Genomic DNA, 72089 nt, shown 5'->3' on the forward strand with positions numbered 1-72089 from the left:
TTATTTTGATATTTTCTAGGATGGATAGGGCATATTAAATAGTGTTGTAAAATATCTATTTTTTTCTAATTGCATACTGTGATTTAGAGTACTAAATATTGAAACCACATTATTGGTAATGAATTCTTGAAAACACAAATTATGTTATTTGGGGCAAGGTTAATTTAAAGAATTTCTAATTATTTGAAATATATTGTAGATATCAACAGAGTTCTGGAATTCCACAGATGGTGTTTAAAGAAAAAGTAGGTTCTTTTATACACTGACCTATTTATATGTAAGAGGTACTTATTTTACTTTATAATTATAAAACATTAACATTTAAAATGGATTTAATTTAAAAATCAGTGACTGTCTTTTAAAACAAAGGAACTCATTAATAATTATAAAAAAGGTTATGAACAAGTTATTAATTTGCTTCAATATTTAGGAATTGTAATTCACGTAGTACAGTATTTTAGATATTTAAACACATTAATTTTTTTATCTGAATCACTTAATATAAATAGTATCATAAAATTTTCATTGTATTTTTAAAATAAAATACATTGTTTTCATGTTTGACTTTAAATATTATAGTGTGAGAAATGTACAATTTATGAAAAGCTAATTTTGTCTCCAAAATCCATGTAGTGTCCTGTATAATTCTCAAAGTGTTTTAACTTCAGAAATCCAAATAAAGAGGAATCACCCCAGGTATAGTGGTGCACATCTGTAATCCCAGTGATTTGGAAGGATGCTGTAGGAGGACCCCAAGTTTAAAACCTGCCTAGAAAACGTAGACCCGTCTCAAAATAAAATAAAAAATGATGTGGGGATGTAGCTCAGAGGCAGAATACTCCTGGTTTTAATCCCCAGTACCCAAAAGAAAAAAGAAATAAAATAATAATAAAAGAGGAATCGCCAACATAGTAGGAGTCAGAGACTCTTGTGCAAAATTCTTAAATCTTCAGACAGGACAAATGATGATAATAATAATAATAATAATAATAATAATAATAATAATAATAATTGCAAAGCATAATATCTATTATAATTTTAGAGATAAAAAGTATTTTTTTCCTAATTTCCTATCATTTGTCTCTTTTCTGTCTGTTGATAATGGAGACCACTTTGTTTCTGAAAACTTTTGTACCCTCTTGGCTTCCTGATTTTCTTCTATCTCTGTTACTCTTGATTTTTAGCCTCCTTTTCTGTGTTCGCAGACTCCATCTATACAATGTTTGCTTAAATTCTTTTTTTTCTTTTGCTTTCTTCAATTGACTGCAGACTCCCTGTGTACTCATTCCTGAAAAATAGTGATCACTCCAAGTTTGATTTAAGCTCAAGTCATATGTACACAGTCAAATATTAAAATCTACACATGAATTGATAGCAAGTACCTGAAAAACAATAAGATTTATTTTCTTAAAAATTTATCCTCATTTATTTCCCATCTTTGCTTATTTATTTAGAATCTTCCATAACTTTCTGTTGAAATATAATTAAGTGCTGTGATTTTAAATTTTAAAATTTTTATATTCATCTCCTTCTATTTCTGCTTATACATTATACCAAGCCTCACATTTTTTGCAAGATATTGTTAAATTTCTGAATTAAAATGACTATTTTGCACTAGTTGGCTAGCTTTGTGTTCTTAAGTTACAACATTTTTTTCTGTAAATAATCATGGAATATTATGCTTTTCTTTAATACTTACATCATATCTTTATAATTAATATGAAATTAATATTGTAAGTAGTAGTAAATACAATTAAAATAATATCATGTTTTATAAAATATAGTTATTTAATACATGTCATTTTTCAGTTATTTCATAATAAATTGTCTTTTAATTTAAGATATTACAAAAAAAATCTTCAAAATTCAGAAATGATAGCATCTATGTTATTGCTGTAACTTTGCCACAGTTTAATTATGAAACTGTATGAAAGTAAGTTAATAAACTTTAGTGATCTCATTTGAAAAATGAACAAGCATCCTGGATGACTTCACATATTCCTTCCAGCTCCAAAGTTCTGTAATTCTGTTTGTGAGGAGATTGAAGTCCAGTCATGTGCATTAGAAAAGAAAGAAAAATCTATCAAATATTCTAGGTATCCAGTAATAGTCATGCTTAAATTCAGTAATCAAATTGTATTCACTGAAGTGTTCAAATATCTTTGGTTAATTTAGTGAGGACATAGACTGAAAAAGAGATTTCACCTATTTCTTTGCTCATTATTGAACCACTGTAGCTTTCTTCAGGTACTACTTGGGTAAATGAATCTCATCTTTTCTCACATCTATCCAGAGCACTGTGTCTCAGTACTAGCAAACTAGATTAATTCAGTACTTTTACTATTTTTACTACCTAATATTTTATATTCAGCATGTCTCCAATGAAGTAAAACTAGATCACATATAAAACCAATCCTATCTGAGCAATTTTACACTGTCATGCTTGAGAATGCAAGAAATAACCGGAAAATGAATGTTATAATTCACTTTTCCCCTTGAAGAAAATTTTTAACACAATCACTTATGAATATCATTTTAAAACTTTCAGTTAATCCTCAAGTAAGTTTCTGAGGGCTGTTTTCCGCTTTCTATATGTATATGCAAAGCGCAGTGCCACAATCGCTGTAATTGATTATTTGCAAATTCATATACCAGGGAACCACAAATTCTACCAGAGCTAGAATGCAGTTATTGCAAGATCTACTATCATTTTGAAGCTAAATGTAGGAGAAAAGAAAATGGATAGATTTTTAAAATGGAAAACAACAAAATATAAATGAATAAAGAGGGAGAGACATTAATGAGAATAGGAAAAAAAGCAAAAGCCCACTGAAAAAATATAAGAGATATGAAAGTCCACTTGTGTTATGGATATCTGGGAGAATAAGTAAATTACCTATAATAAGAAAACAGAAAGGCATTTATTGGTAAAAGGACTCCTACTATCAAGGTTCAGTGAATCAGAATAACTATAGATGAGAATGATAACCTGCAGTACCAAAAAGAAAAGAAAAACAGTGTAAGTCCAGCAAAAAATTAATTGGAAGCATCTCGGAATTAGGAAACACTAGTGGCTGCATGAAGTGAGTTACCTCAGGTAAGTATTTCTAGTCTATTTGATAAGTGATCATGCTTCATTCCATGGTCCTGGCATATTTAACTAGTGCATTTGTGGCTAAGAAAACATTTGTGATTTAGTCTATTATACATATGTTAGAGATTACCTAATCAATTAATTCATACACTAAACTAGTTTTAGATGGTTTAGGAATTGTCTCAGTTTAAACATTATAGTTTGTTTTCTTAAATGGAGTTATCATGTATGGCCATATATTTAAAAATTTGCAATCAATTTTTATTTTCAATTTCTGTCCATGTTAATTTACCCTTATAGTCAAGGAGTTTAATAAACAATGGTCGATGAGGTAATGAACTAGACTGATATTAAGTAAGAAAAATATTCCTAATGATACTGATTTCTAGAGAAAAATTAAAATTAAAAAAATGAGTAACAAAGAATTGCTCTCCAGTTTATTTGAAATTTCATACTCAAAGTAGTCTCATTCAATATTTCATTCCACTGGGTTTTATTGAACTTTTCCAAAATGTGAACTTTCTATCATTTGTTGTTAAATTAAAAACAGGAAGTGATATATGATTTTTATACTAAGACATAGTTGAAATCTATTACATTTTTTAAATTCTTCCAATTATAAAGGGATTTTTCAAACATATTTTATTAAAAATATAATGCTTAGAGACATTCAAAATGTCCATGAATGAAAGAATGAATGGATAAACTAATTGTAAAACATCTATATAAAAATATTACTCAGTAATAAATATATGTATAGTGATTATTACATGGATGTTGGAGGTATATAATTTCTAGTGTCAACTTTTGTCCAAAAGTGGATCATTGCATGAAGAAAATGTTAGAAACCTGTTCATTTCTTCTGATTTTTTTGTCAGTTAAACTTTAATATGTTTTGGCAACAATAGGTTTACACCTTGACAGTAGATCATGATGGCTTTAAATCAATAAAGATTCTTATGTTCTTTCTCTTTTTATTCCTTGCTACTAAAACTAAGCATGAAATCTGGTTCTAACTAATAACATGTAAAGGGAAGCCTTATAATGATGGGGTTTGGAATAACTTTTGCCTTCTTGGTAAAAGAAAGAGAGATGCTGACACAACTTTCTCTGAACACATTTTATTCTTGACTAATACCTGGTTTGTAATATTTGAATTTGATCTTTTATCATGCAAACACAAGTTGCAAACACAAGTTGCAAAAATATTGTTGAGTTGCAGAAACACTATTACTTGCTATCTATAGACAGATTTTTTTAAAAAAAATATTATTCTTTAATTAAACCACTATCAATTTTGGATTTGGGGATTTTTTCCACAGTCCAAAGAATTTTGTTCCTAATTTAATCACTGAAGTTTGGCAGAGTGTTAATATTACAACACTGGCATTCAAATTCTCCTGTATATTTAAATATGTTTACTAAATATGTGGCTCCTAATTGTGATTTAGCTTTGATGAATCTCTTGAGGAATCCAGGCTTTTCTCACATTATTCTCATGTGACCAATACATTTATGAGCATCTTAACTCCTAATTTTAAATAGACTTCCTGTGGTTATTGATATACAACTGAGTTTAAAGTGTTTTTTTATTGTTTTGAAATGTGTTTTCTGTTGTAAGATTTTTTTCTATCTATGTTTAAATAATGTATGAATGAAGAGGGATGACAAATGAATTGATAAACTAGAATTATTCACTTATTATTATCCCAAGCCTCCCCTTTACCATTGTTCGTTTATGTAGTTTGAAAAAAAAAAAGTGGTTGAAGTTAACAATGGAATTATCAATGAACCAAATTCAACAAGCCACCTTGCTTTATGTAAGAAAACAGAAAGTTTTCAGTTTAAAATAAAAGACTAGCACATGAAACTTCTACTTGAAGCATTGAACAATTTTTTAAGCAAGTCCTAACTCACAACAACTTAGACAATGTACATCAGTGTTAATAGTTCATATCAAATATAAGATAGTTGTAGTTTTGTGGATTGGTTACTGTGTCTTCTATTCTGTACCATTGGTCCACTCGCCTGTTTTGGTACCAGTACCATGCTGTTTTTGTTACTATTGCTCTGTAGTATAGTTTGAAGTCTGGTATCGCTATACCGCCTAATTCACACTTCCTGCTTAGCATTGTTTTTGCTATTCTGGGTCTTTTATTATTCCATATGAATTTCATGATTGTTTTATCTATTTCTACAAGAAATGCTGTTGGGATTTTGATTGGCATTGCATTGAACTTATAGAGAACTTTTGGTAATATCGCCATTTTGATGATGTTAGTTCTGCCTATCCATGAACAGGGTATATTTTTCCATCTTATGAGGTCTTCTTCTATATCTCTCTTTAGGGTTCTGTAGTTTTCATTGTATAAGTCTTTCACCTCTTTTGTTAGGTTGATTCCCAAGTATTTTATTTTTTGGGGGGATATTGTGAATGGAGTAGTTGTCCTCATTTCTGTTTCAGAGGATTTGTCTCTGACATACAGGAATGCATTTGATTTATGCGTGTTGATTTTATATCCTGCCACTTTGCTGAATTCATTTATTAGCTCTAATAGTTTCTTTGTAGACCCTTTTGGGTCTGCTAGGTATAGAATCATGTCATCTGCAAATAGTGATAATTTAAGTTCTTCTTTTCCTATTTTTATGCCTTTAATTTCTTTCGTCTGTCTAATTGCTCTGGCCAGTGTTTCGAGGACTATGTTGAACAGAAGTGCTGAGAGAGGGCATCCCTGTCTTGTACCAGATCTTAGAGGGAATGCCTTCAGTTTTTCTCCATTCAGAATGATGCTGGCCTGTGGCTTATCATAGATTGCTTTTACAATGTTGAGGTATGATCCTGTTATCCCTAATTTTTCTAGAGTTTTGAACATAAAGGGATGCTGTACTTTGTCGAATGCTTTTTCTGCATCTATCAAGATGATCATATGGTTCTTATTTTTAAGTCTATTGATGTGGTGAATAACATTTATTGATTTCCGTATATTGAACCAGCCTTGCATCCCAGGGATGAATCCTACTTGATCATGGTGTATAATTTTTTTGATATGTTTTTGAATCCGAATCGCCAGAATTTTATTGAGGATTTTTGCATCTAGGTTCATTAGAGATATTGGTCTGTAGTTTTCTTTCTTTGAAGTGTCTCTGTCAGGTTTAGGCATCAGGGTGATGCTGGCCTCGTAGAATGTATTTGGAAGTTCTCCCTCTTTTTCTATTTCCTGAAATAGCTTGAAAAGTATTGGTGTTAGTTCCTCTTTAAAGGTTTTGTAAAACTCTGCTGTATACCCATCCGGTCCTGGGCTTTTCTTAGTTGGTAGTCTTTTGATGGTTTCTTCTATTTCCTCTATTGTTATTGGTCTGTTTAGGTTGTCTATATCCTCCTGACTCAATCTGGGCAGATCATATGACTTAAGAAATTTATCTATGCCTTCACTATATTCTATTTTATTGGAGTATAAGGATTCAAAATAATTTCTGATTATCTTCTGTATTTCTGAAGTGTCTGTTGTGATATTGCCTTTTTCATCCCGTATGCTGGTAATTTGGGTTCTCTCTCTTCTTCTCTTCGTTAGCATGGCTAAGGGTTTGTCGATTTTATTTATTTTTTCAAAGAACCAACTTTTAGTTTTGTCAATTTTTTCAATTGTTTCTTTTGTTTCGATTTCATTAATTTCAGCTCTGGTTTTAATTATTTCTTGCCTTCTACTTCTTTTGCTGTTGTTTTGCTCTTCTTTTTCTAGGATTTTGAGATGAAGTATGAGATCATTTATTTGTTGTTTTTTTCTTTTTTTAAGGAATGAACTCCAAGCAATGAATTTTCCTCTTAGAACTGCTTTCAATGTGTCCCATAGATTCCGATATGTTGTGTCTGTGTTTTCATTTAACTCTAAGAAGTTTTTAATTTCCTCCTTGATGTCTTCTAAAACCCATTGATCATTCAGTAACCTATTGTTCATTCTCCAAGTGATGCACAATTTTTCCTTCCTTCTTTTATCGTTGATTTTCAGTTTCATTCCATTATGATCAGACAAGATGCATGGTATTATCTCTACTCCTTTATATTGTCTAAGAGTTGCCCTGTGACATAATATATGATCTATTTTTGAGAAGGATCCATGTGCTGCTGAGAAAAAAGTTTAACTGCTTGATGTTGGGTGGTATATTCTATATATGTCAATTAAGTCTAGGTTGTTAATTGTGTTATTGAGTTCTATAGTTTCCTTATTCAACTTTTGTTTGGCAGATCTGTCCAGTGGTGAGAGAGTTGTGTTGAAGTCTCCCATAATTATTGTATGGTGGTCTATTAGACTCTTGAACTTGAGAAGAGTTTGCTTGATGAACATAGCTGCACCATTGTTTGGGGCATATATATTTATGATTGTTATGTCTTGTTGGTGTATGGTCCCCTTGAGCAGTATGTAGTGTCCCTCTTTATCCCTTTTGATTAACTTTGGCTTGAAATCTATTTTATTTGATATGAGTATGGACACTCCTGCTTGTTTCCGCAGTCCATATGAGTGGTATGATTTTTCCCAACCTTTCACCTTCAGTCTATGTATATCTTTTCCTACCAAATGCATCTCCTGTAGGCAGCATATTGTTGGGTCTTGTTTTGTGATCCATTCAACTAGCCTGTGTCTCTTAATTGGTGAGTTTAAGCCATTAACATTTAGGGTTATTATTGAGATATGGTTTCTTCTTCCAGCCATATTTGTTTATTAATGTTACTAAACCTGATTTGTTTTCCTCTTTGATTACTTTCCCCCCTTTACTGTCCTACCTCCCACTGTTGGTTTTCAATGTTATTTTCCATTTCCTCTTCCTGTAATGTTTTGCCAAGGATTTTTTGAAGAGATGGTTTTCTAGCTGCGAATTCTTTTAACTTTTGTTTATCGTGGAAGGTTTTAATTTCATCTTCCATCCTGAAGCTTAATTTAGCCCGATACACAATTCTTGGTTGGAACCCATTTTCTTTCAGTGTTTGAAATATGTTATTCCAGGATCTTCTAGCTTTCAGAGTCTGTGTTGAGAGATCAGCTGTTATCCTGATTGGTTTACCCCTAAATGTAATCTGCTTCCTTTCTCTTGTAGCTTTTAAAATTCTCTCCTTATTCTGTATGTTGGACATCTTCATTATAATGTGTCTAGGTGTGGATCTCTTATGATTTTGCACATTCGGCGTCCTGTAGGCTTCTAGGATTTGGGATTCTGTTTCATTCTTCAAGTCTGGGAAGTTTTCTCATATTATTTCATTGAATAGATTGTTTATTCCTTTGGTTTGGAGCTCTGTGCCTTCCTGTATCCCAATGACTCTTAAGTTTGGTCTTTTAATGTTATTCCATAATTGTTTTATGTTCTGCTCATGGTTTCTTAGCAGACTTGCTGAGCTGTCTATGTTGTTTTCAAGTTGAAATACTTTGTCTCATTGTCTGATGTTCTATCTTCTAAGTGATCTACTCTGCTGGTAGTATTCTCAATTGAGTTTTTAAGTTGGTTTATTGCTTCCTGCATTTCTAGGATTTCTATTTGTTTGTTTTTTATTACCTCTATCTCCCTGTGAAATTGATCTTTTACTTCCTGGATTTGTTTATGTAGTTCCTTGTCAAAGTGATCTTTCATTGTCTGATTTTGCTGTCTCATGTCTTCCTTGAGACTCCAGATCATCTGAAGCATGTATATCCTGAACTCTTTTTCTGACATTCCATCTGTTGCAGCTATTACCTCTTCTAAAGTTGAGTTGACCTGCATTGCTTGTGGTCCTTTCTTTCCTTGTCTTTTCATAGTGCTCGCGTTTCTTTCTGCTTGGTGAAACTGTTGTGTTTTTGAAATTTTCCCCCTATTTATTTATATTGCTCTTGTATAGTTGGGAAATCTCCCTTGCAGGGCGGGTAGTGGCTGTGCTCCTCCTCTAATTAGGGTGATCTGTCTACCACGCTGTTCGGTAGCAGGTCTGCCCACCCTGCAAGCGCGGGTGGCGGCTCTGCTCTGCCCCCACTCCAATTGTGGTGACGTAACTACCATGCCCTCGGGTCATTGGTCCTGATCCGGATGTGGGCGGCGGCTCTGCTCGGCCCCTACTCCAATTGGTGTGACGTGTCTACCACGCTGGCAGGCCTCTAGGCCTGTTCCGCCAGTGGGTCGCAGGTCTGTCTACCTTGCGGGCTCGGGCGGCAGTTCTGCTCAGCCCCCACTCCCAGTGGGGGTACCTGACTGCCTCTCCAACGGGTCACTGGGCCTTTTCCGGACACGGGCGGCGGCTCTGCTCCACCCCCACTCCAACCAGTGTGACGTAACTGCCTCGGTGCTACTTGTCCACCACGCTGGCAGGCTACCGGGCCTGTCCTGCCAGTGGGTCGCAGGTCTGCCTACCTTGCAGGCTCAGACGGCGGCTCTTCACAGCCCCTTCTCCAAATGGGGTGACTTGGCTACCGTGACGTCGGGTTGCTGGTCCTGTTCTAGGCGTGGGCGGCTACTCTCTTCGGCCCCAGCTGCAGTTGGGGTGACGTGATACCATGCCGGCGGGTCACTTGGCCTGCTCTGGGCGCAGGCGGCAGCTCCAGTCTGGCCCCCTGGCCCCCACAGCACCCAGCAGGACCCGGACCGAGAAGCAGTCACCGCAGGTTCCCCAGCCCTGGGCCAAAGCAGCTTCATGAGCCAGAACCTGGCCTCTCCGATCCTGGCCATGCTCCTCTAGGAGGAGGCTCCAAGGAGTGACCCCCGCGGGTTCCCCAGCCCCAGGCCAAAGCAGCCCTGGGAGCCAGAGCCCGGCCGTGGCTGCTCCAAGCTCTCCGAGCTCGGTGCACGCCCCGCTGGGAGCAGGCTCAAAGACGCTGTCCCCGCGGGCTCCCCAGCCCCAGGCCAAAACTGTTCCGGGAGTCAGAGCCCAGCCGCCCCGAGCTCAGCGCACGCTCCACTTGGAGCTGGTCTCAACACGCAGTCTCCGCAGGTTCCCCAGCCCTGGGCCAAAGCAGCCGGGGGAACCAGAATCCGGCCGCTCAGAGCTGGGTGCACGCCTTGCCAGGAGTGAGCCCCAAGGAGTATTCTTCACAGGTTCTCCAGCCCCGAGCCTGAGCAATCTGTCTGCGAGACGCAGGCAAATACCAGCCTGAAATCATCTGTTCCGTAGCTGAATGAGCTGAGATCAGTAGAAAACAGGGATGATTACATCAGCTCTCCAAGATGGAGGCTGCTGTCCTCCTCCGTGTTCTGACCAGTGTCGAGAATCGAACTAGACTGCTTCTCTCCTCTGTCTCAAAGCCGGAACTCAGCACTAAGCACAGCCATTGCACCACTGGCAGGAGCCCCCAGAATCCGCATCGCTGCACTCCCGCTCCGGCACCTTGCTGCTTCCCAGCGCAGTCCGCAGATTAGTCAATGCGACCCTCCGTGCGGAGAAATCGCCCGAGACCGAGCCCCCGCAGCCGAACCTCGCGTGATGGAAATCCATCCACTAGATTCTGGAGCATCTCAATTTCACTGGAAATTCCCAACAAGATAGCCTTCAGCTGTTTTACCTCGTCTTTCTCCCGCACAGTGACGCGGCGCACTGGGGTGATGCACTCCCTTCGCCGCCATCTTCCCCTCTGTCATTAGATTTAAATTTTGAAAATATAATTTTGGCAATTTTTCTTACATAAATAAAGGCTTGGAATGAAGAGAACAATATAGCTAAACTTTTTCAAATTTTATCAATGATATCATTAATACTGTGACATATTTACTCAATAAACTTATTTCTCAAAAGAAATGGAAAGAACATTTACATATATTAAATAAACCTTGATTTTTCATGTGCATAATAATGAAAATAATAAGTTTTGGAAAATCTTTTGTCAAAGTTCTTTGTCAAGATTATAATGACTCCTGTTTGCTGCACTAATCATTAAAGTAATTATAAAAGGATAAACCTTTATTGGTAATCTATATCTGTCAAGGAACCTTGTTGATTTAACTGAACAACAATGACAAAAAGATATTCATTTTGCTGAACTAAACATTTGTAGTTAAATCACATTATTGAAAAAAGATTAAACATTAATTAGGTGTAAATTATGGATTATAGAGTCTTCATTTTATTGAGTTAACATCAAATCTTAACAGTCATTCAGGTAGAATGCTCATTTGTTAATGAGGTTTATTAATTGGTGATTCTATTCAGTGCATGCTCTTCACTTGTTCTTCTAACAAAATGATATGTCAGAAAAATTTATATTCTCATCATTATTAAAATATAGATCTAAAATTCTTCTCAAAGACCATTCTACGGAGGACTTCCCCTGCTGACTTTCCATATGAAAATATTTTCCTGAAATTTAAGATCCTATGATGTATTTTCCAAGAGAAAAATTGTAATGTTGCATCATTAAGTCCTCTCATTAACATGAAATAGATTAGTCAACTGTATTTCCTAAACATGGAACATACCTTTGGCACACTTTGAGTTTTGCTCAAGGTGAGAGAGAGCAGTTAAATTTAATTTTATTACATTGGATTTCCAGTTTTCCCAGAACCATTTGTTGAAGAGACATTCTTTCTTCCCATGTATGTTTTTGGCACCTTTGTCTAGTATGAGGTTAATTGTATTGATACGAGTTTGCCTCTGTGTCTTCTGTTTTGTTCCATTGGTCTTCATGTCTGTTTGGTGCCAATATCATGCTGTCTTACCTTAGCTCTGTAGACTAATTTAAGGTGTAGTTTTGAAATACCTTCTGCTTTGCTTTTCTCACTAAGGTTTGCTTTGGCTATTTTGGACCTATTATTTTTCCAAATGAATTTCATGACTACTTTTTCTATTTCTATGGATAACATCATTTTAGATACCTTGTTTATCTTTTTTATAGCATCCCATTCTATCACTGCATTAATCAAACTCTTGTGCTTATCAGTTCGCTTGTATTTATTTTTGGAATTGTGAAAATCACCTTTTATTTTTGTATACCCATCAACTTGAAGAACTATATTAATACATCATAAGTATTCAACATATTTTTTGTAATAAAATATTGATACAGAAAAATTCATTGAGTTATGCCAAAACTAAATACCCAATGTTATTATATGCTTGCCTTTCGTGTAATTTTTAGTCACACCTATTTATCATATTTACACAAGGCAAATAGTTTCAGGTATACTAATATAAATAACAATAAGATTATAGTGACAACAATAGCTCATATATATTAAAGTAAATCTACTGGGGTATTGTGCTAAACACATATATTCATGGATTCTCCAGAAGGTTTGAATTTATGATTCCTTGATTAGTTAAATTAGTTTTCCCTTTCACTCTTGAAGAGTATCTGTAGAATAAATATTATGTTTATTCTATTAATGACCTGATATTTTTACTCAGGGCAATTTAAACTTATTATGCAGTATGTCTGACTTTTATATCATTCACTTCAGGATCCTAATGTTTTCTGCTGGTTAATTTGGCTCATCTTCAAGTACTTTTGAAAAATGACTGTACTTTACTTTTTCTTTTTCATTTTTGACCTAACTAAAGATAACCAGCTCTCTTCAACCCCACAGACTTCAATATTTTAAGCATCTACAAATAACAGCATCATTTTTTACCTTGGGAACCTATTTGAAAAGAATCTTTAGCATATCCAAAATTAGTGAAATTAATGTATTTAAATATTGAATACTTTTCACTCATTCAAATCACATTCATTCAAATAATTTGACACTTACAACATCTTAGGTACGCTCTAGCTGCTGCTGAAGCTATAGCAGTGAAAATATGGGTGAAGAGAAGACTCACATATTTATCCTCCTGTATGTTTATATTCATTTGAGATAAATAAAAAAAATTTTAACATACATCAATTATTTGATCATTGTAAGTGACATAAAGAAAAAAAATTGAAATAATAAAATAATGAAAAATGTGAAACATTCATTTTAGTTGTGGACACCTCCAAAAAATGTTGAAATGAACTTTCAATAAAAAGAAAGAAAGAAATAAAAAACTTTTATGTGAAAATAAGCAAAAAAGAGGATTGCAATCCAGAACAAATTTGCACAGGTTTGAATGAACTCTGTTTTGTCCAAGGAAAAAAGGAAAGTTTGAAGTTTTATTTGGAAAAAAGAAAAGGTATATAAGGTGCTATAAAAGAAAGTTAATTGTCACCTATTACACTACATGAGAGCAAATGGGTGTAATTAGTAAGTAAAACTATTCTTTTATATTGATTTATTATAATAATTATACATAATTGTGGGATTCCTTGTTACATATTTGTTCATGCACATAACTTAATATGGTTCATTTTATTTCCCACTACCTCCCCTTCTCTTTTATTGGGTTGGCTTTCAAGATAATGTTGGGCTGTTCTTGTGCTGCAAGCTGTCCATAAACTGTACTTTGGAAAATAAATTCTTATGATAGTTTCTGTTATCAGAGCCAGGCTTTCAGATCCTTTCCAACTTTTTTTTTTTTTTTTTGGCCAGAATTTGACATAGCGGCTCTCCAGTTTGACTCTGATGATTTCATCTAGGACAAGCACATCTGAAAAGAAAAAATTTAGGAGAGACCTACAGCAGGAGAGGAAAAGAGCTCTGCAGATATCTGAGAAACACTGTGTCTATCAGAAGAAAGAGCAAGCAGAAAGCTCTAAGTAGGAGTACTTGTTACCTAGGAAAAGGTTGCCCTATAGAGTCTCTAAACAGACTGTTTCTTATGTTCTTTTTGATTAAGGCAAAATTGACTCCTGGGCTGACTTTGTGTTTTTTATCTTGAAGATCTGTTATATTTCTTTATTTTTAATTTACATCATATTGTCATAATTTGTTTTCTAATAATGATATAACTACTATTATAATATAATGAACATTAAGTAAAATTATAGCAGTTATGTATCTTCAACAGTGACAGCATGTTTCCAGAAAAAAGATGTGGTTTACTGTTTATAAAAAGTTTAATTTCTACAAATGCAATCCCCTTAATTACATTGTGGAGGAAAATACTGTTAGCATCACATTTTGTGTAAAGAAAAGGCTCAAAAAGCTGATAAATTTTCTGAATTTTTAAAATTATACATTGAGGGAGTTGACACAGCATGTATTTGAAACTATACTACAAATGACAGATTAGAAGTTAAGTGAGGCTTTTGACTTCATGATCCATCAAGGCAGATTCAGAAAGAGATAAAATATGGTACATTATATGGACAGAGTGCACAATTTGAGAACAAAAGTGAAACAACAGTATAGTAAAAAAGCACTTGATGTTTCTCATGAAGTTCATCTGTATGTGAATGAGACACAGGAGTGGATCCAGATCAGAGATGGATAGAGACAAACAATGACCAGAATATGCAGAAAGGGGCCACAGACTTTGGTTTATATAGGAATTGAAGACTTTCAGAGAAATTTGCCTGAGCTAATTAATTCAGTTTGCCACCACTCAAGAGCAGGGACTTACAGTGATGAGGAATCCAAAATTTTGAGCAGGTAGGTGATATTCTTTGTTTTATGAAGAGCATTTTGTCTCTGCAGGGAATAAATTGCAAAAACAATAAACTGATCTAAGGATAATTATTTGTAGTATTTTTTCAGTCGTGCAGGAGAGAGATCATAGGAAAGCACTCTTCTCATGTTTGAACATTTTATATGCATTGTTTTTTCCTTTGCTTTTATTTTAACCAATAAGAGAACATGTTCTATTTTTTTCAAACTAAAATAACGTAAAATATCTGTGTGTTAGTTTATGAATGAATTTTAGTTTTCTACTAGGCATTGATTATAGAAATAAAAACATGATGTTAAAAGTACATTTCATGTATTAGACTTTTTAACAACATTGAGAAACGTATTTTGGGGTGGCTTTTTCCCTTTAATTTGCTAATTACTGACAAATAGATTTAACGCACAAAATATTACTCTATGATTATGTTAAATTTACAAATATAACTATATGGTTAGGATTAATTATTTTAATTATAATCAACTAGCTTAATACATTTTACTATCAAAGATACAACCTCTTTTTATAATATGTTAAAAATGGAGAAACATATACCCAAATAATCATTATGTTAAAAATATTCATTGAACATTCATTATGTGTTGTGTTACAAACTAGGTATTAGAAATACAATAGTGAGAAAAGCCAATTCTCTGCCTTCAATAAGTTTACAGTAAGAGGCATAAAATAAGAAAGTATTTCCATACAGGTAAAGTTTTTTAAGATTAAATGTGAGATGGGCTGGGGATGTGGCTCAAGCGGTAGCGCGCTCGTCTGGCATGCGTGCGGCCCGGGTTCGATCCCCAGCACCACATACCAACAAAGATGTTGTGTCCGCCGAGAACTAAAAAATAAATATTAAAAATTCTCTCTCTCTCTCTCTCTCTCTCTCTCTCTAAAAAAAAAAAAAAAAAAAAAAAAAGATTAAATGTGAGAACAGTACTCACAATGATTAATGAAAGATTTTAAAATTACATTTGCTTGAGAGCAATACATCAAAATGTGGTCTACGTTTTGTAAATATCAGATCACTTAATGTTTGAATACCAACCATGATATAAAATTTACTTTCACAAGAAATAATAGTAGCGAATGTTTTTTAAGTACAAACATTTGTTAACATCTAACTTTTTTTTTCATTTATTTCTGTCAGTATCCTAATGAGGTAAGATCTATTATTATTTCTGCTCTGCAGGGAAGGAAACTGAAGCCCAGAGATATTAGACAACATCCTCCAAATACAGAAACTGGTGGAACTAGTTATACTTTTGTCAATTTGAGTCAAGATAAAAATGCTCCATTTCACTTCTCTGCAGAAGGCAATGGATGTGTTATACTGGTTTATTGAACATTTTGGTTAAAAATACATCAAAGATATTATTTAATGAAGTCAACTTTTTGACATCTACAATTCCATTTGATTAATCTATTCTAAAATAAAACAAATGGCAGTTTTGAGGCAGATTCTCCAATAGCTTGACCAAAATTTAAACAGACATTCTCAAGTTTCATGATATTTTTATTTTTTATATTTTTTAGTTAGAACTTTTTTTTTTACTTTTAACATTTTACAAAATAAAAAGAATAAATTTTAAAAGCCCCCTGAATCTTCTCTTTATGTGTAATATTTTCATGATATATTCAATTCAATTCAACACCTATTGGTAATTTGTACATTGGGAAAATGAGTAGAAAGTGTTTGGGTATTTTCCCAAACCCTATGGAACTGACAATCAAAAAGCATAACTTTCCTCAGAAAGGTGTGAAAGAAAAGGCTCCAGGGAAATTTGCCTGAGCTAATTAATTCAGTTTGCCACAATAATGTTGCAACACTCACATTATAAGCCTTCTTTTTGAAAATTAGATGTTAGTTTTGAAGTGTTAATGTATTAAAATGAATGCAAATTATCCCAAATAGTCACTAACTAGTATGGATTTTCATTTAGTTACAACAGTTACCGATTTTAGAGAATCAAATATGCAAAAGTTGAGTGATCTAAGGAAAAAATTGTTAGACATGATAAACTGTCAAGTTATTTTATCTGAACATATCTAGATGAAACAAGCTTCATTGAGATGATTTGTGCTAATTTAAATTGATAAGATGCAGCAGAGTGTGGTGATGCAGGCTTGTAATCGCAGTGATTTTGGAGTCTGAGGCAGGATGATCACAAGTTCAAGGCCCTTCTCAACAACTTAGATAGCGTCTCAAAATAAAAATTGAAAAATTGAAAAGGCCTGGGGACGTAGTTCAGTGGTAAAGCACAAGGATATAACTGAAAATTAAACTGTGCTAAAGCACAGCAAAGTTTTTTAGTGAGATTAAAATGTGTTTGGTTTTGATTTTGTTTTTAGTTACTCAGGCAAAAAATAATAATAATAATCACTTCAAAAGTATGCTACCAGTTCAAGAACTGAGGATATCATAAGATGATTTCTCATAGCATTCTGTTAAATTTATGTGAAACAGTTAATCTAAATATCATTAATTTTAACAATAAAAATAGTAAAAATTTTTAATATATCATTACTTATTATTTGGTGGGGATCAGACATGTAATTGAAGTTCTTGTTTTAGGGATAGAAAAAATTGACTTTGCTTAGTTTTATATATTTAAGGTGTACGGCATGATGTATTGGAATATTTTTATATAGTGAAATCACATTTGCAATAAATAAAATAAACTTATCTCTTTACATAGTTACTTTTTGTTGTTGTAAGAGTGCCTGAAATCTGCAGCCTTAGAAAATTTCTATTTTGTAATATATTATTATTAACTGTAGTCATCACACTGTATATTCTGTCTCTGGAATTTTACAGTACACATGACTGCAAATTTGTACTCCTTGATTTACGTCTCTTCTTTCCTACCTCTAGTCCCAAAACTTCCACTACTTGTTCCTGGTAATAACCATTCAATTCTTGATGCCCATGTATTTCAACTTTTTTAGATTGTATAAATAAACGAGATCATTCAGTATTTTCTGTGTTTCTTATTTTACTTGACACAATGTTTTCCAGGTTTATATAAGTTGTCAAAAACAGTCAGATCTTATTTTTCAAGTCTAAAAATGTTCATTTATCTGTGTGTGTGTATGTAAGTATGCACATATTTTTATGCATTTATATGCACTCATATATGTACACACACATATATGAGTTCTATGCTTTCAGGTGTCATGTTTAGATAATTAATCTATTTTGAGTTGATTTATTTTTATGGTGCAAAGTAAGGATTCAATTTCACTCTTTTACATGTTCAGATTTCTCAATAAACATCAAATAAATGTTATCCCATCATGTGATCTTTGTGCCCTTGTCAAAGTAGTTGACTGTATATATGCTAGGGTTTATTTCTGTCCTCTAATACATTTCATTCGTCTATGTTTGTTATACTTATTTCTAGCTTACATATTTTAATTTGTACATTAAAAACTCAACAGTTGTATGTATTAATTGGGTACATGCACAGCTTCAATACATGCATATAATTATGTTAAATTACATTAGGTTATACATGTAAATCTCATGCAAATCTGATCATCTTTTAATGATGAAAACAATCAAATCCTTTCTTCTAGCCAGTACCATATTCTTCAGTACTATATCTTTGTACTATCATTTTAAATAAGGAAATGTGCAGCTTTTCATTTTGTTTTGCTTTGTCAACATTTTTTGACTAATGAAGATCCTTTGTGAGATTTTATATATATATATATATATATATATATATATATATATATTTTTTTTTTTTCTGTTAAAAATGACACTAAAATTTTTATAGTGATTGCATTTAAATTATATATTACCTTGTTTAACATGGACACTCATTCTAACATTAAAATTTGTTTCTTTGGAAATTTTATATTTAGTGTCCTGAGTTTCCTGAATTTGTATTTTTATTTTCATCCCTATACTTGAGAAATTTTAAGATATTACTTCTTTGAGTAAGCTTTCTGTTCCTTTCTCTCTTCTTCTTTTTCTTGGACACTGACGAAGTATATATTGGCCTATTGATGTTGCCCTGTGCACCCCTTAAGCTAGTTCCATTCTTTTTTATTCATTGTTGTCATTGTCATTTTTCTGATTGGATGATTTCCAATAAGATGTTCTTAGATATTAGAAATTAAAGGCAAGGTGTATTTTCTGACAGTTTCTCAGCTCAAGATATAAAAAGCGGGAGGACTGATTAAGAGAATTTATGGAAATTCAACAAAGTAAGCACCACCAAGACATTGAAAGTCAGAAAATTTGAACATAATATAAGAAATAATAGAGACATGCCAACTTGACTAGCAGTAGCAGTGGTGGTCATTGCTGTTGAGCGAAGTGAGAACACAGAGAGAAAGAAAGGAAAATGGCAAATAAATTTGAATTGAGGAAACCAATGGAATACAGAGAGGCTGACATTAACTAATCCAGAGATGGCGGGGTAGTTTTTGAATGAAAAGTGATTTAACTCAATGGTCCAAGGGATGGAGTCCAACAGAAATTAACTCTGTGGCAGTGAAAACTGTTTTAAAATGGCAATGAGGTAGCAAACAGAGACTAGAGTTTGGGAATTCCTTAAGGAAGTTGCCAGTCTATCCAAGAAGTTTCCTGTTGTGAGGTCCATTCATGTAATTTTGAGTATTAATACAGTGTCTGGAGTAGTAAACACCTGCTGGTTAAAGTCTGATTTGGTGTATGGTTGCTTATTATTGTCACTTCTGTTAAATGCTGGCCCCACCTTTCTACTATAGGTGTTAATTAATGTTATAGATTTCAAAATAGATAACTGAGATTTATTTTAAGGTTCCGCATTGGTTGTTAAAATTATTTCTATTCTGTGCTCTCCCTTTTTTAAGAAAAGTTGGGAAGTGATTGGGATATTTCATGTTCATAGTAGAGATCCTGAGGTTGAACAAATATTACAACCCAGCCAAGTAACAGTGAACCTCCTCTCCCTATACATGAATTATCCCCACTTGAGCCTCAACAATATTTCAAGACATAAAAGAGGGGAGAGAAAAACCCAAAGCAACAACCAGGACCCCAGTAGGAACAGCTAGCTAAGTCCCTCTCCTGGATGTATACAACAAAACAGAGAGAAGTCCGTAGGGGGGAAAAAAAAAAAAAAATATATATATATATATATATATATATATATATATATATATATATATATATATATATTACTACACACCAAAGGACACATGTATAAAAGATAAATGGGAATCTAATACAACTCATGCACAAGTCCAAGAAAAAATATGAGGAAATAGAAAACAAATCTCTCCATAAAATTTATATTCCCTAACAAAGGAACCCACAGACATAGAAATGGACAAAAATTTCAGAGATGACTATAAAAAAATGATTATTAAAATCTTCAATGGACTAAAAGAATAAGGAATGAATAAAGAGAACCAAACACGAGGTGAAAGACTATTTCAAGAAAGAAAGAAATATATTGAAAACAAACTAATCAAAGCTAATGGAAATGAAAGACACATGAGTCAAACTAAAAATTCTCTTGAAAGTATGACCAACAGAATAGGATGCATAGAAATCATTATTTTAAGTCTTCAAGAAAGGCTTTCAGACCTTGAAGACAGGGTATATGAATTGTAATACTCAGTATGCAATACAAAACAACAACAATCAAAAACATTATCCGAAAACAAAATAAGTCTTAGAAGACAACAAGAGACCAAATCTGAGAGTCATTGGGATAGAAGAGAATATGGAGATACAAGCTAAATGCATTAAGAACCTATTCAGTGAGATAATAGCAGGTTCCCTGGTAGATCCCAATATAATAATAACAATGGGTGATTTCAACCCCCTCCCCCCAAATAGACAGGTATTCCAAACATGAAATCAACAAAGACATTTCTGACATAAATAATACTAAAACTAACTAGGACTTAATGGATATCTATAGAATGCTTCACCCCAAAACAGCTGAATTCACTTTCTTCTCAGCAGCTCATGGAACATTTTCAAAAAATAGACCTTATCCTAGGTCACACCAAAGGACACATCCATAAAAGAGGAATAGGAGAGACAGAAAATTTGAACATAATAAATGATAGAGGTCACAACCTAAGTATTAGCAAATACAAAATTTGATATAATCCCATACTTCCTATCAGATATAAGAGAAGAAACTAGAAATCAACAGCCAGAAAAAGTTAAAGGAGTCATATAAACGTATGAAGATTGAACAACACTCTTTTTAAATGAAGAATGGATAAAAGAAGAAATTAGAAAAGAAATGAAGAAATTCTGAAAACAGATAAGAACAGGGATCTCTGGAACAGCTAAAGGCATTTCTAATGAGAAAGCTTATAGCATTGATGCCTATGTTAAAAAAAATAGAAAGATACAAAATAAATCACCTAATTCTGAACCTTAAGACCTTAGGAAAAGAAGAGAAAACTAAATGCCAAAATTGGCAGAAGACAGGAAATAATTAAAATCAGAGTGAAAAATAATGAAATTGAGAACTAAAAAAATAATACAAAGGATCAATGTAGCAAAGAGTTGGTTCTTTTAAAAGATAAACAGGGATTGATTGATACCTTGCCAAACTAACAAAAAAGAAAGAAAGAAAAAATTCCAAATCAACAAAATTATAGATAAAAAGAGAGTATAATCATAGGCAGTTTTAAAATCCAGAAAAAATATTAGAAATTATTTTAAAAATTCATATTCAATAAACTGGAATACCTAGAAGACACCGACCACTTTTTAGACACATATGACCTGCCCAATTGAATCAGGAATACACAGAAAATCTAAACAGACCAACAACAAATAATGAAATTGAAAGAACAGCTAAAAGTCTTTCAACAAAGTAAAGCTCAGGAACAGAGGGATTTTCAAGTGAGTTCTACCCTAAGTTTAAAGAACTGACTCTATTCTTTCTCAAATTACTCTGTAAAATTGAAAGAGAGGGAAAACTCTTACATGCATTCTATGAAATTAGTGTCACTCTGTTACTCAAACCAGATAAAGACACATCAAGTACAGAGACTTAAAGAACAATACCCCTGACTAATATAGATGAAAAACTACTTAATAAAAATCAACAACCATATTCAAAAGTTCATCAAGAAGATAATACACCATCATCAAGTGGGTTTCATCCCAGGGATACAAGGTTGGTTCAATGTACGTGAATCAATAAAGTTAATTCATCACAGAAATAGAATTAAAGACAAGAATCACAATTATCTCAAAAGATGCAGAGAAGTCCTATGATAAAATATAGCCAGCATTCATCATAAAAAACACTGGTGAAACTCTTAATAGAATAAACTAAACTTGAAACTAGACAAAGCAGCCAGTCAAGGGAAGGATATCAAAGGAATACAAATAGGAAAAGAAGAAGTCAAATTATCTCTGGTTGCTGATTACATGATCCCATATTTAGAAGACATAAAGCTCTACCAGAAGATTTCTAGAACTGATAATCAAATTTTTAAAAGTAGCAGGATCCAAGATCAACATTCACAAATCAATTGCTAGGTGTGGTGGCTCATGCCTGTAATTCCAGCGGTTTGGGAGCCTGAGGTAGGAGCATCCAGTTCAAAGCTAGCCTCAGGCACTTAGTGAGGCCTTAAGCAATGCAGTGAGATCCTATCACTAAATAAAATACAAAATAGGGCTGGAAATATGGCTCCTGAATTCAAACCCTGGTATACCCCCACCCTCCAAAAAGTATAGCTTTTCTATAATCTAATAGAAATTCTGCTAAAAAAGAAATCAGGAAAAGTACTGTATTTACAATAACCTAAAAAAATAAAAATTATTGGGAATTAATCTAACCCAGGAAGTGAAAGGACTCTATCATGAAAACTATAAAACACTGGAAAAAGAAAAGAAGGAAGTATTTAGAAAATGAAAAACCTCTGATGTTCTTGGATAGGCAGAATTGAGAATTATTATTGTCAAAATTGTCATAGTATCAAAGCATTGTATACACTCAATTCAATTTCCAACAAAATATCAATGACATTTTTCAGAGAAACAAAAAAAAAAATCCTAAAATTTATCTGAAGATTTGAAGACTCAGCAAGAAGAATGATTCTGAAGGCATCACAATACCTTCTCTTAAAGTATACTAAAAAACTATACTGGCAAAAACAGCATTTTATTAGCATCAAAATAGACATGAAGATCAATAGAACAGAACTGAGGAAACAGAAACAAACTCACATACTTTCAGCTATCTGATACTTGACAAAGATGCCAGAAATAAATACTGGAGAAAAGATAGTCTTTTTAACAAATAATGACGGAATAACTAACTATTCACAAATCAAAGTGGCTCAGAGATTTAGGTATCAGATCAGAAATTTTGCAACTGCTAGAAAAAAAAAAAAACATAGGATCCACATTACAATACATTGCTATAGTCACCGACTTCCTTAGGAAACCCCAAATGCACAAGAAATAAAACAATAATCAATAAGTATGTTGGCATTAAATTAAAAAGACTCTGCAAACTAAAAAGTGGAAAAAAATGTAAAAAAGAAAGTCCAAATAATGAAAAAAATATTTGCCAGCTATTCTCTGACTGGAGGTTAATATCAACATCATATCAAGAAGTCAACAAGTTTAACACCAAATAAGCAAACAACCCAATCAATAAATAAGCTAAACAACTAAACACAAATTTCTCAAAAGAAGAAATACAGTAGCCAACAAATATGTTAAAATGTTCAAAAATCACTAGAAATCAGGAAAATGCAAATAAAAACTGCACTGAGATTTCAGCTCACTCCAGATAGAATGGCAATTATCAAGAATAGAAATAGGACTGCGGATGTGGCTCAAGTGGTAGCGAGCTCGCCTGGCATGAGCGCGGTCCGGGTTGGATCCTCAGCGCCGCCGAAAACTAAAAAATAAATATTAAAAAAATTCTCTCTCTCTCTCTCTCTCTCTCTCTCTCTCTCTCTCTCTCTCTCTCTCTCTCCCCCTCTCTCAAAAAACAATAGAAATGATCATAAATGTTGATGGGGATGTGGGGGGAAAGATTCACTTATATGTTATTGATGGAACTGCAAATTAATACAACCACTATGGAAAGCAGTATGTGGATACCTCTGAATGAAGTTCTATTGAATAAATACCTACAAGTGGGATATAACTATCCCACTTGTAGGTATTTATTCAATAGAACTAAAATCTGCCTACAATTCTATCAATGTTTATACAAGTGCACCTCACAATAGTCAAAGTATGGAACCAGCCCCACTACTCATCAAGAAATGAATGGATTAAAAAGTGTGTTATATATACAAAATGGAGGTTTACTTGGTCATAAAGAATAATGAAACTGTGGCATTTTCCAGTAAATGGATGGAAATGGAGAACCTCATGCTAAGTGAAATAATGCATCCTCAGACAATCAAAAGTCAAATGTTCTTTCTCATATGCAGAAACAGAAAAGTAAAGAGATAAATGGGAGGAGTTGAACATCATAGAGTCAAAAGAAAGATCAGGAAAGTAGAAGAAAATAGAAGGGGAATGAAAGGTATGGGAAAGGGGAGGACATGCAGAAAGAATTTGACAAAATTATGCTATGTGCATGTATATATATATACCTCAGTGAATTCTACACTTATGTATATAATAAAGCACCAATTGAAAATGAGTGAAAGGTAGACCATAGACCAGGAGAGTAGAAGAAAGAGAATAAGGAAGGAAGGAAAGGAAAGAGAGTTGTCACTGGGGGCTGAAATGGAGCAAGTTAAATTCCATGCAGACATATTGTCAGAATTAACTCAAATTTTCTGCACAATTATAATGCAGCAATAAAAACAAAAATAAAAAAGATGTCTTTAAGTATGCTGATCCTTTCCTATGATTGATCAAATCTGACGCTGTTGAACCCTCTATGGCTATTTTTAGATCAGTTATTTTGTTCTTCTAATATAATACCAAATTTATTTAGAAGTATAAAATATTTTCTATCTCATTTTTAAAATCTTCATTCCTGTTTTTTTTCACTAATTTCCTTAGTAGGTATCTTTATGATTGTTATTATGTATTCTCTATCAATTATATCATTCATCTTCAATTCATTAAGGTTGTTTTCTAGAATTTTCTTATTCTTTCTTTGGAATATCCTCCTCTGTTTCTTCAATTTCCTTGAGTCTCTATGTTAGCTCTTATGCCTTATATAAAATATGTCCTTTTCTCAGTTTTGAAAAACTGGTCTGATGTAAGAAAAAAGGTTTGCCAATCAGTCTGGCCAAAGATTTTGGGTGCTCCCACAAACTTTGTTCATATCCAAAGTAATGTCTTTGTTCATAATATTCTGCAGGAGATTAAAGGGAGTCAAATCCGATTAGTGCCCTGGCAGAAGAAATAGAAGTCAGTCCCTTGAGATGCAGATGTAAGTGTTGAGGTGTAAGATACTTATTCCAGTTTTTCTAATCTCAGGGAGAACTAGGGTCTTGAGCTTATCTATCATTTGGTCTGCACTAAACTAGGAGGAAATCTGGGAGATGTCCTCACTTGAACTAAGGTCATAAATCTTTTAACCCATTCCTTTCCTCTTTGCTGTCCTCAGTGTCCTAGGAAATGCTAACTCCTGTCTTCTATGAGAGCTAGATGGGTATATAATATGTGCACTAATAGGTGGACTCATACACAGCCAAAACTATGAACAGCAACTGGGAAAGTCAAGATGTTAATAGTTTAGTCAAACCTCTTCTAGGGAGAACCTGGGACCTGGAAAATTTTGCCTCTGTGTTCTTTGTTAAGCCAGGAAAAATAGTCACAGTAGGGACTCATGTGCCCATATAAAATCACATGTCTCTTTACTGTGATTCAGAATACTCATGTTTAACCCAGTGTTACAAAAGCTAAGTGATTTAGAAAGGAAATAATTCCCTCCTTAGGGAGACATGGAGAAAGAAATATTACTTCCCGATTGTAAGGTGTTATGCCCAGAGTTTGTATTGGATGTCTGTTTCTGCCTTTCCTACTTGTTTGTTTATTGATATATTCTCTGATTAACATGTAAATGTCTCTTGCCTCACTTATAGGATTTTATTAAAGAGATATGACCCCATGTTGATGTTGACATTTTATACCCAAGGAAGGAGAGGAGAAAAGAAACGGTCTGTTCATATATCTTGCTGATGACTCCTTCACAAACTTGACTTTAAATCTTGATTTTTATCCATTGTGTAAGAAAAGAAGTAGCGATCATCACCAGTACCTTATTGATATCTTAATATGTCCTTGATAGTGTTCTAAGCACTTTGCATAAAATCTGTATAAAAATAGAAAATGATTTCTAATAGCCTCCCACGAATATTTGAGAATATAAACTACATTTTAAGGGGAACAAAATGTATATTGGTGTGTTGCTCAGCCTTGCATGAATGTGACACTACCTGTTAAGGACAACTTATAGAAAGAAAACAGTATTTGGGCTCAGTTTCAGAGGTTCAGTTCACACTCAGCACTTCCATTGCAGAAATTTAATGGCAGGCCTCCATGATTCCAGTATTTTCCATTCTTACAAAACTAGCACCCCTTGGATGAGACCAAGGTCTGCTGCCAGATTGAACAGCAGTGAGCGCCCCTTGAATCATAGCTGCAGCAAATCTGAGTGCCTGGGGGCTGAGCACAGTGAAATGAATCCTGGATAAGTGACTACCTAGGTATCCTTATTTGAGCAAGGCCACCCTCTTTTGGGCAAGACAAACCCATAGCCTCTTACTAAAGCAATGTCTTTGGAATGAATTTTAGTTTTTTATGCATTTGAGACTGAGATGGGTAGGGACTGGCCAATTATTGAGACTAATTCAAGGCATCTTTCCCATCGTCTCATTGCAAATTACTTAGTTTCTATTAAAGGGATAATTTCTTCAGCAGCCACAACTTCTTTGGCCCCAGTTTTACACGCACTTCTTTATTGGACAAACTGCATGTTTTAAAATTTCTATCCCTGCTTTCTGCTCCCAGTTATCATGGTAAACCTGGCAAAAACTTCCAGCAGTACACAAACCAGCACCTGAATGCTGTGCCCCTTGAAATGGTCTCTGCCCAGCTAATTAGTCCATCATCCTTAAATTCAGCCTCACAGAAAGTCAGGGTATGGATGAAATGTAGATAAGTTCTTTTCAAGAAAGTAATATGAATGGCCTCCAGTCTACCTCTCAATGAAATCCTCATTTCCACCTGAAACCTCATGATCACATTTTTTACTCTGCATTCCTTCTGGCATTCTGAGCTCGCACCACAACTGTCCATTAAGCTCTATTTACCACATTCTGAGTAATCTGCATCCTTCATTTTCAAAGTTTTTCAAACTCTTACCAAAAACCAGTTGCACAGGCTTCTAAAACATACATACAGGTATTATAGTATGGATGTGATGTGTCCCCCAAAAGCTCATGTGTGAAGCAATGCAAGAATATTCAGATTTTAAATGATTGGGTTATGAGAGCCTTAACATATTCATTAAATTAATCCCCATTAGGGGATTAACTGAGTGGTAACTGAAGGCAAGTAGAGTGTGACTGGAGGAGGTGGGCATTGGAGCCATGACTTTGGGGTATATATTTTGTATCTGGTGACTGCAGTCTCTCCCCCCCCCCCGTCTCTCTCTCTCCCCTCATTATGTGAGCTGCTTCCCTATACCACACTCTTCAACCTTGATGTTCTTCCTCACCTCAGTCCCCAAGGAATGGATCCTTTGGACGTAGACCTATGGAACCATGAACCCCCCAAATAAAATTTTTCCTCCTCTTAAATTGTTCTTGTCAGGTTTTGAAGTCACAGAAGCAAAAAATCTCACTAAATCACCAGGTGTTGTTACTGCAACCAATTTTTGGTACCAATTTTTATTCATTGCCATGACAAATCATCTTGTAAGAACAATTTAGAAAAGGAAAAGTTCATTTTGGCTCATGATTTCAGAAGTCTCGGTCTGTGATTATCCTTCTCTATTGCTCTGGGGTCAAAATGAGGCAGAATATTGTGGCAGGAGAACGTGGTGGAGGAAAACTGCTCAGCTCATAGCAATTAGGAAAAAGAGAGAGGAGAGAAGAGAGAGAGAGAGAGAGAGAGAGAGAGAGAGAGAGAGAGAGAGCTCTCAAAGTTAGTCACCCAGTGACCTACTTTCCCTGGTTGGTCCCCATGTACCTACAATCCCTACCCAGTGGTTCTTACAAATCATTAATCCATAAAATGGATTAATCCACTGATGATGTTACAGGTCCTGTGATTCAATCTTCTTTTACCGCTGAACATTGCTTGATTGCCTAGCACATGAAGTCTTTGGGGAACATTCAAACCAAAACAACCTGAAACTCAATAAGATATTCAGCATTAAAATAGAATAAAATCATGCTGTTTGCAGGTAAATGGATGGAGCTGGAGAACATAATGCTAAGTGAAATTAGCCAATCCCCCCAAAACCAAATGCCAAATGATTTCTCTGATTTAAGGATGTTGATTCATAATATGCTATGGGGTGAGGTGGGGTGGGAGGATTAAATGAACTCTAGATAGGGCAAAGGGGAAAAGGGGAGGGAATGGAAGGGAAGGGGCTTGGGGTAGGAAAGATGGTGGAATGCGATGGTCATCATTACCCTAAGTACATGTATGAAGACATGAAGGATGTGACTCCACTTTGTGTACAACCAGAGATATAAAAAATTGTGCTCTATATGTGTAATATGTTGTCATGTATAACTAATTAAAATTTTTTAAAAAATTCAAAAAGAAAAAAGGAAGAAAGAAAAAGAAAAACCAAATCTAATTATTTAAGAGTTGAATAAAAGTATGAAAACTCTTAAAAAATAATGAAATTAGTTTTAATGAACATACTGACTGATCCACAGTCCTGTGTGAGGTACTGCTGGGGTCCATCTAGGAGCCTTGTGTGAACTGAGCGATGTTCAAGACATTAATTAGGCAGGGAAGTCACTGTTTTGGGAACTCCCAGGCAGAAACCCCCTGGTATAAGAATGACAAGTTTAGTTTTGTTGTTGTTGTTGTTTGTGTTGCTTGGGATCGAACCCAGGGACTTGTGCATGCAAGGCACGCATTCTTCCAACTGAGCAATATCCCCCGCCCAAGAATACCCTGATCTAGTTAACAGGTCAAGTTCAAACACAGCCTGAGATTGGAGTAATTTACCAAATGCCAATCAACCTATTTACTGCAAGACCCCTGCCACAGTGAGAAACAAGATATCCTCCCAGACTGAAACCCTGTACCTGCCCATCCCCTTTGATCTGTACCCCATAAAGAAAGCAAGCACAGCTTTCTTCTTTGTTAGAGCCAGACCATTCTGGTCGGCTCAACTGATCATGCCCCTACTTTAAGAATATTTTTCCCTTTTGTCTTTATTTTCTGATATATACTTTCATAGCTTTTACTTCACAGCAAGCCCATCCCTCTGACAGGTACCCGTTCCCTTGCCCATGCAGGACATGAGCAACAAGGTGCATTCACAAAGCATCTTTCCTGAACTATTGGAAGAATTCTACTAGCTATACCATTTGTTAAATATGGGAATTACCTATAATGTGAATTGTTAAGATGTCAGATAGTAGTGTAAGTATGTGAACTAAATTCTTATTGGAAGGTAGACCCAAGAATTTTGGCAAGTGCCTCTGAATACAGTTTGTGGATAGAGTTGCCATTATGAGTAAAGAAGTAAAAAAATAAAAGAATATAGTGAACCCTAGATAACGAGAATGGTCTGAGGAAGGTAGCAAATAGCAAGTGACTCAGGTTATTTATGTCATGGAACATTTGACTCAATAGAATCTAGAGGATATTCCCACATGCCTAAAAGTTGATATGGTAGAATATGAAATTATATAAAATACTAAATTATACAATGTGAAATAAAAGTCTTTGGATATTTAAAATCATACTTTAAGAATACTTGACAATAACAAACTGTCTATATGTGAAATACAGAATAATAGAGGTGTTAGGGAAAGAGTGAAATAAATATAAGTCTCTCCATCAACAACAAACATAGCACCACCACATCTCAGGCATTTATCAATGCATATTATTTATGTAATAAATTATCTGAAAGTCCTTATACTTCCTTTGAAATAAGGAATTAAAGTAATTCATTTTACACAAAATGCATTAGAAAGTAAGGAACATGCTTTTTTTTTTTTTTGAGGGGGGGGGGTCAAGGGTTTTTGTTGTTGTTACTAGGAATTAAACCCAAGGGTGCTGTTATACTTACTGAGCTACATCTCCAGCGTTTTTATTTTGTTTAGTTTGAAACAGGATCTTGCTAAGTTTCTGAGAGCCTCACTATGTTACTGAGGTTGGCCTTGAACTTGCAAGCTTCCTGCCTCAGACTCCTGAGTCACCATCAGGTACTGCAAGTGCTCACATTCTTAATAACCAGACTTGTAGCAAAGAAATTGTGGCGAGCCGCTTCTGCGGACTGTGGTCGCCATTACAAGATGGCGCTGGCCTTGTGGTGGTCTGTGATAAACAACTCCTTCTTTGGGAGAGTTGGCACATGGTTCTTTGACACCCTACGAGAAAGCTCCACGTGGCAGCTTCGCATTGGGTGTTTGGATACTTTATTAAGGCTGGGAGGGACTTCTGGGAGATTAGAAGGACTCGGAGATTAGAAGAACTCTCGAGAGCTTGAATAAACAGCTGTAAGAAGATTCCCGGTGTTGCGTCTTCCTTGCGGGCAAGGGGGGCGCGACAAGTGGTGCCGAGACCCGGGAAAATCAAAACTTGCAAGTCGTCAGAGGTGGTGCACTGAACAGTCCCGGTAAGTGGGACCCCACAGTCCCCGTGGGTGGGACCCGACAGTCCCCGTGGGTGGGACACGACAGTCCCGGTGGGCGGGACCTGATAGTCCCGGTTAGTGGGACCCGCAATCAAAGCGGAGTCAGCTCCTCTACAAAGACAGAGAGAGCCTCATATTTTATTGCAGCTGCACTGTGTACTTTTCTTTTGTTTCTGTGTACTTTCGTTTTGTCCTCTGTATCTGTTCTGTTGCTGTGTCATGGGTGTCACATCTTCAAGCCCGCTTCTTCTGGCACTAGACGGCCTGTTACGTTCCAAAGGCCTGAAAGTGAAACATAGTATCTTACAGAGATTTTTGCAGAAAGTAGATGTTGCTGCACCGTGGTTTGCATATTCGGGCAGCCTTACTATGCCTTGTTGGGATAAATTGGGCAAGGATCTTGACTTTGCTTGTGAGCAGGGCATATTGGAGGGTGGGGTGATTCCCCTTTGGAAGATAGTCCGTAGTTGCCTCACAGATGGCAGATGTCATGACGCACTTGCTAAAGGACAGGAGGTTTTAGAAAAGTTACATGAGGAGACATCGGAGACAGCAGGCAGTGCGATATCTCAGGAGGATGGGAGTGTGCGGAGCGTGAAACAGGGGAGGAGACGATTATCTCTGACAAGAGGTGAGGTATCTCGGGAGGATGGGAGCGTGCGGAGCGAGAAGCAGGGGAGGAAACGCTTGTATCCAGATCTCAGTGCGCTGCGCACACCCCCATGTGGAAGCGGGTCAGAAGAAGAGGAGGATGAGGAGGAGGAGCTTGGGAGGCTGTCTCGCCAGCTAGGGAGTTTAGCTGCTGGAGAAGGGAACGAAGATAGACCGGGGCTCAAGAAATGTGATCCTCCGGACCCACCGCCGTATGGTGGGGGTGTTTCGGGGAGAGCTTTCCATGCTCAAACATGGAAGGCTGTTAACGCTGAGATGGGTCTTGCTTATCCAGTTTTTCAGGATGAGAATAGGGGAAGATTTTCGGAGCCTTTAGATTTCAAAATTGTGAAGACCCTGGCAGAGTCTGTACGCACTTATGGGGTGGATGCCGCCTTCACATTAACTCAGGTGGAGAGTCTGTCTAGATTCTGTATGACTCCCTCTGATTGGGCTAGCCTTGTTCGGGCTTGTGTTTCTCCGGGCAAGTATTTGGACTGGAGAGCATTTATGCTAGAGGGCGCAATAGAGCAGGCCGCCCAAAACCATGCAGCAGGACATCCTCATTGGGATAAGGACATGCTTTTGGGGCAAGGTAGATTTGCTAATCAACAGACAGGATTCCCTCCTGAGGTATATGATCAAATTAATAACATTTGCATTCGGGCATGGAAGTCACTTCCAAATAGAGGAGAAGTGTCTGGTAATTTGACCAAGATTTTACAAGGCCCTACAGAACCCTTTTCAGATTTCGTAGCAAGGATGGTGGATGCTGCTGGAAAGATTTTTGGGGATCCTGATAGAGCCATGCCCCTTGTTAAGCAATTGGTCTTTGAGCAATGCACCAAGGAATGTAAAGCAGCAATCGCTCCTTATAAGAACAAAGGCATAGAAGTATGGATGAAAGTGTGTAGAGAGATTGGAGGGCCTTTAACTAATGCAGGTCTTGCAGCTGCTGTCCTTCGGATTGCAAAAGGGGGCAATCCTGCCGCCAGAACATGCTTCCATTGTGGTCAACCCGGTCATATCAGACGTGAGTGTCCCAAAAATGTCAATTTTACTGGACCTCCTCACGGTGGCCCTTCCACTGGCCTTCGATCACCGGGATTGTGTCCAAGGTGCAAAAGGGGGAAGCATTGGGCAAAAGAGTGTACATCAGTGAGGGACATCCATGGACAGCTTATTTCAGCTGGGCCAAAAAACGGCCGACGGGGCCCCCGACCCCAGGGCCCGCAAATATATGGGGCAGTGGAGAATGTCACACCCGAACCCGAGACATGGCCATCTCTACGCCATCCCATGAAACGCGGAGAGCCACTACAGGTGCCGCGGGATTGGACCTCTGTTCCACCTCCAGACTCGTGTTAACACCTAAGATGGGAGTCCAATTGGTGGAAACTGAGTTCAAAGGGCCTCTACCACCTGGCACTGTAGGTTTGCTAATTGGACGTGCATCTTCCATTTTGCAAGGTCTTCATGTTTTCCCTGGAGTCATAAGTCCTGATACTGTAGGGATAGTAAAGGTTATGGTGGAAGCTCCAAAAGGCATTGTGTCCATCTCCCCAGGAGATCGGATTGCTCAATTACTGGTTTTGCCTAGTTTACATGATCATTTCCCTGCAGACTCAAAGTCACGGACAGGGAATGAGATTGGTACCACCGGAGGGAATTGTGCTTATTTGTCACTAGATATGAGTAATCGCCCTACTTTGGAATTAAGCATAGAAGGTAAATCAATTGTGGGCTTACTTGATACAGGTGCAGATCGTAGCATCATTGCACTTAAGGACTGGTCTAAGGGATGGCCAGTGCAGACTTCTGATCAATCTCTGAGAGGACTTGGATATGCCCAGGCTCCTCAGGTTAGCTGTAGACATCTTTCCTGGAAGGACCCGGAAGGACATCATGGTACTTTTCAGCCTTATGTACTTAATTTACCTATCTCTTTATGGGGCCGTGACCTGATGAAAGACATGGGGTTCACTCTTAGTAATGACTATTCCCCAGTGTCCCAACAAATTATGCACGACATGGGGTATAGGCCAGGTTTAGGACTAGGAAAACATTTACAGGGACGTAAGCATCCTGTACAAGGTCATCAAAAGCTTGACAGATTTGGTCTGGGTTTTTCCTAGGGGCCGCTGAGGCTCAAATACCCATAACATGGCTCACCGAGGAGCCTGTTTGGGTGCCTCAGTGGCCTCTTCCCTCGGTTAAACTGGCAGCAGCCCATGCTCTAGTTAAAGAACAACTTGACTTGGGTCACATCCAACCCTCTACTTCTCCATGGAATACTCCCATATTTGTCATTAGAAAAAAATCAGGGAAGTGGCGCCTACTGCATGATCGACGAGCGGTTAATGCTCAAATGCAACCTATGGGGCCCATTCAGAGAGGGCTGCCTCTGCTCTCTTCTGTTCCTCAAGGCTGGCATATTATTGTTATTGACATTAAAGACTGTTTCTTTTCTATTCCTTTACATCCTAAAGACTCACAGCGTTTTGCCTTTACCCTTCCCTCGTGTAACCACGAGGAACCAGATCAAAGGTTTGAGTGGATAGTGTTGCCGCAGGGAATGGCTAATAGTCCCACAATGTGTCAGATGTATGTAGGAAAGACACTTGTGCCCCTCAGACAAAAGTACTCCTCCATCAAGATCATTCATTATATGGATGATGTATTATTGGCTGCTAAATCAGAACAAACAGTTCATGAGGCCTATGACAACCTCGTGACGTTGTTAGCACAATGTGGGCTGCATATAGCACCTGAAAAGGTTCAAACAGGAGATTCTATTAAGTATTTGGGAGCAACAATTGGGTATGACAAATTACAACCACAAAAAATCACCATACGAACTCAGGATCTTCAAACTCTAAATGATTTTCAAAAACTGCTGGGAGATATTAATTGGATACGAGGATATTTACATATTTCTAATGTTGTACTACAGCCTTTGTATGCTACTCTTAAAGGTGATCCAGATCTTACTTCCCCTCGTAGCCTCACCAAAGAGGCTAGAGCGGCCCTTATGACAGTAGAAGAAGCTATACAACATGCCACTTTATGCAGGCTCCAGAGTGATAAACCTTTTCAATTATGTGTGCTTGCCACTATGCGGCAGCCTACTGGAGTACTATGGCAAGATGGACCTTTGCTATGGATACACCCACATGTATCCCCAGGAAAATCCTTAGAATATTATCCTGATGCTGTTGCAGCATTAGCACTTAAAGGGATTCAACAAAGCATTCAATTTTTCGGACAATCACCTTCTTCTCTTATTATACCCTATACTAAAGCTCAACTTAATGTTTTGTGTGCTACTCTAGATAACTGGGCTATTCTATGTTGTTCGTTTCAAGGAGATATTGATAATCATTACCCTTCTCATCCGTTACTCCATTTTGTTAAGGAACATCCTATTATTTTCCCTAAAGTAACTTCATCCAGTCCAATTCCGGGGGCTGTTAATATTTTTACTGATGGTTCCAAGTCTGGAATGGGAGCTTATGTCATTAATGATTCTCCCCCTGTCCAGCATCAATTTGCTCCTGGAAATCCACAATGGGTAGAACTGCAAATTGTTATTGAGGTGTTTAAACAGTGTTCTTTTCCTTTTAATCTCATTTCGGACTCCATCTATGTGGTGCAAGCACTAAAAATCCTAGAGGCTGTGGAAGCTATTAGTGATGCCCGTAATGTATCTGCTTACTTTAATCAGCTTCGACAGCTTATCTGTAGCCGCACTGCTCCCTTTTATCCAATGCACATCCGGGCTCACACCTCTCTCCCTGGTCCATTATCACAGGGTAATGCCTGTGCGGACTCAGCCACTCGAGGTCAGTTGATCTGTTTGGCTTCCTCCTTAGAAGAGGCTAAATTGTTTCACCAAAATTTCCATGTTAATGCTTTAACACTGCGCAGGCGTTTTTCCATTTCTAGAGCAGATGCTCGGCAGATAGTATTGCACTGTCCCCATTGTGTCACATTTCTTCATCCCCCTACTTATGGAGTGAACCCACGGGGGTTGAAGCCACTGGTTGTCTGGCAAATGGATGTGACACATATACCTGACTTTGGTAACCTCAAGTATGTCTATGTTTCTGTTGATACGTACTCTGGAGTTATTCATGCTTCTGCGTTATCAGGAGAAAAGGCACGTAATGTCATCACTCATTGCCTGGAAGCCTGGGCGGCGTGGGGTGCGCCCACGTCCCTTAAGACTGACAATGGACCTGCTTATACTGGCAGACAATTCACGTCCTTTTGTTCTACTATGGGAGTGCAACTTACTCATGGTCTGCCTTACAATCCTCAAGGACAAGGCATTGTTGAGCGTGCTCATCGCACCTTAAAGGAAACTTTACAAAAACAAAAAGGGGGAATAGGAGCTGGACATACTCCTAAAGAATGCTTGTCCTTAGCTCTCTTTACTATTAATTTTTTGAATTTGGATATTCATGGTCGCTCTGCGGCCGATAGACATGTGTTCCCTCAGCCCTCTGTGATTGGCTATGTTAAGTGGAAAGATGTTCTTACGGGCCAATGGAACGGCCCCGACCCCGTGCTGACATGGGCACGAGGATCCGTATGTGTTTTTCCCCAGGATCGCACGGAACCATTGTGGGTCCCTGAACGCCTGACAAGAAGAGTCCTGACGCCAGCTACTCAGCAACAAGAAATACCACAGCAATCCCGCGATGAGGATCTTCATTCTGCTGAGTGCTCTGGCTCTGGTGCTGATGCCGATGACACAGACGACACCAATGCAATGGTGGGCGGTGGCACGGGCTTGGCCAATGCCGATGCCGGTTCACGGTAATTCCAGTGTCCTTCCCACTCTTTTCTCTACCTCGTGTGAGATGTCTGCGCCCTGTGCCTCTCCTAGAGGGGACGTGGAACGCATTTACAATCAATCTCAAGTTAATCTCACAGGAGTGTTTTGTTTTAGCCTTGGGAACGCTCATTGTATCCGTCTTAAGACCAAGAATTTGACTAACTGGGACAATCCATTGCAGTCCAGTCAAGTCTCAGGGAGCATTCTCAGTACTGTATTGGGCCAAGTAGTCTCAGGGGAACAATCAGGCTCAGGAACCTCCGTAAATAGCTCTGCTTTAACCATAACTACCTTGGCTAGTATCTCCGAGGTACTAATTCCAATGCCCCCATATTCTAGTGGACTTCCTTATGCCACTCATTTTAAGGCTTCTCCTTACTGTACCCCTAATCTTGGTTTCCCCCCAACATTCACGCCTTGTCAGGATTATTCTTGGGAGAAACGTCAAGTTGCTAAAGGTTTCTCCCTTTCCCCCTCTCTTAAGAGGTATGTTTATGACTTTAGCAACAGTGCCAACTCCTCTACAGGAGTGGGTTGGTCCTGGTTTCAATGGCTGATTTCCAACACAAAGGGGGCTTCAGCTGATATTTCTGCACTGGCTCAATTGCTGGGAGCCAAAAGTTGGTTGGCTAATGTTTCTGGCACTGTTTACGAGAGTGAGCGAGGTAGTAGACTCACATCTGTTTCGTTCAACTCTCTGTTGGATAATGCCACATTGCCCCCTGCAGCGGTTTGTGTTCAATCTCCGTTCTTACTCCTTTTGGCTAATGACACCTCGTCAGAAATGCTGGATTGTTTTAATGTTAATTGTTTCTTATCTGAATGTTGGGATGGTTCTTCGGCTGTAGCAGTGGTTATGAAAATTCCAACCTTTGTTCCAATCCCAGTTATTGCGGACCCTGATAAATTCCCCATTGTTGAGCTACTTAGAGTCCGCAGGGATTTTGGAATCACAGCTGCTATAGTGACAGCCGTGGCGGTATCTGCTGCTGCAGCGGTCGCGGCCGGAGTGGCCATGGCCAATCAAGTGCAGACTGCTGCCTCCGTTAATCAAGTTGTTCAACAAACTTCTATGATACTTGAGTCCCAAAATGCAATTAATCAACATATTTTGTCAGGGATCTTAGCTGCCAACCAAAGAATAGATTTACTCCAAGCTCAGGTAGAAGAATTGGCTGATTTGGTGCTTTTGGGCTGTGTTGATTAACGTGCACATTTATGCATAACCTCTGTCAGATTTAATGATTCCAGGAATGCCTCCCGTATCATCGGAGAATACTTGGCCGGAAATTGGTCCATGGCAGCGGAAGACATGATCCAGTCTCAACTAACCCAGATAGCTGTCTTGAATAGTACCCACGTTGATCCCATAACGTTGGGTCAATTCACTGATTGGATATCTTCTGCCTTTTCCTTTTTTAAAGAGTGGGTGGGGGTAGGCATTTTTGGCGCAATGTGTTGCTTCGGTATGGTTCTCTGCTTGTGGTTTCTCTGCCGCCTTAAGGCCCGCAATGCTCGCGATAAAGCTATGATTATACAAGCACTTGCAGCTTTGGAAACTGGCAACTCACCTCAAGTTTGGCTTGCACGAATTAAACAGTAAACCTTTGACATGGTCGTTGCCCCCCAAGTTTTACGGACATTGCACTGGGAACGACATGTCCTTCCTTGTTATTCTCCTAGTGTTGGAAAGCCCTTGCACTCTGCCGGCTTTACTGCCATTGCACACAGATGGGTTTCCACGCTAGTACTTTTCTATCGCTCTATGACCCGTGCCTTTCTTTTAGGGTGTTGCCAACTTGTTTGTCGTTGTATTTCTATACAGCCACAGTTCAGCCTCAGAGACCTAATCATGACTGGCTGAGTAGATACCATTAAACGCCTTGGCAACAACGAGCTGATCTTGTAGTACCCAGAGACGGGCAACTTTCACGCTTGCACTGCAACCTAAGACAGGGGAATGGGGCCTCCCCAAAGACGGGTAAGCAATGTAAGGGCAGTGAACGACCTAAGACAGGGGCTACTTGATTCCCTTTGACGTGCTATAAACAGAAGGAAAAAACTGCTGGCAGTGGATTCCCCCCGGCCCCCAGGGCTTGGATCCAGCCCTGATTTGTATGCACGTCAAGGAGGCCAGCTCACAGGGCCTCAACAGCTTTGTGGTGTCTGTTTTCATATTCAGCCAATAACGGTCATGTGGGAACGTCCTGACCTGCTTGGGTCTGATGAGGTTCCTGGTTGAAGGCTTCGTATGAGTAATGGCGATTCACCTCTACTCTTGCCTGTTTTGTTTTTAGTAAACGAAAGGGGGAACTGTGGCGAGCCGCTTCTGCGGACTGTGGTCGCCATTACAAGATGGCGCTGGCCTTGTGGTGGTCTGTGATAAACAACTCCTTCTTTGGGAGAGTTGGCACATGGTTCTTTGACACCCTACGAGAAAGCTCCACGTGGCAGCTTCGCATTGGGTGTTTGGATACTTTATTAAGGCTGGGAGGGACTTCTGGGAGATTAGAAGGACTCGGAGATTAGAAGAACTCTCGAGAGCTTGAATAAACAGCTGTAAGAAGATTCCCGGTGTTGCGTCTTCCTTGCGGGCAAGGGGGGCGCGACAAGAAATGACAAAAGCATGGATAGCTAAAATGAGGTTAAAACCACACTGGGTTCCTATGCAGAGTATTATAACAATTACTCTTGTTGTATTTTAGTATTATTTTTAATTTTTGTATTTATTTTTATTATTATTTTGGTACCAGAGATTGAATCCAGGGACACTTAAGTACTGAGCCACATCTCCAGCCCTTTCTATATTTTATTTAGAGAAAGGGTCTTGCTAAGTTGCTTAGAGACACACTGTTGGAGTTACACCACTGCACCTGGAGTATTATCATTTTTAATAGAAAGACAGGTCCATGCCCAGAACTTTAGGTTTTCTACAAATATATAATTTCCTATACCACTAAAATCAGCATTTCATTGTTTGAGAATTACATAACCTGATGCTATTAAGTAAAAATTCACAATTCTTATAAGAATATTAAGGTGAATTAGCATTATTAACTGCATTTTTTAAAAGATATCTTATGGATAACTGAATAGTCTTGGGATTACATACCTAACATTGATCTATTTATTTATTGCACCTCAACAATTCACATAGAAACAGATTTTGGAAGTATATATGACATAACATTCCATGAAGAATTTGTTTTTACATTAAAGTTAAAATTATTAAATGTTTATGGCTAAATATTTTCAATTTTCATAGAAGTTTTTATTTAAAATAAAACTTTAGAGCATACAAATTATATTAATAGTTCAAGAGGGTTAATGAAGGAATTATTAAAAAACTGATTCTAAGGTAAATTATAGTTTATTAATGTATGACTTCTTTTTCAAATCCATATATTGTGGAAATTATCTACAAATAGAAATGTTCTTCTTAAACCTTAAAGACATTCCTCAATAATCTTTTATAGCAAATTGTTGAAAGTTTCATTGTTTGAGAATAATATGACCTATGCTATTAAGTAAAAAAATTACTTAATTATGTGGAACCACAATAAATAAGTGCACATATTCTAGTTTTATTTAATAGATTGACAATGTCAAATTTCACATTAGGTATCTAGACAATGCAGAACTGTTCATTCCTTCTTTACTTTCATTGATCTATTTATTTTTTGCACCTCAACAATTCACTGACAACATTAGGGGCTAGAGTTTCTAATTAAAAATAACTGCACCTCATCTTAAATCTTATATTTGATTTTAGACTTCAACCCTTAAAGATTTATCTTCCAACTTTTATTTATTTTATTTTAGTTTAGTTTAGTTTTAGTTTTTTTCTAAAAGGTGAGCTTGACTCATTTCCCACTGTTCCTCACCTAATTATGGTCCTCCAGGAACAAGAATCTCAAAGTTTTTTCACTTTCTTTTTCTGTTTCTATGACCTCATTACCCACATATTCTTAGCTTTCATAGTTCATCATTATTTTCATTCCTTTATCTGTATCCTCAAGTTCTTTTGAAACTAGTTTATTTATCTATTAAAAAACTCCAAATCTGCCTAAACTGACTCTGAAAACACAGAGTGTGAATTCTCACAACTGAATACATTTGGAATAAAAGAAAATTGTATTTTTTGGTTTTATTTCAAATGAATGACCACACTATTTTAAGAGATCCTCAGCTGAAATCTCTTTTCAGTTTTCTTTAAGAACTCAATCTTTTCAGATACTGAAGTATTTTACACATTGTTTACTATTCTCAAACCTCCATTTGTCTTTCTATGTGAACATTTAATTGTATCCTTAATTATTTCCTGACAAAATAAAAAAATTATTCCCTGATAACTACCTAGTCTGACTGTCTTCAAAATATAATTATATTGGTAAAAATACAAATAGCAAAATTTCATTTATCTTATAAAATACATAAACTGCTTTGTCTCATTTTTAAGGCCAAATTCTATTTTTATTTTACTTTATTCACTGAATACAAATGTTTCATATCATATCTTTATTGTAGAAGAGTTCTCATTGTCTCAGATGCCATGCAATTTTTCTTCTTTACTGTTTTTGTAGTCAACATAGAAACATATTTTAATGTTTCATCCACATCAATAAAATAAGAGGACACCTGTAAAAATAAAAGGTACAAAAGTACTATTCTGATTTTGCTGTTCCATTTATAATCAACTAATAAAAAATGTTCATTGCTTCATTTCTTCATACTCAACTTTCTCATGAGTCCCTTTAAACAAATCTCATTGTAATGACCTGATCATATCCCTGATGATGCATATCTTCTTAAATTTTTTTAATCATTTCTCATTTATCTCTTTTCCCTTACAACATGTAACTCAAGTGATAATTCCTCTAATTTTCTCATCACCAAGTTTTGTTGTATTACTTCCAAAATCTTATCAGCATTGCTAATACATATTTAACCCAAGACAGTTTATTACCAGGAATGTTTCAATAGCTTATAACATATATCCATGATTTCCCACTATCCTCTACCTTAGAGCAGGACTTCCACTTTGTTGTCAGTGTCATTTTCATACACATTAATCAAAAATATCAGACCTGTGTACAAGATTATCTAAAGTGGCCCTTTATCATTACAATAAAATACAAAGTCCTAACAAACAATTCTAAACTTTGTGTTAACAGGATTCTTTTTACACCCATTGTAAAGGAGAAGAGGTTAGACAAATGACAAATATGTTAAAAACTACATAGTATAAAATAATGGCAGGCAGTGAAAAATGCCATGTAGATACATATAGTGTTATGGTTTGAGTTTAATCAGTATAAATTATAGATTATAGGTTTTAGGTTAATGACATAGTAATTAGTAAGGATAATGGGATTATATGATAAGTTTTATAGATAATGATAATGTTAAGTTACTCTAGTCTGCTTTAGCTATAAGTTAGAAGAAATAACAGTGCAGCATAATCATATAATCATAGGACATATAATTTAAGTTGTTAGGGATAAGATAGAGAACTGTGTAAGGTGATAAGTGAAAACCCACAGGTGAAATATAGTTACAGATAAGTGTAGATTAATAAAACAATAATTAAGTACAAGACATAGGACAAGCATAAGTATAGCCATAGTGACTCCATCTTTATGATTCTCATGTGAAACTGTTGTGTAAGCTATTTTAAGATGTTAAATTTTTTTTCTGCACTTCATACACCCACAAATGTACTCAAACCCAGGATCTAGATCCACAACCACGCTTGAACCCAAGATATGGTTGTCTGTTTTTGCTTTGCTAACTGCTTCCTCAGCCTCTGCATTCCACTTGCTTGCAATTTGCAGATTCCATAAAATGTTTTTTTTTTTTTTTCTTAAATACTTTGTCCACAAACAACTGTTTCTTCCAGAGAGCCAGTTGGTCTTGGTGGGAAAACAGTCCTCGGGCCAGGTAAATAAACTCATTGATTTGTTTCAAATTCGGACTTAAGAGTGTTTTCTGAGTGGTAGTCCCATAACAATAGAATGTGAGAAATCCCTATGTGGTGAAGAATAAAAAATATTTACTTATAATAGATAAGGAAGAGCTTTCTGAAGACTTGATAATTGAGCAAGCATGCCTGAATAAGAAAGAAGCTAGTAAGTGCTAAGGCGTACTGCCATAGTAGTGTTGAACTAGTTGAGGGACAACAAGATAAACTGCAGTTAGAAAATAGTGAGGAAAAAGGGAGGTAGTAAGAGATTACGTGTGATGAGATGAGGCTCAATTATTCCCAGGTTGGTTACATGCGGCTATCTATCTACTTCATGCCTCCTGACTTGCATCTTCAGGTATCTGGAAAAAAAAAATCCCTGCAATGCTGACAGGCACACTTCAAAAATTATTCTCATTAACCTCATATGCACCTCAGTTGCTACAATCTTAAAATATTGTCCTAGTTCTTTCACTCTTTCACTTTCCTTTTATCTTTTCCATAGTCTTTTATCTCTCCACAAATTCCAAACACCTCTTTCCCTGTACTAACTCCCAGTTCCTGACCTTGGTTTCCATTTCAATAAGAAAAATATAATTATCAGAAGAGAACTTCTGTAAGCTCGTTCCGTCCTGTCTACCTAAGTGTTTGTATTTGTGTTTATAGTTTTTGTTGTCACAGTCTTACTAAAGAAGGAAAACTTATTTTTTCTTTTTGCAACAAACGTCAACTTTTCCACTAGCAGACTAATTTGTCCATTCCACCAACCTGCCTCATTGTCTAATCAAAGATAACTCTATAACAATTTCCTTGTCTTACTTTGAATTTGCAGATGTGTTCTTTGGCATCCTCTTACAAATACATTTAACAAAATTACTTGATCTCACTTTCCATCTACTTATCACAAGATGTTTTCCATTTAATCCCATTCCTTAACAGCGAGGCTACTGCTCCTGAAAAGTACCATAAAATCTTCCTTCAGTTCATAAGACATTTTCCCTAATGTTTCCCCTGTACCTAACTTTGTCCCTTTATAGTCAATTCTTAACATAATACATAGATTGTAAAACATAGTCTCATTAAGTCACCCTTCTGTTCTAAATCCATCAGCGGCTTTCATTCCCACTCATGGTAAGTTAAAAAAAAAAAAAGTTCAAGCATTACCCTGGAAGGGTCTGAATACATTGTCCCCTTTCTCTGATCTCACCCACACTTAGTACATGGAATTTCTCTCCAATCTCTTTTCTTAACCATTCTGTTATAGACACAACAGAGTCACCCTGTAGCCTCAGAAACTAAAGGACAAAGGAAAAGAAAAGTGGGGGTGGATCTCATAAAAATCAAAGGGAGATCAGTAGAGGAAAAGGACCAAGGGGTAGGAGTTGGGAGAGAGGGTGGAGGATCTAGTGAGAGATACTAGCCAAATTGTATTGTTATATTGTGTGCATGAATGAATGTGTAGAAACAAATCCAATCATTATGTACAGATACAAAAAAAATTAAATGTGGAAAAAAATAAAAGAGTTCCTCCTGAAGGCATTGAGAAAGAATCACTCTCTTGGCTTCTGAGAGCAGTGTGCAGCAGCTCTAAATGCTCTGGATTGTAGAAGAGCATCTCTTAATCTGCCTCCATACCCACATGCCATTTTCCCTCTATCTCTGTGTCTTTACATGGCTGACTTCCCTGAGTTTCTCTTCCCACTAAGGACAGCAGTTATATTGGATAAAGGGGACAGTCTAATTTTGTATTAACTAATTTTAAGTAATTACATTTACAGACACACTACTTTTGAAGCAGCCCACAATTCTGAGATGCTGGTGGTTAGAACATCAACTCCTAATACTGATCAACCTTTGGATAATTGCACCTGACGTTTTCTTTTCCTTTCCCTAAAAACTCTTGTTTATTTTCTACATGATATATGCCACTGTTTTATATTCTCTGTCTTTAATAATTTAACATTTGAGTGTTTGTTTCTGTCTACAAGATTTTAAGCTCCATGAAGGAAGATATTTTGGCTGATCTTTGTACAATGTTCTATTATGAGTAGAAAAAGGAAGTGAAATTGATTTGTTCTATGCTCATGATAAATATTTATTTAATGAATCAATGAATGAAATTTAAAAGGACTCGTGAGGGAAGTCATCTTAGACTATATCATGCTTTATTCTAAGCAGTAGAAATATAATAGAAAATCAATTTGCAGTCACTGTTCCTTTCTAACACCGGACTTTATTAAATGTAAGTACATACTTAAGGACCAGTTGGCACTATCAATGCTTTTTCACTAACAACATGAATAAAATTCACATTAGATAAAAAATTTCCTACCATAATCTGCAATTTATTTTTCACAGTTGAGAAGACATTACCTTCAGAAAACTTGTGCCGGGGATATAAACATTTATTAAGTATTAGACCACAATCACTTTTCATTTCTCTTATACATATGTGGTAGTATGAATTGATCAACTCTAATGAAAAATCACTTGGCTCTAATGTTTTCTCCATAACATTGCAAATCCCATGTCAGTGATTAAAGCACTAAAACTGAAAGTAACATGTAATATAATTTTATTTTGACTTTATTGTCCATTTTGTTTTGCAAGTGTGCTCTTCCACAGACATCCGTGATGTTAATGCACTTTTTATTGCCATGCACTTTGTAGTCCTGCTGAATTCTGAGTAGGACTTAGAATTATATATCATATATGTTTTCTCAGAAAGAAGAAAAACAGTTTGAGTTAATGATGAATGTCATCATTTATCAATGTCATCTGAATGTGATTCAGAAGTACTCTGTTTTTATTCCCTCTACTTTTATAGCTACAAGAGAGTAGGAGATATTGAATTTTGACTATGTCTTTTTCAATGTAGAAGCTAAAAGATTGTGAAATGAAAAGGAAAAAAAGAATTATAATAAGTAATGTGAAATTCATTAGACATTTACTTGTAGATCTGTATTTTTTTTCAATTTTAAAGTGATAACAATATGACAGGTGAATAATTGCCCTTTGAAATATTTTGGCTCTACACTTAATTTTCTCACTGGGCACAAATATGTACAGTAGGGTGTGCTCCTCAATATAAACATGCCAGGTAAAATGTAGAATAATGAAGGTTATGCTTTCAGTGAGAGTTTCGATATGAATTATCTTTTCTCCTTTTACTCCTGTGTACTTGGGTATATCACTTAACCTTTCTGGAATTTGGTTGTATCATTAATTAAAATGGCAGACTTTAACATTAGTTTAATGCTTATAATATGCCCTTGAGGCTACATTTGAGAAAGTTTGCAGACCTGATATCCTTTCATTTGTGTAACATTTTTGTGAAATGTACTATTATGCCTTTTTATAGACTAATAAATCAAGACTCTGAAAGATGAAGCTAATAGTGGATGTGTGGGTGTAGTGCTATGAATTCAGCTATTACTGAGTGCCAAATATGGGTCACTTTCTGAAATCTGTGTCGTCTGTTAATTTTTAATTTCACTCGGTTTTATATATGTATATAGTTTCAAAAGCCAGATTCTTAAAAATCTTTTAAAGAAAATATGATCAGACACTGCCTTGCTCTTTCCCCTTCCCAATTCCAGCTTACCAGAAGCTGTCACTTTGCTTTCTAGATAATGTATTTATTATATCTCAATTTCTAAGGTTTTCAGTTTTACATATCTACTGTTCTCTTCCTAGGGGAAGTATTAGTTCAATTTCATTATACTTCTTCAATCCCCCACCCCCAACATAGCTGCAATCAACCAGCTCTCTTCCTTCATAATCTACTCAATTCTGGTTTTCTTTTATTTTTTTTTTTTGAGTTTCATAAACATTGCATTAATATATCATGGCTGTGCAATATTGTTCATACTTGCATCTTACAATGCTTATTGAATGTATGGGTTGCCAGGTATAATTACTTTTTTTAGGCAAGGAGTTAGTATTTGCCTCACTGGTTTGTTTAATCTCTGGACACCTATCCTGTATTTATTCACAAACCTATGTTTTATTAATTTTAAATCTTTTTAATTCAAACACATTAGGGATCTTTTATTTTTTTAGAAGAGTTTTTTTGTTTGTTTTGTTTTGTTTTTAAGTCTTTATGCTGCTCTAAAATATTGACTAGCTGCTTTCTGGAACAATTTCACAGCAGTACCTCTTTGTTTTATGGATGTGTGTGTGTGTGTGTGTGTGTGTGTGTGTGTGTGTGTGAGAGAGAGAGAGAGAGAGAGAGAGAGAGAGTAACGTATATATGTATTTTTTTCATGACTCTTGTTTATTTTATTCTTGGACCATTACTTCTGCAAAACATTGCTTCTCAGTAGTTTGTGAAAGGGCCTGTGGATGAACTGGCCATATAAATGCATTGTAGTGTCAGATCATGTCTGATTCTTTTGTGCATGTTAAAAATTTAGTTTTGAAATAATTACCTTGCCAACTTTTGGATGGTTTGTTCCTTTGCTTCTAAGCTCTAGTGTTATAAGAAATTAGATGCCATTATAGTTCTCATTTTTATGTGGCATCTCATTCTCATCAGAGTTTCTCTCTCTCTCTCCCTCTTTAGTTTTTTTTTTCTGCTACAAAATTTCCAAAAGCATATCATTACTTGTTTTAAGAATTAATTTGTAAACTTATGCCTTTCAGTTCAATTTTATATATTGCTTTAATGTTCTAAAATGTACCCATTTAATTTATCTTTTTATTCTTTCTAGTATTCGTATTAGTTGCACATTGGCACTCTGAACCCATCACTTTTATTTGGTCTAATTTTCATTTGTTGAGAAGTATTCTCAATTTCATCTTTAAAGGTTCTAATTTTTTCATCTGTCATATATTTCAATATTTTTCTAACCTTTTATTACATTACATTATTTCTGACCAATATATTTTATTTCTTTTTTATAGATAGATACATTTTTGTAATAGAGGTTGTTTAGCAAGTGTTCACTGTGGGTTAAATTCTAGACCCACCCTCCCGCAGGAAGCCTGCTGTGGGAGCTATGCATGCTCTGTGGAAAAGCACTCACCTGTGCTGGATTTCAAGGTAATCCGATAGCTTAATAGAAAAAGAACTTTCAATAAGGAGAATGTAGATGCTTCAGAGGATATTTTTAAATTTTAAAGTGACTTTCTTTCAAATAACAAGTAGTTTCAGAAACAAGGAATATGACTTCATTGCCATAACACCCACCCTTGCCTTTCTTGCCCAGAAGGAGTTCATAATCCAAACTAATATATCACTACTGACTTTTATTTATTTACTTTTTCCCTTTTCTTATGGAGAATTTGTGTGATTACTTTCCTCCTTCTCCTCCTCCTCTTTTTCTTTGACTACTCCTTCTACTACTCCTCTTTACTGATTAAGGGTATATACAGTGCTTGACATTAATGTTCATTTATTTGAACCCTATATCAAACTGTGTGAGACCCAGAGATCATGAACATTGATCTGAAATTGAGTCAAATGCATAAATCATATCAGACCTTTGAATGGTCTTCTTTGGTGAGAAACAAGGTCATTTCGTTTATGGAAGAAGAGTGCTCATGAAAACAACGTGAGTAGAAGGAAGTTACTGCCGTTTTATCGAAGAGATTTTCTCATTTTTTAAAATATATTCATGCAGTCATGTGATTATATGGATGTTAACAAAGTGTGAGTGGAATAATGCCTAACTTCTTGGTTGCTTCACACACCACCTGCCCTGTTCTTTGGCTCTAGTCTTCTTCCCTTGAGTAGGAGTGAAGTGAGCCCTTACACCACGGAAGTGAAGACAAAAAAGTGTGTTGGGTAAAGAAAGATGAAAGAACTTGGCCTTGAGAAATCTCATAAGTAGACACGTCCTATCAGGACAACATTATTTGACTCTGGAACATGAAGTAAATATGAAAGTAGCTTTGTACTCTTTGTTCTTATAATTGCAGTTTAGTTGATATACTAAATAACATAGTAGATAAGTGTAAAAACCATTTGGAAAACAGTTTACATTTTCTCCCTCAAACAAATATAACCTACAAGAATATTGTAAAGGTAAAATTTCTAAGCTGATTCTAAGCCGCAAAGCCTGAGTTAAAGTGTAAAAGACCGGGCATTGTAAAGTTTCTAAACTGCAAGGCCTGGGTTAAAAAGTAAAGACCAGGGGGCTGTGGCTGTGGCTCAGTGGTAGAGCACTTGCCTAGCATGTGTGAGGCCCTGGGTTCGATTCTCAGCACCACATACAAATAAATAAATAGAGATCCATTAATAACTAACAAAAATATTAAAAAAAAGTAAAGACCAGGTACTGTTAAAATTCCTCTGCTACCCCCAAAACCTGTAATCCCTGTAGCTGTTAGGACAATACCCGAACTGCCCAGTAAAAATTTCCACTGACTCCCTGGTTGTATAATGACCTGGGACTCTGTGTAGTTTGTCAAGTAGTTATTTAGGCCCTAAAACCAATCAGTTTAAATGTGTACCCCGCTTAGGAGTGACCAATCACCCCTGCCCAGCCTGTTCCCGCCAATGAATGTACTAATCATGTTTCAGAGTTGTTGTTCAATTTTCCTGCGCCTCATGATGATTTGTTCTGATGTATGCAAAGCCCCCCGCCCTCCCCAAAAAGTGTACTTAAGCTCTTCTTGACCCCTGCTCTGGGCTCTGGGCTACTCTATCTTCCTGAGTGAGCCTGGAGCCTCAGCATGCTGGAACAATAAAAATCCCCTTGTGTGTTTTGCATGAAGCCAGTCTCTTGGTCTCTCCCTCCGATGTTTCGCCGGACCCTTACAATATGAGCACTAGGAGACGTATACAATAATATTTGTGATAGCTTATTCATGTTCAAAAAACTAGAATCAATCCAAATCATTAATGAGAGATTCAAATGAGATAACAAATTACATAAGCATTTATCAATAGTTGGCTAGGTTTCTTGTCCACAATTTTAGAAAAGCTTAATATTTTGGAATGCATATAGACATAATAGATACAAAAAAGGTATGCTATGATTATACAACATTCAGATTAAACTACTTAGGGGCATTAGAGTAAAGAGAGATGTATGGTGGGGAAGAAGACAGGAAGAAAAAATTTAAGAAACTACTTCTAGTACTTAACTTGAAGTAAAATTTATCATTATTTCTTTAAGTGCTGCTTAAACTAAAACACATGAAACATACTACAAACTCTCTTTGTATATGTTATGTATTTTGATATAAAAAGAAAAAAAATAATTGGACTTTCGTCATTCAGAAAATGTGTTATTTTTTTGTACATAAATCATACTGATGTACTGTATACATGTTTAATATTTGTTATAAGATTTGTATAAATATTATACTTATATGTGTATATAGCACAGATTTACTGTGCCAATTAGGATAAAGGATTCTATAAAGCAGCAAACAGTAATTGGAGAAAGTTTTTGAGAGGTAGTTTCATTACTTAAGAAATTCAATAGTCTAAAGCTTCCATGAACTTTGTGAAAATCAGTTTGAATTTTATAAAAAGGGTTCCTCCTGCGAGTCACAGTGGTCTCTTGTGTAACATAGGTAGGGAAGTACCTGGGGGAATAAAAAACGGCTCTGTGATTAGATATTTCTTTTAACCTGGGGAAAAATACAATTATAAAAAAAAACCTTGCTGAAAAGCTCTTCGAAACTCTGTGAAAGCCATAGCACTCTCGGGAAGCATGGAGAGGCATTTTACTTGCTTTTACTTAAAGTGCATGACAGTCAGAATTTGATTCTGGGAGAGACTTGATTTTTGTTTGGCTCAGCGGGCAATTCAATTAAAACACAATGTTTGATTTTAAAGAGTCTATTTTATGCAGCAGTGACCTTCTCTTGTTTATGGATATTCAACCAATGGTAGTACTTACCTGTGTAAGCTGTCTATTCACAACATATATCTTTTTTTTTTTTTTTTGGATGAGCTACATTCCCTTGTATTTTATGACTTTTTTTTTCTTTTAAATGGTAACATGGTAATTTACTTCAATTTACAAAACTACTTTGAATAAGCCATTTTTTTTGTTCAAAAACTTATCACATTTTAATGGTAGGATTATTTTATGATTTTTCTATTATTGTGTCTTCTCAAAACATCTTTACATGTGAGCTCTAAAATACTTCAAGATAGAACAGACAGGAGAGAAATAAATTAACATTTATGTTACTTTGCTGACATCTCAGTCAAAATAAGTCTTTCAATTTCATGCCAGTATAAAGGAGTGTGTTCATTGAAGAGACTTTTCCTAAGATACTTCCCAGGACACAAATATTTTAAGTTTGGGAGGCTCTAACCTTCATTAATGTTATTTTTTTGTGAAATAAAAACACAAATTAAATTACCTGCTTAACTAGACTAAAGGCATAAGAAAGCAAACGTAAACTCTTCAAAAGCCTAAATAGATATTAAATACAAGTGAATATATTTGAGTAATATCATTATTTGGAAATTGAATACATATATTACATACCACGTGGAAATTTCAGTTAAACTGGTTATTGAATGCACTATGTGGTTTTCTCAATAGATGAATTAATAAATATATTTTTCTTTTTTATAGATTTCCAGGTAAAATTGTACATGAGTAGAAACCTAATGAGTATAACTCTACTTACTCATTCTCTGCTTTCTGGCTTATTAAAGAAAATAATCAAGATTTACAAAGAAAAATGACAAAAATTTCCAATAGCACTAAAAATAAGTATTGGATTTATGGTCCAGAAATATTGATTAAACAAGAATATAATGCTAATATATCCTTGTTTGATAGAAGATCTGAGTACTAGATTTGAAATTCTTTCCTATGAGAAGCAATGATGATACTAGACATCACTTATAATTATGTAATAATTGTAACGTATTTAAATAAATTAGGTTTACTATCAAATAAAAATATCAACTTGTATTAAAATGAACAAAGATTATTCACTTTATTATCTTTAGTTCTGTAAAGATACATAAAAAGTTAGTATGTAAATATATATGCAATCTGTATACATATAAATATCAATCATGATATATATAATGTATATGCAAAGAAACAGTAAAAAACTTGCAGAACATTTTAATAAAAGAGTTTTTGTGTGATTTTTATGCTATAAAGACTGAATAAGTAATGAAGTTATATCACACTCTGGTGAAAAGCACATTTTCTCAAAAAATGATGAGAAGCATGTTACAGCCAATCACCAAAATGTCTGCCAGTATTTCTTTGTAATTTTTTTATGCATAATATTTTAATCATATTATGTTTTCAGGCTTTTAATAAGCCCATTAAAAATTTCAAAGAAACACAAGATGAAAGAAAGGAATTAGTGTCACTACTGAATAAGAGGGAAGCCACCCTCCATGAGCCAGATTTTTAGGTTTTTCTTGTTGAGGTAAAGATGGTGTCAGGATAAAATAAAAGTGTACTTCATATCAAGGAGGAGTCCTCTGGAGTGATTTTTTTTTCAATTAAGTTAAGGATAGATAACACTCTTAACGGAAGAGTTGAATTATAATCCTTAGCTATGAAAACTCTTCTTTCTCTAAATCCCTCCCCCAAATTAAAAGAAATGAAATTTATTTACAAAAAATACTTTTAGTGAAAACAATAGATAAAAGATTCAAACCAACTATCACAGAAAAATGACAAAATATTTATGAAACCAATTCAGGGGCATTCTGAAGGATGACCAATAGGCTACAAAATATATCCAAATTTAGTACCATAAACATGAAAAGAATAGTGATGATTATTTTTTTAAGCTGTGGTGGTTATTTGGTTATTCACTTGTTCATTTTTGAACTATGTGTTGCACAGTTGTAGAAAAGCCACAGAAAATATACAGATTATGTCTTCATAAACCTATTTTGAAACCATAGCTTAGAAAGTGGCTCTAATGTCCTACAAGTAAGGTAGAGGTAATTTTTGAAAGATAAATTTGATACAATGTGAAACATATTCTCATGCATTCATACATGTACTATCCCTGGGGTAGGGTAGAGTGGGAAAGATATTTATATTGAATTTCAGCCAAGAATAGAGACTTTTTAGTAAAACAAGTTGTGGTAAATTCATTTTAATATAAAATAGGAAGAGTTATTAAAGATGAGGATGTAAATATTAATCTTGAATATATAAAAATAATCTAAGTACTTAAACCTGAGAAAGTGTGTTGGGGGAGTGGCAGTAGAGAGGTACGTGTAAAGACACTAAGTTTATTTTTCTTAGTTGGGCAATAAATCTTCTAATGACTTCAACATTATGTTAGAAAAGCAAACGTTAAAGGAAGGATTTTAGAATGTAATCTATAGTAAAGACATATTTACATAAAGTATAGTAACTATCTCATTTTTACTTCAGACTGATTTTTTTTTTCTGGAAGCATTGAACAAATTAAAAAGTGGCCTATTTTGTTAAAATAAGCTATAGTGTGATCCAATTTTTAAAATTTTTATGTATGTATCTCACTACAGACAGTTATTGAAAAAACAATTATGGGATACATCTGTGAGCCCGTGATTTTGTAGATGCTGGGAATATGGCATTGGATACAATAAACAGAATCCTTTGCCTTCACCCAGCTGTTCAAAGTTACAAGGGGGCAAGATACTCACCAACGAGTTGTACATTTCATATTATATGCTAGAAGGTGGTAGGTACTAGGAAGATAAAGCAGGGGCGAAGGAGGTGTGGTCTGGGGAAAATTGAAAGATCAATTATGATAGTCAGTGTATGTATGTGAGACCATCAGGTGGCACTTGATTCTCATTCAAAGAGAATCAAGAGAAGGGAGCCCAGTGAAGAGACTTACAGGCAGTGCTGGAAGGTCTAGACCATGGGGACTGGAACAGAAAGAAACAAAACAGCAGTAAAAAAAAATGAGATCTGTGAAGGGTAGAGGACATAGACTGTAGATGGCTTAAGGACTTACAGGACATAACATGGCATTTTAGTTTACATTCTTAGGGAAAAGAGGAGTGAGTGGAGATTTCTGAACAGAAGACTGACTTCTGTTTATATTTCTATCCATATTCCTATCTATCTTTCCTAATATTGTGATTTTTTTCACTAGCATTAAAAATCTTTTATCTGTGCTGGGGACAGAATTTGATCATAATCACTAACGCTTATCAGATCCATCTAGTAATGTAATGGAGGTAAGAATTGCTATCACTGGGGTGAAAAAAAAGAGCTGGGGGAGCATTACAGACTGAACAGTCAAAAATAAATGCTGCTAGCTAAGGAGAAAAAGCAGAAACAAAGGTGAAAGACAGGTAAGAGGGACTGAAATTAGGTTCCCTTGAGTCTACAGTGCATCTCTAAATGGACGTCAGCAGTGGCAACACCAAAAACACTTACCAGAAATGCAAATTCCCAAGTACCCTCTAAGACCTGCGAAATTGGTAACTCTGAGTGTAAGGTCTAGTCATGTGATCTAACAAGTCCTCCAGGTGATTCTTACACAAACTGTCATTTAAATAGACTTCTGATGCTCCTGTTGTAGGGGACCACAGTTCACCATGAAAAACAGATTGTATCTGTAATAAAAATCTATAATAAAAGCTCAGGAAGTTAAGAAAATATGGAGTCAGTGGTTTGTACTCATTGCTTTTACAGTCAGACATGAAAGAGGATGGTTGTGCACAAGCTTTGTAAAGATTTTTTTATTATTTTTTAAAAATTTATATATAACAGTGGAATGCATTACAATTCATATTACACATATATAGTACAATATTTTATATCTCTGGTTATATACAAAGTGTATTCACACCAACTCGTGTCTTCATACATGTACTTTGGATAATAAGGTTCATCACATTCCACCATCATTTCTAACCCCATGCCTCCTCTCTTTCCCTCCAACCCCTCTGCCTTTTCTAGAGTTCATCTATTCCTCCCATGCTCCTCCTCCCAACCCCACTATGAATCAGCCTCCTTATATCAAATAAAACATTCGGCATTTGTTTTTTTTGGGGGGATTGACTAATTTCACCTAGCATTATCTTCTCTAACTCCATAAATTTACCTGAAAATGCCATGATTTTATTCTCTTTTATTGCTGAGTAATATTCCATTGTGTATATATGCCCCATTTTTTATCCATTCATTTATTAAAGGACATCTAGGTTGGTTCCACAGTTTAGCTATTGTGAATTGTGCTATTATAAACATCTGCACGTCTCTTCTACAGACATCCTTAAAACCAAACACCAAACTACACAGTTATTATTCATAGTCTCTGTGCTATGAGGTGGAATGGCTAGGATTAATAAGATTTTTTTTTTAAATATAAAAGACTAAATGACATTAAGAAAAAAATGGAGATTCTAAATTACTGATATAAAGAACAAACAAGTAGCAATAAACACAATATTTTAAAAAAGCAATTATTAAAGCACAATAGGAAAGCAGAAGATTAATGCCCCCACAGAGCTTAAACATAAGTCTCTGTATAGAGAAGTTAAGATCCAAGCTGAGCCACTTCAACCTCACAGATTATCTGTTGGAGCTCATATTTTTTAAAATACATTCCCAGTTATTTTCTGCATTTTGTATTAGTATAAGTAATATTATTTTATTATGCTACTTTTCTTCTTTTGTTGATTTATTGAACAGCAATCAATTTTGAACATTAACCTTGTACCTCTTGGTTTTTTTAAGAAGATAAACATTTTAACAGATTTTCCAAAAGTGGTTTTAGATTTTCTTCTAAATATTTGATTCCATTCAATAACACTTCTGATATTTTAAAAGAAATAATTTATTGTAGGGGATTGCTCTACTTATTAGTATGAAAAAACTAAAACTTTGAAGAGAATAATAGGATAGTATAAATAGCAAAAATATATAGGACAAAGAAACAGAAGATATTGGAGTGTTTGAATATGTTACTATCTTTTAAAAGTATAGCTTTGCATATTATCATCTGTAATTTTGTAGTTATTTGAGAAGTTTTTACTCTTTTTATTACATTTAATTTTAACTGAGTTATTGACTTATATTATTCATTCATTATCTAATTTTTTAATTTATAATTTTCAAATATTTATATTATATTACTTAACTATTTCTACAAGCAAAGAATTAGATCAAATCCATGATGCTTTGACAGTTAGTGTTTCTATTCATGTTGAGCTAAAGTATATAATCTTATTATTTTCATTCTTTAATTTCTAATATGTTTTTCATTTTATTGGTTAGGTCTTTTAATTTTTATAAGGTTGTTTTTTTGCTACACAAAAATCATCTAAATTACTTCAATTCTTGCCGCAGTCTTGGCTGGGCACAGAATCACGAGCCACTCAAGCAGGAACAAAACTTTATTTTTGAAAAAGCCGCCAATACTCTGTAGACGCCGGCAAGCTAAACCCGGTCCTCCCATGCGCCGTCTACCGGAACCGTGCGGCCCCGAACCGGCGGGGGCGGGGGCCGGACCTCCCGTAGCAGGCCAAGGTGAACAGCAGGAGTCCAATTTCCATATGAATGTAAATCTTAACATAATCATCTCAGTGGCTAGCTGGCGTCACTTTACAACCAAAGGTGCCATGCATCATATTATTTGCTTGTGGCTCCTAGCATCTGCCCCCTTCTGTTTAATTAAGCAACAGGCAATGTGGCTAGGGACCGTGCCTGGTAGGTTGTCCAATTCAACATATGGTTCTTACCCGTCATGGGAGAACTGACCTTTAGGCGTCAGCTTCCTGTCTTAGGTTGAATCCAGTGCAATCAGATCAACCCATCACTGACTACCGGTCCAGCATTCAGCCATGCTTGTGGATAGGCCTATGCACCAGTGGGGGGGTGAGGTTCTTGCCTCACCTCTGTTGGCCCCCAAATTTTGCCTTGGTGCCAGTGGAAGGGTGAGGTTCTTACCTCACCTCTGTTGGCCCCCAAATTTTAGACCATCACTAGTAGAAGGGAGGAGGATACAGAAATGCCACGACACTAAGCCAATTGATGGCTCCTTTGGAAAAATTGCGTCACTGGTGACACCACCAGCAAAGATATGCCAGCATTACCACAATTAACATGGGGTGAGCTGGCAAGGAAATTGCATCACTGGTGACACCATCAGCAAAGATATGCCAGCAGTACCACAATTCGGTGCACCAGATGATATTTCACAATGCATGCAACTGATATATAGTCCAGGCAAGTTCTGCAGGCAGTTCAAATCGGAGGAGTCTATCAATATGTCCATTTCCTCCCAAAGTAAATCAAGTCCTTGATTGAGCATTACTTGTTGAGTTATATTCATTGATGCATCAGTTTATACAGTTTACTGTGATAGCTATCATAGAAGCTGTAGTCTTCACCGGAATTGGATGGAGATGGAAATTCTGGCAATGATGCTAAAGAGACATTATCCTGAACAGAATTATTAAATATAATGAAAAGGAAAGGTGAAAGTAAACAAACAGATCTGTTAAACTCCTTTAAAAACAATCCTTAACAGCTGTTTACCTAATTTAAATTAGTAAACAAACAGATCTGTTAACCATCTTTAAAAACAATCATTAACAGCTGTTCACCTAAATTAAATTAAACCATATAAATCACGTGAATAAAGAAAAAATTCGGATCCATTTTTTCATGAGCGCTCCTCATATAAGAAATATGGACATACACACATACAGACATACAACACAAAACAGAAGTGTGCACACAACATACAACACATAAGACAATAGTAAATAAAGGCCTTGTCACTATACCTAGGTGAAATCTCCATTGCAATGTTTAAAAACTCCACAGTCAAAAAATAAAACACAGTCAAAAAATAAAACTGATCAGAAAAACATTAACCTAGGTTTGTATGAGCTCAAAAATAAAATAGAACTTTATGATGTGGGAAAAATGCAATAATAAAATAGATATTGAAAAAAAAAAACACCTTGGTTAATCACTGTCACAGATGTAAGAATAGCCAAGCTGGAGCTCTGGATATCAGCTGTTATGGATTTGAGTCAAATCATCTTCTTTTTCTGTAGAAATTGTTTTAGTTAATCTCTCTGGAATCCAAATCGGTTGCTGTTCCTCCTGTGGAAAAACACAGACAGAGCCCTGACTCCAGACTATCACTGGATCCGGGCCTTTCCATTGTCCTGTTAGAATATCTTTCCAAAGTACCTTAGGCTTATGTACATTTTTTGGATACAAATGTCTTTCCGCAGCACTAAGTCCCGATGAATCCAAATTTAAAAAGTTTAGAGTAAAAATGGTTATTTTAAGTTTATCTTTGGGGGATATATACCCCTTTCCAATTCCCTACTTTTGTTTTAATAAGTACATTTTAATAGTTTGATGAGCTCTTTCAACTATGCCTTGTCCTTGTGGATTGTATGGAATTCCTGTTATGTGAGTAATGCCAAATGATGAGCAAAATTGTTTAAAAGAGGTGGAAGTATAACCAGGACCATTGTCCATTTTTAACTGTTTTGGAACGCCCACAGTGGCAAAATTTTGTAAGCAATGAGCTATAACATCTTTAGTTTTTTCTCCGGCATGAAGGGAGCCCATCAAAAACCCGGAAGAAGTATCAACTGTAACATGTAAATATTTTAATTTTCCAAATTCTGGCAAGTGTGTGACGTCCATCTGCCAAATATGGTTAGGTATCAGTCCTCTAGGATTGACTCCAAGATTAACTTGTGGTAAAAATGTCACACAATTTTGACATTGTTTTATTATATGTCTGGCTTGTTCTTTAGTTATTTTAAAACGCTTTTGTAAAGTATTAGCATTGACATGGAACCTTTTATGAAAATTTATAGCTTCTTCTATTGTGGAGAAAATATGTATGTCATGTGTAGATTTATCTGCTAGTTCATTGCCCATACTAAGGGCTCCAGGCAAACCTGTATGTGCCCTGATATGTCCTATAAAGAATGGATCTTTTCGGTCCCAGATTAGACTTTGTATAGCGGAAAACAAAGAGAAAACAGTAGAAGAAGGTGAAATCCTACCAGCATCTTCAAGGGATACTATAGCATTAACTACATACTGACTATCAGAAAATAAATTAAATACAGAATCTTTAAACATCATAAAAGCTTGTAATACTGCATTAAGCTCTACCTTTTGAGCTGATTGTTTGGGTACTAAAAATGTAAAAGTTTGATCAGGAGTAACTACTGCTGATGTACCATTGTTTGACCCATCAGTGAATATATTTGGAGCATTTATGATAGGGGTTTTTCTTGTCATTTTTGTAAAAACTACAGGATGCTTAGACCAAAAAGACAACAAAGGATTAGATGGTAAGTGATTATCAAATGAAACACTAGTTTTACACATGATTATTGCCCAAGTATTTAACTCATTAGCTAACTCATCAATTTGATCCATAATATATGGAGTAATAATTTTATTGGGAGAAATCCCAAACACTCCCTTTGCTGCTTTTATTCCTTTGAGTATTAATTGTCCTACAGCCTCAGGATACCTAGTAAGAATAGTGTTAGGAGAATAAGATAAATGTATTCACAATAATGGACCTTCTTGCCAAAATACTCCTGTAGGAATATTTTTTGTTGGTAGTACAATAAATAATAAAGGAAAACTTATATCAATTCTATCCAAATGCATATTTTCCATATATGTTTCAATAATTTTTAATGCCTTTCTTGCTTCAGGCGTTAACATGTGGGGTGAATTTGGATCTGATGGACCTTTTAGAATATCAAATAAAGGTCCTAACTCTCCTGTTGGTATGCCTAGATAAGGCCTTATCCAATTTATGTCTCCCAATAACTTTTGAAAGTCATTAAGTGATTTGAGTTGATCTACTCGTATTTGAATTTTTGGTGGACAGACCATGGTTGAGGATAATAGAACTCCTAAATAATTAATTGGAAGATTTAATTGTACTTTATCTATTGCTATCTCTAGATTATAATGTTTCAATAAGTTTGTAAGTGTGGCATAACATTCTAGTAATATGTTTTTATCTTTATGTGCCAATAACACATCATCCATATAGTGAAATATTTGTAGTTCAGGATTTTGATTTCTAAGTGGCTGAATTGCTTTATTAACATAAATTTGACACATAGTTGGGCTGTTAGCCATCCCTTGAGGGAGTACTTTCCATTCATATCTCTGATCAGGACCTTCATGATTCAGTGCAGGGATAGTAAATGCAAAATGTGGACTATCCTCGGGATGAATTGGAATTGAAAAGAAACAATCTTTAATATCTATAGCTAAAATATGCCAGGTTTTTGGTAAAGCAGACAATTGGGGAATCCCTGATTGAGCAGGTCCCATAATAACCATCTCATTATTAATGGCTCTTAAATCTTGTAATAATCTCCATTTACCAGATTTCTTTTTAATGACAAAAATGGGAGTATTATGGGGGGATACGAAAGGTTGTATGTGTCCTTCCGCTAATTGTTGTCTGACCAAGTCATGGGCTACTTGTATCTTTTCTTTAGTCAGGGGCCACTGAGGAACCCACACTGGTCTTTCTGATTTCCAAGTAATTTTGATTGTCTCAGTGGCCCTTTCTGAAAACCCAATCCATGTCTATTTATTTCTTGATCTATTTGAATAGGTGCTGTCATACCTTGTTCTTGTTTTCTTAATCTTTTTTCTTTCCTAAAGCCTTGTTTAGCCCTAGTAGTGGGCGCGTTAGGATTGATGTTATTTGTTAATGTCAATCCTAATTGATCTAGGACATCTCGTCCCCATAAATTTACGGGAAGATGATCCAATACATAGGGCTGTATAGTTCCTTCACATCCTTCAGGATCCCTCCAATCTAATACCATAGCACTTCTATGGGGATTTGTTTGCACTCCTAGGCCTCGAAGCATTTGAGTGGCTTGTTGTAATGGCCAATGTTTTGGCCATTCTTGATGAGATATGATGCTGAGGTCAGCACCTGTGTCCAGCAGCCCATTAAAGTCATGTCCTTGAATATTTAATTTTAGCATTGGGCGAGAATCTAAATTTAAAGACAGCATAGCCCAATCTACACCTGTGGAGCCTAATCCCTTGGAACCTCTTTCTACATTACAACTGGAAAATTTATCATGCAGGCTGGGTATTATTAATAACTGTGCTATTCTATCTCCTGGTGAAATTACTGATATACCTCTTGGAGAACTAGCTATAATTTTTATTTCACCCTAATAATCGGGATCAATTACCCCAGGACTTATCATAAGTCCTTTCAGTGTAGAAGAACTGCGTCCCAATAATAAGCCTACTGTTCCCTGGGGAAGAGGTCCTTTTACTCCTGTGGGAATGATTTGAACTCCCATCTCTGGAGTTAGTACTGCTCTGGCAGAGGCGCAGATGTCCAACCCTGCACTCCCTCTAGTTTGTCTGATGAGGGATTTAATGGATAATGCGTCCTGGGCACTACCTTGATGGTGCTGCTGGGTTCCTCCATTGCCCCATATATTTGTGGTTTTGGGCCCCGGGGCATTGGGCCCTCTAGTCCGTTTTTTGGCAATGGAGCCTGATACCTTTCTCCATGATATAGTGGGTAAACACTTGTTCCTTGTCCATTTTTTGATAACGGAATACCCTCTATGGTGGTTTGAGAACAGCATTCATTAGCCCAATGTTTCCCTCTATGGCATCGTGGGCAAATACCCGGTATTCTATTCCTTTGATACCCAGTTTTGTTAAACCCTCCTCTTATGGGGCAACTCCTTTTAAAATGTCCTGTTTGATTACAATTATAGCATGTTTTTGGCCTGGCATCTAAAGCCTGTTGTACTGCTGCTAAGACTTGCCCTTGTTCATTAATGTCTCTACATAATTTAATATATGTGTTTAAATCTTCATGTCTCCATGGTCTAATGACCTCTCTGCAGCAATGATTTGCTTGGTCATAAGCCAGTTGTTTTATAAATGGCATTACCTGTTCTGTATTTCCAAATATTCTAGAGGCTGTCTGAATAAGTCTATCTACAAATTCAGCGTAAGGTTCATTAGTTCCTTGTATTACCTTAGATAATTGACCTTGTAAGTCTCCATGCCCCTGTAAAGTTTTCCATGCCCTAACTACATCTACAGCAATTTGTGCATATACGCCAGGGTCATATTCAATTTGCTGTCTTTGACCCTCATAAGGTCCCTTTCCCAATAGCATATCTATATTTCTTTGAGGGTAACCGGCTTCTGCATTTCGCCTAGCTGTCTCCATGCAAAATTCCTCATTGGCAACCTTCCATAACAAATATTGTCCTCCATTTAGCACAGATCGACACATGTTAGCCCAATCTGCTGGTGTCATGTCCAAGTTGGTAACAGATTCGACCATGCTTACCGTGAAGGGAGCTTGCGGCCCATAGGTTGTTACAGCCTCCTTTAATTACTGTTTTGAAATCTAAAGCACGGTGAATTCGTTGCCCTCCTGCCTGCTCAAGTACAGGGCATGCTAATCTTTGGGGTCCTGCCTCAGAATTCCGTCCATCAACTATGGGAGTTGAGGGCCGCTCAGCGGTAGATGGAGCTGTTGGTTGAATTACGCCCTCTGGTGATAGAACGGAGTTAGTAGCAGCCTCCTGTTGTAATTCTCCACCTGATGGCTGTTTTTCCTCTAAGCTTTCTTTCTTTAAATTTTCCTCTGTCTGACTAGCTTGAGAGACCTTCTCTTTTGCTTGACCTAGCGTTTTTTCTACCATAGTTTGGACCTTTAACAATTTACTTAACAGTTTTTCGGTTTGTTTTTTACTAGATTCTAGTCTACTATAAAGGTAATGTAACCCAATAAGATAGGATAAAACAAAGCCGAAGCAGAATGAAACAAAAACGGAGCAGAGAATGGTTATCTCAATTTTCTCTTTCTCAGGGCCGAATAACTTCAAACCTTGAGCCAACCATTTTTCCCAGTTCGCCTGAGAAAATTCTAGGGCTAGGGACCTTGAAATAAAAACAAAATAAATGAAAACAAGAACACATCGTTTTTTGAAATGGTCACCCATTCTGTCGCCTTCCCTCAGGGGCGAGCAATTTTACTCACCTCTAAGTTTCAGGCGTTCCCCGCACGGGCCACCGATTGCCGCAGTCTTGGTTGGGCACAGAATCACGAGCCACTCAAGCAGGAACAAAACTTTATTTTTGAAAAAGCCGCCAATACTCCGTAGGCGCCGGCAAGCTAAACCCGGTCCTCCCACGCGCCGTCTACTGGAACCGCGCGGCCCCCGAACCGGCGGGGGGGGCCCGGGCCTCCCCCGGAATTCCCTCCTACTATCCTTCCCCAACGAATGGGAACTCTCCAGGAGTCCCGTAACATGAGTCCTGTAGCAGGTCAAGGTGAACAGCAGGAGTCCAATTTCCATATGAATGTAAATCTTAACATAATCATCTCAGTGGCTAGCTGGCGTCACTTTACAACCAAAGGTGCCATGCATCATATTATTTGCTTGTGGCTCCTAGCAAATTCTTAGAAATTTATTGAAGCAGTTAAATTTGAGAAATACATACATTTTAAAAAATGTATACTCTATGGTTTCAATGTTGTATTTTCAAAAGGGATCTACATTTTTTAACCTTTTTTTTCATACTTCTATACCCTTGATAATTTTTTTTCCTGCTTCATTTTTCAGTTACAGGAAGAGGTATGTTAAAATTTCAACTATAAATGTTGACTCAACTCTTTCATTGGTTTTATCAAATTTTGCTTTGTCATTTTGAGGCTGTGCTAACAACTGTGCACAAATCTAGAAAAGTCATTTCCTTTTCCTATTGAATTATTTTGTCATTTTGTAAAGTTTTCCATGTCTTATCTTCCTTTATAAACTGCATTTTTTCTAGTGTTCAATTTCCAGTCCAATTTTTCTCTTTCCTCCTTTTTTTCCCTCCATTTTCTTGAGTCATTTAATTATAGTTATTGCAATGTCTAGGTCACCCTTGGGTCTATTATTATTTTGTTGTTAAGTTTTTTTTTTTTTTTTTTTTAAATCAGGCTTTGATAATTTACTGGCCCTTTACATACTTAATAATTTGATTTCTGAATACTTAACAGATTGTAAAGATTTGTCATATGTTATTGAGGGCACTTCATACTTTCTGTCTGACATAACTGTCATTCAGTTGGGGGACTGAGGTGAATTGAGAGACTGTTTTGCAGTTTTCCTAGGGATCTACTTCCCAAAATTGTACCTTTCCAGGGGTTAAAAGCTGTGAGACAGGTTTGTTGACATTTGCCATCCTTCTGGCAAGTACTGATCTGTAATTCTTGCCTCTGTGGCATGCTGAGGCTGTCAAGAAAAAGTGCTGTTTTTTAGAAGGTATTTTGCTGGTTTTTCTTTCTCCCAGATGTAGTCTTTTTCAAGACTGAAGTCCAGATACCTACCCTCTGGCTCCATGTGCATAATTGTCAGATTTACCCAGGGAAAAACTCAGCTGAAGTCTCTCCACATTGCTGCAATCCTCTAATCTCTAGGATCTAATATTCCAACACTTGATGCTTCAGCATCATTGTATGATCAATTTTAAATTTCATAGCTTTTTAAAATGTTCTAAAATGGCTCTTCTTTTAAACAAAAATGAAGTCCTCTACCAGAATATTTTGTAGTGCAAAAAATATTTTAAAGTATTCAAAAAAAAATGTTTCATAAAAAAATTCAAAAACAATTTAGACCTGTATTTATTTATTTTTATGTGGTGCTGAGGATCAACCCAGTGCCTCATACGTATGAGACAATTGCTTTACCACTTATCCACAACCCCAGCCCTCATAGAAAGTCTGATATGTTTATAACAAAGAAAAAATATTTTCTCCACTACCAATTAAAAAGAGATAAGTGTACAATTTCTCATTTCTCTGGCTGTATACAATGCAGAGTCAGACTGTTTGTGCAATCATGCATGTACTTAGGGTAATAGTGTGAGTCTCATTCTACCATCCTTCCTGAGCAATTGGGCTTCATTTGTGTAAAATGAGTTGAAATTCATTATTCTGTTATGTATACCTAATTAGAACAAATTTTAAAAATTAGACAAATACAATATATACAATTTGCAAGAAAAAAGTATTAATTTTCTCTGATTTTTCTTCACATTAAAAGATGAACTTTATCGCAGGTAGATCTTGGATTCAATAACACTTATCTTGCAGAATGATCCAACTCAAAACAGTTTACACAAAATCTAAATACATTAACTTACATAAATACAGAACTAGAATTCATCTGCTTATTTCCTGTCTAGATCCATTAATCATTGTAGTTCAGGATTCTATATTTCTCCAGCTACTTCCTGTCATTTGTTCACTACTTTTCTTTTTTAATGCTGTTTCTTTTTTTCTTTTAAAATATTAGCTGGCTTCTATTCTTACTAATTAAAGATCATTACAGAACTTCAACAATGCATTAATGTGGAACTTTTAATCCAAAAAGAACATACAGTATTATATGTACCTTTTCCATTTTACAAATATCAAAAAACAAAAGTAATTTTCTCAGTCTGGTCATGGGAAACAATAGGTACTATGTTTGGCCACTATTTGACTCTTCTGTTCCTTTGAGCATTGATCTGGCATGTTAATCAATCAAAACTTCCATCTGAATCACATGGAATTGAGTAAAGGATGTTTCAACATGGCAGACAGATAGAATAGATGACCATTGCATCTGCTCAGAATACTTTGTTACTTATAACCATTTTACATGTCCTTATTTCTTATAATTAGGTCCTAACTATTGTTTAATGATTTTTTTCTACTTAGTTTTAAAACATATTTTTTTCTCCTTCCTGCGTTTAAGAATATGTGAATGAGCCAGGCATGTTACTCCATGCCTGTAATCACAGTGGTTTAGGAGGATGAGGCAGGCAGATTAAAAGTTCAAATCCAGCCTTAGCAACTTAGCAAGACAAGACCCTTCTCAAAATTAAAAATAAATAAATAAATATTTTAAAAAGGGCTATAGATGTGGCTCAATGTTTAAGTGCCGTGGGTTTAATCTCTTGTATTGAAAAACATGTGAGAGAGAATATGTGAATGAATATTTGTGTGTATATCAGTATGGTACACCTACACAGAAATGCTCTCTTTAACTTTTTTTTTTCTTCTGCTACTTACCTAGATGATTATTTAATTGAGTTATATCATTGCAAAACTATTGTTAATAATCCTTAACTAGGGCTGGAGTCATGCCTCAGTGGTAGAGCACTTGACTGGCATGTGTGAGGCCCTCGGTTCAATCCTCAGCACTTCATATAAATGAACAAAAAAATTCATTGACAACTAAAACAATATTAGAAATCCAAATTATTTATTTTAGAAATAAAATAATCCTTAACTATGTAACAAAAATAGGAAAATCCATCTCTCCATTTGGTATAAACTTTTCACACATCTCACTTGATATGAATTTTCAAACATGGCCCAACTTCTTAGAGATATTGCTTCAACTTGCTTATGTTGTGAATTGCTAAGGCCTGCCACTTCTTGGGACCCTTCAAAAGTCACCAAAAGAATACTGATCTATGGAAAACAGGGTCTCCCAGCAGATGACTCTATTCTCCATAAATCAGTATCCCTTTGGTGACTATTGAACAGTCCCAAGAAGAAAATTTTACATTGCTTTAGTAAGAAATATTCCTTAGCACTTACACATTTCCATCATGTTTAAATTTTTAATTAGTTAATTAATTCTATTTTCTTTGTTTTTGGAAAGGAATATTATCCTGGCTTATTCTCAGAGACATATTTATGTAAGATTTTACATTGTGCTTCAGGATTTGTGATTTTACTCTCTCTTATCTGCATTTTCTTTGTAGTGTATGGAAGCATCTAGTAATATTCTTTACTATTTTTATCTGGAGTTGTTTGTCCATTGTATGATATATCAGTATATTGCTATAAGATGGTGCTTCTGTTCATGTTATATATAATAGAACCCCAAATTTACAACATTCCTGTACAATTGTTATCTATAATCTAAATACCTTTGTGAACACTGGAGGAGTCTTATAAAAGGATAACATCTCTCATGAATAATAAGGGAGACCATACTTTACAAAATCATGGTAAAAAACGGGCAATGATATAGTAAAAGAATGAGATTTTTCTCTTAAAATACTGACATGTATCATGATTGTTCTAGTTTTTATTCAAACTCTCTCAGTGTCACAGCCTCAGAGATGGGGCTTTTGGGAAGTGATTAACTCACCAGGGCTCTGACTTCATCATCAGTGGATTAATTCCTTGAGGACTGAATGGACTGCTTTGAGGTGGGACTTAGTTGAAGGAAGTGGTGGGTCACTGGGGTGTGCCTTGAAAAGCTTATCTTCACTCTATCTCTTGTCCTTTTGCCATGATGTTCTGCCTCACCTAATGGAGTCAGCTGACCAGACACAAGATCTCTGAAACCGGGAGCCAAGCTAGACTTTATTCTTTAAGTTGTTCTTGTCTGATATTTTGATCATGGTGATGCAAACTTAACTGACAATTATTATTAAAAGGAGATCATGACTTTAATAGCATACTAAAGCTTTTAAAGCTATTTTGGAGATCACTTGAATTAAAAAAATCTCTCTAATTCTGATAATGTGATGAATAGAATGGTATTATAAAATATCCTATGATTCTCTTACCCAGAACAGAGGTGACATTTCTTATTTGCTTAGAAAAACCTGTAGGTGTTAGTTTTTTCATGTAGTTAAGAAAAAAAAAAAACATGAAAAGGCCCACACGGAATTTCACAGAAAGAATGGCCAAGAAAAATACTTAATATGAATATGTTACATTCATTAATGAATATTTTATAATAGAGTTTGAAATAAGATAGAAGGAATAAAATACATTCAACATTTTTGAAAAGCAGATCAAGGATCTAAAATTTGGAGAGAAGAGAAGTAAGTGAATAGCCCAGAGAAGAAAGACTTGGATACGTAAAAACCTAGTAGTAAATAAATACAGCAGTATTGCAGTCAGATTACCTGAATTCTACTTTGATTAAAAACTATACTTAGCCTAAAGATCTATCTGAGTTTCTTTCCAAATAAATCCATTTTTATTCCAGTTATTTGAGGAATGTTAAGAAAGATCTTCTGGAAGGACAGGAGATAAGTGCTGTGTGCACTGAATGTGGAAGAGTACTAATCTGGGGGGTGGGGGGCTTGAATATCCCTGAAACAAAAAGAAATGTGCTGTTATTATTTTTTTTCTAAATAAATGCCTGAGACATGGACCCCACGTGCACATAGAACCTGAAATCTAGGATTGATGTGAAGTTACTTATAGGACTGTGATGCTTGTGCAAAAGGGAACTCTGAGGGATACATTTGCCATTGTTCCTGTGCATGGCTCTGTTGTGAAAGCCATTCCTGAGGCTGCCTGGAAGTTGGCTGGACCAGTACTAGAAACTCAAATCTCAATGGCAGAATCCAGCAGCTTCTGCAACACAGTGGCAACAACCAAGGACTCCATTCTTCACAATTTGTCTCAGCTTATTCATGAGCTAAGTTTGTGTATAATTGTTTTTTCTTTATGTGATTCATGTAAGATAAGGAGTAGCCAAAAACAGCAGAAATTGAATTCCTCATAATAGAAATTTCAGATTTAGTTATAGTTAGGTCAGTATGGGATTTCAGTATTTGTTGCTTGTGCTAACATTTATGCATAATCAGGCAATTCTTTTTTGACCTAATCATTTTGATGAACTTCTTCTTTCTTATATTTTTTTTAAAGAGAGAGAGAGAGAGAGAGAGAGAGAGAGAGAGAGAGAGAGAGAGAGAGAATTTTTTAATATTTATTTTTTAGTTCTCGGTGGACACAACATCTTTGTTTGTATGTGGTGCTGAGGATCAAACCCGGGCTGCACGCATGCCAGGTGAGCACTGTACCCCTTGAGCCACATCCCCAGCCCCAAATTTCTTCTTTCTTGATTGGGCATTAAAGAGCATTTCATCTCTAACTCTTACAACAGGGTCTTATAAATCACTTATCACCATCAGAATATTATTCAACAACAAAGAAAAAAAAACATTATTGCATTAGTCTATGGAAATTACCTATGTCTGGCTGTCATCCTGTAACACCAAATTTTATTTCTGCATAATATTTCAGATATGTATCAATTCCAACAATCTGTATCTTATGAAAAATCAAAATTTAAAATTAAATACCATATATGCTTTTCATAAGTGAGGAAAGATATATTTGTTAAGTAAAATATAGGAACATTCTAGAAATATAAAATAGTTAAAACAAGCTTAAACATTTGTAATTATTGTTCTATTATTTTGCTGTTAAGTCAATCTTTTACAAACAACAGTTATTAATTCAGTTCTTCCTATAGAGTGAAAACTACAAAAAAGGGAATTATCTTATTGTTCTTATAAATTTCTCCTCTTGTTTTCACAATGTAATAAGTTAGTGCCTAGAAAATATTCAAGCAATAATCTACTAATTTGTTTGCATATATTTAAGTATACTTTGATAGCATGTGTATTGGTAAGTCCTGCTTAAAATTCTATAGTGCTTTCATTGAGAAAATTAAACACGCAATATGGGTGCAGCTGTGAATGCTTCTTTGTGTATGTATTTCCTGGAAGCCCTCCATCTTTTCTACTAAAAATGTGAGAATTTTTCTTCCCTTGGTTATGAGAAGGTACCTAGCTGGATGACTTTACTCTGGGGCAGATAGCTTAGCAAAGTAGTTTGTCATCTAAATTTTACTTATACATTCTATGAATTTCATATATACAGTTAAGATTCTACTGTTTGGAACCCTTATGTGTATCTGTTTGTTTGTTTTTTTTCAATTGTACACCTGCCCTGTAGCATATAAAGCAGAAAACTAATATTAGACCAGGTTTTAACAATTCTTTCCATGATAATTTTTTTCATTCTATTTTGAAGATACTGAACAATATTGTTTGTATATCCCACTTCAAAATTTGAGACTCAACTGGGTAATTTTCAGTAGGAATATGGAAGTTTACTCCCTAAATATTAAAACCTAACGGTGGGCTGAGGATGTGGCTCAAGCGGTAGCGCGCTCGCCTGGCATGCGTGAGGCCCGGGTTCGATACTCAGCACCACATACAAACAAAGATGTTGTGTCCGCCGAGATCTAAAAAATAAATATTAAAAAAAAAATTCTCTCTCTCTCTCTCTCTCTCTCTCTCTCTCTCTCTCTCTCTCTCTTTCTCCTCTCTCACTCTCTCTTTAAAAAAAAAAAACCTAATGGTAATGGTTTTAATATTTGCCCTTTTCTCTTTGAAATCAAAAAAGTAAAACTAATAAAACTGATTTTTAAATTTAGATTCTCCATCTACAGCATTTCATATATATTTTTTTTCTTTTTCATGTACTTGTTCAAATCTTCACGTTTCTATACGTTTCTCTTTGGCATTTTTTTAACATAATCTATGTATCATGCATTGCTTTATATTTTGGTGATGAATAAACAAATAGAAATTTCTTCCTATAAAACAAACATTTTAGACAGAGATTAATATTTTTAAAAAGATAATTATATGCTAATATAAAAATATAGTAATAGAAATATTCACAATAAATTTGTGACAACTAAGAAGAAACATCAAACGTTATTTTAGAGAAGATGCCTAAAAGAATGAGGAATATTTTAGTCTTAGAAAATGTGTAGGAGCTTCACAGAAAGAAAAGCAATAATAATACCACATTATACATTTTTTCTAAAAGCAAAGGGGAAAAAAGTAATTTGCAATTAGTAGGCATATTTAAAGTTTCTTGAATTTTGTGACTTAGGCAGAGAATTATATATATGATGGCAGGGGCGGGAGCATATGAAGAGCTAGCATGATGGTTCTGTCTGCAGATTTTCTGGACAGAAACAATTCACTGATAATTTGGGTGATATCATCTTAGTGCTTTATTTTTGCTATTAATATGAAATGCTACTCCGATTCTTGATGCTTAGTATATAACCAGACTTTTATTTTCCCCTGAAACTTTTTTAGGATTGTCACTTATTTCCAAGTTTCTGTACTATCACAAAGATGCATATGATATGATGTCTTTATTTTTAAAATATTTTGAGCTGTTATTAGAACTTTTAAGTTAAGAAAAATTGTGCCTTTCACATCATGGAAATTTTCTGTACATGTGCTCCTCTTTCTTTCTTTCATGTGTAAGTCACATGTGAAGTGTTTTAGAATACTCTAACCCACTCACTATCCTGGATTGTTTCATAACACTGTCTCTCCACCTACAGTTTTCCATATGTCACCAGATTTATCTTGTGATGTTTCTTTTAAATTAAATTAAATTCTTTAAATTATTGTTAGAATAATCGTATTCTTACATTTTAGGAGTTTCTTTAGTTTTGAATGCTCACTGTTTTGAGAGGCATCCTTTCTTTGATTTAATAATGTAGATTATTTTCATTTGTCTCTATATATTATTTGCGGTGATTTTGTTTTTGTTTTTATTTTTTAAGATTTTTCTTCTGTTTTTTGAATTTGTCTATTTTTTCCCAATTTTATTTTTATGGATATATTTTGTTCTTCTTTTTTATTTTAGAATTTCTAATCAGTGGTTTTATTAATTATCTGTTATATTCTCAATCAATTTGATACTGAGAAAATTTTATAAATTTGTAGAACTAATGAACTCTTGGACCTTGAATTGATTTTTGGCAGGGATCAAGCTGTTTCTTTTGGGAAATTCCAAATTTCAAAGGAATGGCTTTCTAAGTTAGGAACATAACTCTGAGAAAATTATTTAACTCTTCCACATGTAGGATATAAGCTGACTGGGAAGGCCTTGTCTATAAGCCTAGTCTCATACCACAATATCTAAATAGTCACTTAATCACTCAATGAGGGAGAGTATTGTGTCTACAGAAGATTTTGCAGCTAACCTACATGAAACTTTCCAAAGAACAAGACCTCTGTATCTTCTTCTAGGTATGAGAGGATCATTTGCTGGCTGTGCTGAATAGTAAGAACTTCAAGGATTCTCAGTAGATACTTTGTACATTCTTGTTTTAAGACCCACCAGAAACCTGGCCTTCAGAGATAACTGGTATCACCAATTCCTGAGTCTTTCTGAGAAATTGTCAATTTCTTTACTTCTTATTGATTCTTAAGGACATTTAACCGAATGAATATAATAAAAATGCAAATAATTTAGAAATTTTCAACTAATTTCTTACATTGCATTTTATAATAACATCTCTTCTGTTTTATTCTTTCTGCTAATATCTTTATGGATTCCAGGAAGGGATATAAAAATTCACAAATTATGTCTATCATATTTAAACAGAAAAATGTTCTGTTTTTATTAGGTACAATAAATTTCAATTAATGGTTTTAATTTCATCAATACCATATTAGTTTTGCACACATAGTTATCTCATTATGACCAACTGAATGAAAAAGGAAGAAAATATAAAGAATACTAAAATATAATTAATATAATTAATCATGAAATGATTCTCAACACTATTGTGCACCTCAGGGGCAAGTTGAATCACACTGAATATAGAACAAACTGTGTTTTGAAAACAAGGTGAGGATGGTCACCCTGGAAGGCATGTATTCTCTGAAATGGCACCAAAGGGGTCTGGTTTTGTAGATTAAGAAAAAATAGAAGGGGATTACAAAAAAATTGGTTGTTACAAATGTATTTGCTGACAAGAAGAGTAGAGGGTATTTTTTGGTGTTAGTTCACTTCATGAAATACATTTCAGGTGAAAATTGATAAGCAGGAATAAGGCATTCCAACTTATTTATTACTCTATTGGTATCAGTATGTCTACAAGGAATTAAGTTAGAGAACCAAAAAGTAAATTAAGCAGATTGTGAGATTTTGGAATTCTAGAAGTTTTGACTGCTGTTCATAACTATTGTTTTCCAGACCTGATAGAAATTTGCAGACTCCCTTTTTTAATATATGTCTGCTTTATCAAAGCACTAAAATTATTTTTGAAAATTAAAGACTAAAATAAAGCAAATTTGAAAGTTCAAACCAAAAGAAATAAATCAGAATTTCATAGTAATGTCCATTTTTCTTTTTAAATAATCTCTAACATTAAACTCAGTACCAGAGTTCTACAAACATATAAATTAACAAAAGCCTTTCATAGTAAGCACTTGCACACCTTCCTAGTTTATGGTCACAGAGATTTAGCATAATGTAAAACAAAAAAGACAACTGATGATTATCATATTGTTTTCATTCATCACATTGATACAAAAAACAAAGCTGACCTGTTGAAATTTTTATGCAGATGTAACATATATAATGTTTTTATTTACTATGTTAAATTTGCTGCTTTCTTTTCTAAATATTCTGAAGAGATTATTAGATTATTATAGCATTTTTAGTTATTGCCCAAA

Source organism: Spermophilus citellus (genome assembly GCF_964194105.1).
Source record: "Spermophilus citellus genome assembly, chromosome: 9".
NCBI classification, from domain to species: Eukaryota; Metazoa; Chordata; class Mammalia; order Rodentia; family Sciuridae; genus Spermophilus; species Spermophilus citellus.